Source organism: Lactuca serriola, chromosome 3, assembly GCF_051521515.1.
Source record: "Lactuca serriola cultivar US96UC23 chromosome 3, Lser_US96UC23_V15, whole genome shotgun sequence".
Taxonomy (NCBI): domain Eukaryota; kingdom Viridiplantae; phylum Streptophyta; class Magnoliopsida; order Asterales; family Asteraceae; genus Lactuca; species Lactuca serriola.
Genome location: NC_136410.1, coordinates 201,462,536 through 201,534,624, shown reverse-complemented (window position 1 = coordinate 201,534,624; position 72,089 = coordinate 201,462,536). Strand labels below are relative to the sequence as shown.

Genomic DNA, 72,089 nt, shown 5'->3' with positions numbered 1-72,089 from the left:
AATGACCATGTTTTTAGGGCTTTAGGTCAAACAATGTTCAGCCGGAATCCTGATTCATCAAGCCAAATATGTGAATGATATGCTCGAGAAGTTCGGGTTTAGAGACACTAAACCTGCTTTGACGCCCATGGCGGAGAGACCACTGCTGACTCCTGATCTTGAAGGTGAATCTGTAGATCAAACATACTACAGATCGATGATCAGATCGCTGATGTATCTGACTGCGAGTCGCCCAGACATTATGTTTGCGGTCTGTCAATGCGCGCGCTACCATGCTAATCCAAAAATGTCTCACCTTATTGTTGTTAAAAGGATTTTTCGGTACCTCAAAGGCAGCCCAAAACTGGGTCTTTGGTATCTGAAAAATTCCGAATTTGATCTTTATGCTTTTGCAGATAGCAATTATGGAGGTTGCGAGCTTGACAGGAAATCGACTTCAGGCGGATGTCAATTTCTCAGAGATAGGCTGGTGTCTTGGCAATGCAAAAAGCAGAATACTGTCTCGACCTCAACAGTAGAAGAAGAATACGTAGCTGCGTCTGCCTGTTGTTCTCAAGTCATATGGATCCAACATCAGTTGTTGGATTATGGTTTGAATTTTCAAGAAAGCCCTATATTCTGTGATAATGAGGCTGCGATCCAAATTGATAAAAATCCGGTCCAACACTCTAAAACCAAGCACATCGACATTAAAGTTCATTTTATCAGAGATTGTTATGAGTGCTCGCTCATTCGGCTAGAACAGGTTCACACTGATAATAATGTGGCGGATCTGTTCACCAAGCTGTTTAACAAAGCTCGATTCGATGTGTTGGTAAAACTTTTGAAAATGATTCGCTTTGAGGATTAATTTTTGTTTAGGTTAGTTTAAATTTGCGCATTTTAATTTCATTCTGACCCATGCACAAATTTAGGGGGAGAAATAAACAAAAACCAAACGAAAATTAAAAATCCAAAAATCCAAAAACAATAGAAATTCAGAAAATCCAAAAATATTAGAAAAACAGAAAAATCAAAAATATTTATGAAAAATGATATGATGGGAAGTGATATAAAACTTGTGATAACATGCAATCTGAGTCTGTGTAGTACCAAAGCTGAATTGTCTAGGCTCTGTGTTCGATGCGCTGGTAGGCACGAAAAGTTTAATGGACTTGACTAGGTATAGATGAACTTAAGGAATCTAGAGACTTGATAAATCTTGACCTAGATAGTTCCGTTTAGCCTGACAATATAACAATTGCGTAGGTTGAGCAGGGAGATATACATGAGAATCCACCAGTCACATTAAAGAACCTGTATCTAGAACTATGGTTTAACTCTTCCTCGATATACGGATCTTGTCCTTAATTCCGATATTGATGGGGCGTCTGGGGAATTCCAATAAAGTAGGTCTGTAGGAAATTATTTTCTTTGTCTCCTACTGTTAGTCATATGTTGCTTCCTCTGTATGATTGAAAGATCCGACCTGGACTGCAACATATGCAACTCTATTTCTCTGCATCTTCTATCTATGCAATTCTTCTTATCTGTTAGCTATATGTTTTCTCCTTTGTGTGATTAACAATTCAACCTGGTACACAGCATATGCAACCTTCTACTTCTAAATCCCTCTGAAATTCGAGTCAGTCATATGTTTCACTCTCTGCGTGATTGAAAGACTCGACATGAGTATACGACATATGCATTCTAAATCTATCTTCTCTATGAATAATAGTCTGATCACCTAAAGTAAGGAGTATCTCGGAAGTTCTTGATTATTGGGGTATGTCAGGAAGAGGGAAACATGTTCTAGTACATCTAAAATTGAACAATTCTAGATAGTTTGTAGATCTCGCTTCTCAATTTAGGTGGATAACAATATCCTTGGTCGTCGTCAGATAAGTGGTCCTTAGATATTTTTATCTAGTAACTTAGGATCAATCTGTCCTATCACTGATAGCATTCCTAAATCTTGTCACAATTTCTAGTGCTTAAGTGGACCACAATATCGGTGATCGACCATATCTATTCATGAAAGAAGAGGTACTGATAAATGAAAAAGGTTGTCCAACAACATTGATCCCATATCACAAAAGGTTTTCAATTTCAATATAGAGGATTAAATTTAGGATTAAAATTTTATTTTTTATTTATTTTTTTTTTATTGATAAATTTTAGAAAAATGTTTTTATTTTATTTTATTTTATTTTGAAATTAATCCTCCAAGAGTTTCAGTTTTAAAATGGTTTTGGGAATTGGGCCTCACATTCTTCCAGGTGCATCCCACCGGATTCGAATCTGGTATATAAAGGAATGTGGACACCGAGAATCAGTTCTTCCCTCATTTTCTTCTGCATACCGAAAACCTCTCAAATCATCTCTTAGTCTCGAATTTTTTTTTTGTTGTTTCGCAAAATAAACTTGTTTTTCTTGAAGGTATGATGATTCCGATCACAACTATGCTCTTATCGTTGAGAATCAACCGTGAAATCGTGGCCAAATCGTGAAAAGAGAACTGTCGGCGAGCTTTCGGTCGAAACCGTTTTCGGTCCATCGGCTAACCGGCTTTCGGTCAAGCCAAGCTGTTCTCGGTCAAGCCGGCTCAGACGGCTTTCTGTCGAAGCTGTGTTCGGTCAAACTAGCTCATTTAAGCCTTTTCGGTTCTAATTGGCTTTCGTGCTACACTAGTGTTCGGTCCATGAGTTTTCGGTCTGACTGTCTTGACCGAAAACCCATGTTTGTCTAATAAAATTCAATTTAAAATGGCCAATATTAATGAATTTAATTGAGAAAATAATTTTAATTTATTATAATCAAATTTTTTCTCATCTGGCTTGTTTTGTGCAGATAAAATGGCAAGTCTCAAAGTTGCAGAAAGTCACAATGTGTCCATTCTTCTTGATGATCCTCCAGTAGCACACAACGAGTTCAAATCAATGATGTACAGGCTAAGGGAGTGTTGCATCTCAACTGCACTTACATGGAACCCCATCATTTATTTGAACCTGATCAACGAATTCTAGAGATCTGCAAGTGTCAAGACTGGAGACAATGGATCAGTGAAGATTGAAGCTTCTATTAGGGGACACAAAGTTGTTATCTCTAAGCAATTCATTAGAGATATCTTGAAGATTGATGATCAAGCTGCTTACCCGACTGATATAGATCTGAGAATTGTTGATGAGTATCTTGAGAAGATGGTATACGAAGGAGTCTTTCCACCAACCCTAAAGAAGTTGTTACCTCCTTATTGGAGGTTTCTAGCCCACGTATTTGTAAACTGCATATCTGGGAGAAAGGGTGGTTCAGATGAAATATCCTCGAGAAATACTCAGGCGATCGTTGCATTGGCTACCAGGATTGACTTCAACTTCTCAAGGTTTATTTTGGAAGAGATGGTTACTAATGCTAACAAGAAGTCGAAGGATCAATTCCTGCTTTATCCAAGATTTATTCAAATCTTCATCAACAGCCTATTTCCCGATCTGGTCAAGACAGGAGAAACACTTGACATGAAAGCCTTCGGACCAAACACTGTGAGCCTAATCAAACAGAACCGTAAAGGGAAAATCATGTTTCATGGGAAGTACCCTCTCGTGAAATTTGGAAAGTTTACTGAGCTGTCAGACTCTTTAGAATCCCATGGGTCGTTTGAAAAAATGTCAACTGATCAAGTAGCGTCAGAACACGCAAATGTGAATGACGATGTTATCACCGTTCAGACCATGAGATTGAAAATTTTACTCCGTCCACCATTTTTTTTGAAGAGCATGATCTCACAAACATGGCGGTTCAGAGTGACTTTAGTGAGGGAACTACAGAAGAAGTTACTGAGACTGAAGGAGGAGAAGAGGATGAGTATGAGAATCTTGATCTGTCCGGATTCGACGAAGATGATATTTCGATGCAATTTACTGGACTTGAGCACCCTTTTCCAAATGAAGACCCCGATGACTTCCTCAAAGATATCGATGATGGTGCCAATTCAACACCGGAGATAAAGGAGAAAGATGACGATCGAGAAGTTGAGCCTCCGGTTACCGTTCAAGCGATTGATTCTTCAACTCATATGGATACATCATCAGGGATTCCTCCCCTTGATTATGTGGTTCCTACATCCGAGCCAATTACAAGTGATACCCAGTCAGTCCGTACCTCCCAGTCCCCGATGAAAAGACACAGAATTAATCCAAGGGTGAGACTAGTTTTTCCTGACCCAACTCAAACCACAAAGACTCCTCCATCTACAACATTTGTTCCATCCTCATTTGTGCCCATTCAAAAGAATCCCAGCTCTATCCATGAAGCTTGTGGTTCGTTTGCTGGCCTGAGATCATCTCCTCCAAGTCCTTATCATGATACTGTCTCTGAGAGACTAGCTATTCATTTGGCCCAGCCATTAAGTCCAACTCACTCCTCATGCGGAAAAGGAATATCATTTGAGGAAGGTATATCTGGAGATGATGACGCCTCAGTGCCTGAGCTAAGAAAGGTGATTAGTGTGCTGAACCAGAAAAATATCAAGCTTGATATCAAGCTTGCAGACCTTCAAACTGAGAACGCGAAGCTTAATATTCAAGTTGGTGATCTTTTTGAAGATAAAGCTTAGAAAACAAAGCAAATCTCTAATCTTCAGATGCATTTTGGTTTGTTGACCGCCATCTATTATGATTTGAATAAGAAGCTGGAAGCCTGGAAGAAGAATTTGGTGACAACTTCGAATCATCTGTCAATGAGCCCAGAGTCTATCTTCCCAATCAAGACGCTCCCGTAGTTCCACCTCCTACAAGAACAACCACGATTGTCAATCATTTTGACAAAGAACCAGCGCAGGCTCCAAATGTCATGGCATTAAAACGTGTTAAACTAGCCAAGTCTACTGAGAAGGGTCAATTCTTGTTCAAGAGGAGCTCGGATCAAAATGCTCCTGTGGATCAACCAAACATCACCTTTACGGATCTTGGAGAAAATCACTTCAGAGACGTTTATGGTGATAGGTCTGGGATCATCTCATGGGGATTCCACGACCCTCTAAAAATGTGGATTGTAATAAGGAAGATTGGAAATACCGAATTGTATAAAGATGCTCACGACTTCCACTCTTGGACCAGGGTTGATCTTACGGAATTGTCTAAGGCTCCTTTTTAAAATCCAACAAATGAACCCAAGGCGACACAGTTCAGGTTATTTTTAGAAGGTCAAGTGGCAAAGGGATTTCCCTCAATGAAGACTGCAGAGTCTATCATCAAGGTATACCTGAGTGTCATTGATCCCAAAACCAATCAGCCTCTTCGCTCTGTGATGTGGCCCGCTACTAATAAAGTAAAGCAGATTCCTATCCTTCAAGACCATCCAGATGGATCTCTACAATCCATGCAATACTGGGTGTTTGATGAAACTATAGCTTCTACTGTCATCAAACTTAAACATGGATGTATTCGTCTATATGACAAGAGGGATCTGCTACAGTTTGGAAAGTGGGATATACATCAGTTTTCTATTCATCAGATCATGGTGGTTGAAGACATTTTTGAGTCTGCTGCTAAGGAATACACTGCCATGGTTGCTGATATTATTGAAAAGGAGATGTGGAATGGAGCTATGGGAAAGTCAGACGTGCTGGTGGTTGATAAAGACTGAATCATGCTAGCCCCAAACCAAGGGAGGGATTGAAGGGCCAATATATATGGTTTGGGCTAGGCATCAATGTATGGATGAGTTAGGGCATTTTTCAATGTATTTTGGAGTCTTTTATGTATGTTTGATGCTTTCGGTCTAGGAAGCTTTTGGTTAAGGTGTGACCGAAAACTAGTTTTCGGTCTGCTAACCGAAAACTGTTTTCGGTCCTTGTCAGTATATATAGATGTCAGGTTGTCTAGGTAGAAATATAGTTGTACTTTGCTAGTTTTCGGTCCCTGAGTTGTATCATATGGTTTCAAGTGTTTAATCGTATGCAAGGTCAGTTTCATTCATCTTCTACTCCATTTCTTCATTGTTTTCTTATGCTTGATTGATCATTGGTGAAGATCCTTCCGTCTAGGGCCTTACACTAGCAGTGCAAAAGCAAGTGAGATGAAGATCCTAGAAGGAGAGTCTAAGGAGTGTGGTTTTATGCATACGGCTAGACCAATGCATGCGCATGAGGAATTTAGAAGAGTGATGTGAAGTGACTTGGGAGTCCTAGAGTAGTGTTTAGAACGAGTATGGATAGGTGTGGAAGGTTTTATTAGGCCCATACTACTGAAAGCACATGATGCATACTTGGGTCAGGGAGTGTTTCAGAATTACCGGGGAACTTGTAGGTGGGTATGCATAGTGTGGGTTTAAACTATGCATTGTTTGATGTGTTTATGTTATCTTTCATATTCAGGATGGCGACCTTACATGTTAGTGATTCAAAGCTATGTCAGGAGGCTATTGGAGACATCATAGCCGTGGAAATTTTGAGGTTAACATAAAAGTATCAGCAACCCATCATATTTTACCAAAACACTTAGCTCTTCATTTCATCATCCAATTAAATCCACCATTACACACACCCTTTCTTAATGGCACACCTGCAAGACAACAACCCTTCATATTTTACCACTTTCTTTATAAAAAAGAACCTGATGGAATAACTATGAAATTTGAAGCTATTCATAGTGGATTTTGAACGGTCGCAACACAAAACCTGTTTCTTTTAAATCTACAAGACATTGTCCTGTGGACCTTATATGCAGAAGCCCATCACCAATCTCAAATTCAGCCTGTTATCAAAAATATCCAAATTTGATGTATGGGTTTTTCTTAAAATGTCAAAATATAATAATCTATGGCAAATATATGACTAAGTTGAACCAATAGTTCAAATGGGTGATGTGAGGCTTACCATAATCGAATATAGGACTGACGCGAAGATGGAGTAGCCAAAGATGGACTTCCAAATCAAACCCAAACCAAAACGAATTCAAACCATACAATCACACCTATGCTTATGTAAGTTAGTCAACAATTTCGATCAATAGCTTTATCCAATTTGCCCACCACAGATCTATAGCAGGAAAGTGCAAATGCATAAATCAGTGGTGTCAAAAGCTCAGCTCAATAGCATTTATGGGTATGCTTGTGCAAGTGGCACTAAGGGGCTTCCATTGAAAGGACACAATTTTCTCACCACAGTAGAAAGCAAGATGTTATTTCTTTCTTTTATGCAAACCTTGAGATTAAGATGCACTTACTTCCCCTTCCTGCAACATATCTTTTAGGACACATATTTATATAGATTTGATGATGCAAAATATATACATTATAATTATAGTTTATCTGCTCATTGTAGACGGCCAGTCTTATCTAAGTAAGTGTAAATATTATAGCTTAGACAAGCTGATCTGTCAGAGTTTGTTTATATAGTTAATCTGAAGATATGCTGATGGAAGTTCATATGTCAAGACTGAAGATCATCCCATGATGAACAAAAGACATTGAAGACACTATCAACACCAAAGGTATTGAAAGTATTATCATCACAAAGAGCATCATTTACTGAAGACTGATCAGTGTGTCCGTATGCTAAAGTACTTACACTAATGACACATTGATCATATGATACGCTGATACATTGAAGACTGATGTACAATGATAGTCATACACTATCTGCTGAAACTGATGCTGCTTGAGATGAAGCTGAAGCTTATCAGTGGATGACTTCCTGACTCTGACATCGATGCTCTAATTAGTGTCCCTAATGATGATGCCTTAATCAGCTTATGACGTGTTGATGCTGATGTCTGAATCTAGAGCAGATTAGAATTACTTGGTGAAGAAGTATTCTGAAGATCTCATCTAATCTATTCCTTAAAATACCATATGTATATTTATCTTGAAGATTCAATCCCATCAAATTAGGGATTTGATTTAATTAGAAGATCTGGTGAATCTGCATAAGTTTTGTCTCTTAGGTTTAGACTAGTATTTATACTAGCCTCTCTTATTAGTTGAGAGTTGATGATTTGTATTGTTTATGAGAGATAGATTTTTCTGTAGATAGATCTGAGAGTTCTTTGTGAGTTCTTATGTTGTACTCATTCTCTTTGTGAGAACATTTTTCTTAGTGACAAAAACCCAATAAATAATATTGGTTATTATTTGTCAAATACTTGTGTTATTAATCCGTGCTTCTATTAGATTCATACACAAGTGTTAGGGTTTGGGACATTCAATATCCTATGCACTCTATGCACCTACAACACAAAATAAACATGGTAGAAATCAGTTACTATAGTACTTTTCCAACATGAAATATAGATAAAGAAGTTGAAAAGTAAAAGAAGGATTTGATAATGGTGCAACTGATACGGGGGAAGGTGCTATAAATCAACAATAAAACAATGGAAAGAATGGGTAACCAAAACTTGGAGTATACACAAAATTACCAGTGTTTGATCCCTATTCAATACACAAAAACAAATCATTTCAGTGTTATGTAGGGAAAGTGTTCGGTAAAAACATCGTTCATATCCCATGCTTTCATTAGTATTGGAAAAAAAGCAGAGTATCACATTTCTTCAAACATTTGGTGTGCATCTAAATTTATAATTTTTTTCAAAAAGAAAGCTTTTTCAGATGAACCTAAAAGATGTAGAACTAACATCGATGTAAAATTTTTAGAAAAAAAGATAATAACTTGGAAATTGATTACCTCTGCTTTAATGAAATCAACTTGAAAGAAATGTTTTAATCGGAAGGTGTCTGCGATATCGGGAGGTATCACTATACGATTAAAAAAATGAGTTTCAATATGAAGATAAATGGATTAAGAGAGTGAGAGAGAGAAAGAGAGAGAGAGAGAGAGAGAGAGAGAGAGAGAGAGAGAGAGAAAAGTGTTACCTTTTAGCACTCCATTGGCTCAAACGCATGAAGTTGAAGAGCAGGAGATGTTAAACCCTTATTCAGTTACATATAATTACTATAATGAGTCTTCTATTTAACTTCAAAATCAACCTCTATTATCATTGGTACCAATTGGAGCGCAAAACTCTATTTCCTAGTAATAGATCAATCGTCAAAGACTATCATCGGATCATCATGGTTAAGCTTTTCAAGTCGGGTTTAAGTAACTTTGAGTCCACGCTGTTTAATGAAACCCTAATTCCCCAGGTTTGGAGCCTATTTAAGGGCACTTATAGCCTCCCATTGCGGCTACCAGTCCCTTGAGAGAACCCTAAGTGAGCTAAATCGCTTTGAGAGAGAAGAAGTCACTTTTGGATCTTTGTATCCTTTGTTTAGCAAGAAGAGGGTGACAAGAGCAAGGAAGAGGTGAGATTCAAGCAGATCCAGAGTCCAGAGGCTTCATTTTGAGGTAATAGTTCGAACCTCCTTCAGTTTTAGGGTTGATCTTTAGAGTTAGGGTTTTCTAACCCCTTTGGAGAGTGATTATGTGAAGCTAATGGTTCCTCTTCGAGTTTGTGCCTTGGATCTGGACTCAAAGAGGTTCAGATACCTTAACCCTTGGAGCTTTTTGGGTTATTATGGAGTTATTGGACTTAGGTTGTCATTTTTGGGACCAAATATCCTTTTGATGCCTTGTTGTGGTTATACAAGCATCAAGTTTCGAACTTTACGTGACATTCATGCTTGGGAAGGCCAGATCTATGGTTTGGGGAAACAGATCTGACCTCGGGAGGTCAATAGAGTTTGTGCATGGCATGAACTCACCGAGTTGTTCTTGAGACTCGGCAAGTAGGGTTGGGTTTCACGTAAATTGTTCAGCGAGTAGACTCGTCGGGTTGGGGGATGACCCAGTGAGTCAGGGAGAGTCAAAGGAGGGCTGAGTCAAGCCGGAACTCGCCGAGTTGTTCTTGAGACTCGGCGAGTTGAGTCGTGGTGGCCCCACGATTCATGCCAGGTGGAACTCGTCGAGTTAGGGAAGTACTCAACGTGTCAAGAGAGGATCCGAGGGAGTCAGTGAACAGATATAGACTCGCCGAGTCGCTCTAGTGCACTCGTCGAGTCCGGTCAAAGTTGACCGTTGACCATTGACCAGAGTTGACCAGTGTTGACTTGATAGGGTTAGTCAACCTTAGTTGTGAAAGTGTTAATTAGAGATATATTGTGTTATAGGAGGACTATAGCTCGGGAAATCGAGCGCTAGTGATTTCAGGGATTTGCGAGTTATTGAGATACGCGAGGTGAGTCTTCTCACTATACTTTACCTTGAGTAGGTAATCAGAGTTATGTAACAAAGTATTTGTATGCTATATGTATGTTATGTGTTGTACTGCATTATTTCTAAGTGACTTATGTTGTGCATGCTTATAGAGTTGGAACCGGAAGGTTCACAGAGTTAGAACCAGAGGGTTCACAGAGTAGGGTCCACGGACCCACAGAGTTATAGCCTCGAGTGGCTAATATGTGCTATGTGTGGTATTTTGGGGAACTCACTAAGCTTTGTGCTTACAGTGTTTGGTGTTATTTTTTTCAGGTACTAGTGATGACCGTGGGAAGGCTCCGGCTTGATCAGTACACACACATGATTTTTATGTTATGAGATCTTGGGATTTTTATATGTCATGGATTGAGTTTCAAACATTGATGTTTTTATGAATATTAAATGAATTATGTTTTTATAAAATGCAAAAAATTGTTTTGAAATTTACGGTGTTACAAGTTGGTATCAGAGCCTTGGTTTGAGGGATTCGAGTACACCTTCGGGCGTATTTGAACTTAAACAGAGGATTTGAGAAATATTTTCAAAAAGAGTAAAAGATTTTTGGAAAAACGCAGAGCAGAGTTGTGTGTATGATCAGTCCGCGCCCGAACGGTGATTTCCCAAGATACCCTCATACTATGTATTATGATATTGATATGATGTATTCTCATGCTAGAGTAGGCTTGGTACTCCTATTAGGACTAGAGTGGCCTGATTTGTGATGCCTTAGCCTAGGGAGAGGTGAGCTGCTATGAGATGCTTGAGAGTGAGTAGGTAGCAGCGAGGGGCTTATGAGATATCTGTTAGAGAGTGGATTATGCATGATAGAGTACTTGGAATTTGGGATCCGAAGATGAGGACTTGGGGTGTATTCTTATACGATGCGGACAGTAGTATTGGGCCCGTACTACTGAAAGCACCGGAGCGGTGTACAGCCCAAGTAGGAATCTTTGGAATACCAAGGATCAAGGAGGTATGAGTTGTCGAGTGTGAGTATGCTCGAATGGATTCTAATTTATCGTATGTTGTATTTCAGAGGTAGATCATGGTGAGGACACGTCTTATGCCTGAGATCAGTGGGGCCGGTGATGAGGAGATCCGCCGGATCATCCATGAGGAGGTGGCTACGGCCATCAGGGCAGAGATACCAGAGATGTTCGGGTCTATTAAGACCACATTGATTGAGACCATCGACGAGCGTTATTCTGCTCTTTCTGAGGCTGCAGTTGCAGTGGCCACCGCAACTATTGCTGCCGCGAGGCCGCAGGGTGGTGATGCGTTACTGTTCCGACAGTTCAGCAACACGAAACCGCCGGAGTTTGATGGGACCCAGGACCCGCTGGCGGCTATGAGATGGATTTCAGACATAGAGGGGTGTTTCTTCACTTGCTCATCTCCTGAGCATTTGAGAGTTCGGTTCGCACTGAACCAGCTTCGCTTTGGAGCGAAGGACTGGTGGAAGTTTGTGACAGCACACTTTATGCCTGTTGAGCTTGCGGCAGTGACCTGGGAGAGGTTCACTGCCATATTTCGAGATGAGTACATTCCCCAGGTGGAGAGGGAGCGTTTGGCCCAGGAGTTTCTGACCCTCAAGCAGGGTACTGAGTCTGTTACGGTGATTACCATGATGTTCCACGAGAGGGCGATGTTCTGCCCTGAGCACGTGTCCACTGAGCAGGCACGTATGAGCCGATATTTGAGTATCTTGAGGCGAGTCATTCGGGAGTTCGTGACGAACTCCTCGTACCGGACATTTGCCGAGCTGCAGGCAAATGCCCGAAAGAGGGAGATTGAACTAGAGACTTAGGCTAGGGAGGAGGCGGAGTCTCAGGGGAGGGATTGGCAACCGGCACAGTCCCAGCCGGTAGCCAAGCGGGCCAAGCCTGCTGATCCCAAATCAGGGAGCCAGAAGGGCCGCACTTGTGGGAAGTGCGGCAAGGGTCATGATGGAGTTTGTAGAGCTGGATCTTGCTACAAGTGTGGCAAGGAGGGGCATATGGCCAAGGACTGCCCCAAGGGGTTTGCAGTGTGTTTCCACTGCACCCAGACCGGACACCGGAAGGCAGAGTGTCCGCAGTTGCGGGGATCGGCTCAGGGAGCACCTCAGGGATCTGCCCCTGCCGCCATCAGAGCTACCGAGAGTCGGCCAGTGAAGGCCGAGGCGCCGAGGGCACGAGGGAGAGCCTTTCAGTTGACCGCGGAGGAGGTCCACGTAGCGCCCGATGTTGTGGCTGGTATGTATTCTTTCGTGTATTTGTTTTGATGTTGAGATATTATGCTTATATTATGTTATGCGTAGGTACTTTTCTTGTGAATTCTGTACCTGCCTTGGTGTTATTTGACTCGGGTGCGAGTCAGTGTTTTGTATCTTTGGCTTTTTGTCAGCATCTCAGTGTTAGTCGTGAGGCGTTGAGTCGCCCTCTAAGAGTTTCCATAGCTGACGAGAGGGTGATATATGCCACGGAGGTTATCCGTGGGTGCGTATTCGAGATTTTCGGTGTTGAGTTTCCGATTGATTTGGTTCCTATTGCGATGGGTGATGTCTGTGTCATTGTGGGCATGGACTGGTTGAGCAGATTCGGTGCGGTTATCGACTGCGAGCGGCAGCTGGTGACCATACGAGACCCTAGTGGGGGAGTTCTTACGGTGTACGGCGAGGGTACACGTTCTGGGTCAGCGTTTTGTTCGGCCGCTAGGGTGACGCAGTGTCTACAGCAGGGCTGTAAGGGCTTTGTGGCATATGTGATGGATACGCGGGTTGATTCAGAGAGGCCGAAGTCAGTTGAGGAGGTTCCGATAGTGTGTGAGTTCCCGGATGTATTTCCAGAGGAGTTGTCGGGTGTGCCTCCCGTGAGGCAAGTGGAGTTCAGTATCGATTTGGTTCCGGGGGCCGCGCCTATCGCCAAGGTGCCTTATTGCCTTGCACCTCCAGAGATGCAAGAGTTATCCTCGCAGCTTCAGGAGCTGTTGGGAAAGGGTTTTATTCGGCCGAGAAGCTCGCCGTGGGGAGCGCCTATCCTTTTTTTCAAGAATAAGGATGGTTCACACCGGATGTGCATTGATTATCGGGAGTTGAACAAGCTGACGGTCAAGAACCGTTACCTGTTGCCGAGGATCGACGATTTGTTCGATCAGTTACAGGGAGCATCTTGGTTCTCCAAGATCGATTGGAGGTCTGGATATCATCAGGTGAGGGTGCGAGATGAGGACATCCAGAAGACAGCGTTCAGGATGCGTTATGCGCATTACGAGTTTGTGGTGATGCCTTTCGGGCTCACCAATGCCCCGGCAGTGTTCATGGATCTCATGAACCGAGTGTGCAGGCCGATGTTGGATCGGTCGGTGATTGTATTCATTGACGACATTTTGGTATATTCGAGATCTAGAGAGCAGCATGAGGAGCATTTGAGGGAGATCCTCGGAGTTCTGAGATTAGAGAGGCTTTATGCCAAATTCTCCAAGTGTGATTTCTGGTTGCGAAAGGTCCAGTTCCTAGGGCATCTCGTTAACCAGAAAGGGATATTGGTCGACCCGGCCAAAGTTGAGGAAGTGATCAGTTAGGAGGTGCCGAGGTCACCCTCCGAGATCAGGAGTTTCTTAGGGTTGGCAGGTTATTATCGGAGATTTATCAAGGATTTCTCTAAGATCGCAGTGCCACTCACCAGGTTGACCTGGAAGGGTGTCGCTTTTTCATGGGGACCCGAGCAGCATGCCTCCTTTGAGACGCTTCGCCAAAGGTTATGCGAAGCCCCGGTGTTAGCCCTCCCGGAGGGGATGGAGGACTTTGTGGTATACTGTGATGCGTCGATCTTGGGGTTGGGAGCGGTGTTGATGCAGAGAGGGCATGTGATAGCATACGCATCGAGGCAGCTGAAGCCTCATGAGACGAGGTATCCCACCCATGATCTAGAGTTGGGGGCAGTGGTGTTCGCCCTCAAAATTTGGCGTCACTATCTGTATGGGGTTCGGTGTACGATATACACGGACCATAAGAGCCTGAAGTATTTGATGGATCAGCCCAACCTAAATATGCGGCAAAGGAGGTGGTTGGATGTGGTCAAGGATTATGATTGTGAGATCCTGTACCATCCGGGCAAGGCTAATGTGGTAGCCGACGCCCTGAGTCGTAGGGCGGAGAGTGCCCCATTGTGAGATGTATGTTTGCGATTGACCGTGATGGCTCCGGTGTTGGACACCATTCGTGGAGCACAGGCTAAGGCCGTGAGATCGGAGAACCAGAAGAGAGAGCGAGTTGTTGGGTTGGTATCGGAGTTCGTTACCAATGGTCGGGGGCTTATGACATTTCAAGGGCGTATATGGGTACCATTTGTGGGAGGGACGCATACCATTTTGATGGAAGAGGCTCATCGGTCGAAATTCTCGATCCATCCTGGGGCCACTAAGATGTATTTGGACCTGAGGAGAGAGTATTGGTAGACCTGTATGAAGAGGGATGTTGCGTGGTTTGTTGAGAGGTGCTTAACCTGCCGTAGGGTTAAGGCCGAGCACCAGAGACCGCATGGTAAGTTGCAGCCGTTGGAGGTTCCCGAATGGAAGTGGGAACAGATTACCATGGATTTTATCACCAAATTGCCAAGGACTGTTAGGGGAGTCGATGCAATTTGGGTGATTGTGGACAGGTTGACAAAGAGCGCCCACTTCCTTGCTATCAGTGAGAGCTCCTCCGCAGAGAAGTTAGCAGAGATGTACGTGAGGGAAGTGGTATCTCGGCATGGGGTGCCGATCTTGATTGTCTCAGACCGAGATGTACGTTTCACTTCCAGATTCTGGAAGAAGTTTCACGAGGAGTTGGGTACTAGGCTGCATTTTAGTACCGCATATCACCCCCAGACAGACGGACAGAGTGAGCGAACGATCCAGACGCTCGAGGACATGCTCCGGGCATGTGTGTTGGATTTCGGGGGGAGCTGGGATATGTATTTTCCCTTGGCAGAGTTTTCCTACAACAACAGCCATCATTCGAGCATTGGTATGCCACCCGTTGAGCTGTTGTATGGGAGGAAGTGTCGGACCCCCATTTGCTAGGGAGAGGTCAGACAACATGTTATGGGCAGTACATAGATCGTGCTTCAGACGACAGAGCAGATCCAGCAGGTCAGACAGAGGTTGTTGACCGCTCAGAGTCGTCAGAAGAGTTATGCAGACATACGCAGGTCCGCGCTTGAGTTTCAGGTCGGCGACTTTGTGCTCCTGAAGGTCTCTCCTTGGAAAGGAGTGATTCGATTCAGGAAGAGGGGCAAGTTGGGGCCCCGATATATTGGTCCTTTCCGGGTGGTCGCGAGGGTAGGTAGGGTAGCCTATCGCTTGGAGTTGCCAGCAGAGTTGGGTCAAATTCACGACACTTTCCACGTGTCGCAATTGCGGAAGTGTATAGCCGATGAGTCGGCAGTGGTTCCATTAGAGGATATTCAGGTGGATGCGAGCATGAATTATGCTGAGAGACCGGTGGCAATCAGAGATCGTAAAATCAAGGTTTTGAGGAACAAGGAGGTACCCTTGGTTTTGGTTCAGTGGCAACATCGGAAGGGGTCCGAGATGACTTGGGAGCCGGAGCGTGAGATGCGTGAGCAGCATCCGGAGTTATTTGCGGAGCGAGACTTCGAGGGCGAAGTCTAGTTCTAGTGGGGGAGAATTGTAACATCCCGAATTCCCAGGTATTATTTATTATTGTATTTTTGGTGATTTGTGAGGAGACTCGGCGAGTTGGAGCCCAAACTCGCCGAGTATGATCGCGGTTATGGGTGCGGGTTCACATCTAGACTCGACGAGTCCAAAAGTGGACTCGATGAGTCCACGTTGTTTAATGAAACCCTAATTCCCCAGGTTTGGAGCCTATTTAAGGGCACTTATAGCCTCCCATTGCGGCTACCAGTCCCTTGAGAGAACCCTAAGTGAGCTAAATCGCTTTGAGAGAGAAGAAGTCACTTTTGGATCTTTGTATCCTTTGTTTAGCAAGAAGAGGGTGACAAGAGCAAGGAGGAGGTGAGATTCAAGCAGATCCAGAGTCCAGAGGCTTCATTTTGAGGTAATAGTTCGAACCTCCTTCAGTTTTAGGGTTGATCTTTAGAGTTAGGGTTTTCTAACCCCTTTGGAGAGTGATTATGTGAAGCTAATGGTCCCTCTTTGAGTTTGTGCCTTGGATCTGGACTCAAAGAGGTTCATAGACCTTAACCCTTGGAGCTTTTTGGGTTAGCATGGAGTTATTGGACTTAGGTTGTCATTTTTGGGACCAAATATCCTTTTGATGCCTTGTTGTGGTTATACAAGCATCAAGTTTCGAACTTTACGTGACATTCATGCTTGGGAAGGCCAGATCTATGGTTTGGGGAAACAGATCTGACCTCAGGAGGTCAATAGAGTTTGTGCATGGCATGAACTCGCCGAGTTGTTCTTGAGACTCGGCGAGTAGGGTTGGGTTTCACGTAAATTGTTCAGCGAGTAGACTCGCCGGGTTGGGGGATGACCCAGTGAGTAAGGGAGAGTCACAGGGGGGCTGAGTCAAGCCAGAACTCGCCGAGTTGTTCTTGAGACTCGGCGAGTTGAGTCGTGGTGGCCCCACGATTCATGCCAGGTGGAACTAGTCGAGTTAGGGAAGTACTCGACGTGTCAAGAGAGGATCTGAGGGAGTCAGTGAACACGTATAGACTCGCCGAGTCGCTCTAGTGCACTCGCCGAGTCCGGTCAAAGTTGACCGTTGACCATTGACCAGAGTTGACCAGTGTTGACTTGATAGGGTTAGTCAACCTTAGTTGTGAAAGTGTTAATTAGAGATATATTGTGTTATAAGAGGACTATAGCTCGGGAAATCGAGCGCTAGTGATTTCAGGGATTTGCGAGTTATCGAGATACGCGAGGTGAGTCTTCTCACTATACTTTACCGTGAGTAGGTAATCAGAGTTATGTGACAGAGTATTTGTATGCTATATGTATGTTATGTGTTGTACTGCATTATTTCTAAGTGACTTATGTTGTGCATGCTTATAGAGTTGGAACCGGAAGGTTCATAGAGTTAGAACCAGAGGGGTCACAGAGTAGGGTCCACGGACCCACATAGGTATAGCCTCGAGTGGCTAATATGTGCTATGTGTGGTATTTTGGGGAACTCACTAAGCTTTGTGCTTACAGTGTTTGGTGTTATTTGTTTCAGGTACTAGTGATGACCGTGGGAAGGCGCCGGCTTGATCAGTACACACACGAGATTTTTATGTTATGAGATCTTGGGATTTTTATATGTCATGGATTGAGTTTCAAACATTGATGTTTTTATGAATATTAAATGAATTATGTTTTTATAAAATGCGAAAAATTGTTTTGAAATTTACGGTGTTACACCAATATAGATCTATACACAACTATCACATTCTCCCTACAAGAGACTCAGGATATAGCTACCAGGAATTTAATCCCGCACTCGGACGTACGGAAGGAGAATATCTCACAATTTAAGTTAACAAGTTTACGTGTGGTGTGCGTGAATGTAAAACCTTTTTGTATGAATGTACCCTTTTTGTATGAGTGTGTTATGTGATGAATCATAAACTATACTTGTTATAGTTTATCAAAACAAGGGTAAAGGTGGTAATGTACATAAACTATACTTAACATAGTTTATTCAAATGTTTGTATGTAATAAGTGTACTTTGACTTCAACAAATTGTTATTTCTATACTTTGTCTAGAAAATCCCCTTTGTCAACTGATGTATGTCCACAAACTAAGACAATACTGTCCTAAATTGCAATAACATATAATCACATAAAGATATACACCTTGCTCAACATGTTACAAGGTGAAATGAAATTGATAGCATTTTTCTGTTATTAATATTTTCATTTACTGTTCTTATAAAATTTATAGAAAAATCATCAAAGGTCCAAATCAGAATCCGCAAATTCTGAGAGTTTGGGAAATGAGTCTAGTTTGTTCATAATTTTTATTATGAATTTTAATGACCTCTAACATGTGTGAACAAGTCCATAATCACAGACTGGTCCGGATTGATGTTTGAAATGATAGGCAGTTTTGTAAAAATCACCATAAATTGTAGAAAAATCGTATGGAGATGTGCAAGTAGTCATTTTAAAGCTAAGAAATGGAACTACTTACACCTAAAACAGTTTTGAAAACAAAAGTGTTTAAGTTGCCCAAAATAGTCCGTGAATGGAGCCCAACTTTTCTGATGAAAGCTGTTAGAAAATTTTAGTTATGTTCTTGGTGTTTTAACTTGTATTCCCCCCCCCCCCCTAAAAACTTGAGAAAACATGAAAATGTAGGGGTATGAACTCACCTTGAGTGATTTCAGTAGGTGAATGTTGAAGATGAGAAGTTCTCAACTCAAGAACACTTGAAAGATCACTTGAAGATTCAAAGATCTAACATGAATGTGATGATGTTGGTGTAAGTAATCTATGAATTTGAGTAAAAAGGAATGTAATAACCATAAGGAGAATGATGAACTTACCAAAAATGAGAGAAAGTGTGAAGATCAACCCTTAAATCTCGAAATTAGAGTGGGGGACTTTAAGAGAAAAGTGATGTTTGATACTTGGAGAGAATGAGGAAAAATGTGTGAAGTGAAGAGTGAAAGAGGGTTCTCCAGCTCTTTTTGGACGTGAGTTTGCTGGGGAAATAGGTGGGGTAAGGCCTTGAGGTGACTAGGAGTAGGGAGGAGTACAAGGATTGGTCAAAGGAATGGGTATGGGGTGGTGGTTTGTGTCAAATATTATGGCAAGATCCACACTCCACCTCAAGATCTCACTGAAAAGATTTTATTCTCAAATAAATATTTTCATGAAAATATGCCCAAATTATGATTATTTAGGGTCTTATATGTTAAAATATGATTTCTGGAGAAAATCCCGCGTTAAAATAATTAAAAACGGACTTAAAATGGAGAATTAGTCAAAAACCGGGTGTAAATCGTAAAATCCGAAGTCTAGGGCCGGAGTCTTGGTCATCAGCAGCCAAAACCGGAGTGGCTTAGTCGCCTGGTGCGGTCCGAGGAGAAGGAACTACGGATGCGGAGGTCCGGACACGGGCGTGGCTGCGACTCGCTTGGCTGCGGTCGGGCTGTGGCTCGCTGCTGCGGCTTGCCTGCTGCGGCTGCACCCCATTGCAGTCCGAAGACTGTGGCTGCTCAAGGGGCCTCGGATCCAAGAGGACTTGACCCTTAAAGAGAGGCTTCGGTCCTAAGGGTAATTTTCCAAGATTTTTCCCTTCTTTGAGTGGTTCGTTAACAAGCCAAGTATCGGGATGCCCCAATTGATTATAAAAGTTTCAAGAGAGGTTTTCGGGAGAGATTTTGCAATCTTGGAGAGATTTCTCATACAAAGAGAGATTTGGGAGAGATTTTACAATCTTGGAGAGATTTCTCATACAAAGAGAGATTTGGGAGAGATTTTACAATCTTGGAGAGATTTGGGAGAGATTCTCGATAAAGAGAGATAGAGTGAAAACGATTGAGAGAGGTTTCGTGTGTGACATTTGTGAGTGTCCGGCTTCGCAACGCAAGGTCCGTAAGCCCCATTAAGCCATGTTTTAAGGATCTTTTCACACTCCCGATGAGTATGCAACATTATTTATCGATTTAGTTCATTGTTTAGCACTACGGCTAAGGAAAATTAAACACACGAATTTTTCCAAGTGATGTTTTGTCATTAAAACAATGAGTTATACGGTAATTACATAACGTAAACCCTAATATACAAGGTTTAATTGACTCGACTGGTTTGATTCGTTGACTTTGTTTGACTTTGACTTAACCCGAAATTGACTATTGTCACAAGGAACATATCCGAAGCAAAAAAAGAATTAGTCCAAGTTAAAAAATATTATGAACCAACCATATAGCCTACAAAAAAATTATGAACCAACTATATAGACTACCCAAATCACATGAACATGAACCATTCATGTAATTATTCTAGCTTTTATAGAATTTGGCTTTAATGAAATTAAATACTAAATAATAATAATAATGAAACCCTTAATTTTCACACGACGACGCAAAGATGGTGTAAATGGATAACGAGTCGGTCATAGCCAACAGTTCCACCAAGTTTTGTACCCATTTAACCACATTATCACCATGTCTACTCAAATGGCGAGCTTTTCTAATTCCCCCATGTACACCACTCGTCAAACTACCAACACTTGCCTTGCCTCATTTATTGAAATGTTAAATATTTAGGGTATTTTGATACAGAAAAATAAAGAAAAAATTAGATTCCATTCCCACCCTTTTATTTCACTTTCGAATACCGGAAAAATGGGGAGAAATTAAAATAATACATTCCACCGAGAATTGAAAAAAAAAACTGAGAATTGGAAAATTAGAGGGTGTGTCTCCCTATTCTTCCGTTCCCTATTGTGATTTTAACGAGCCCAATACCACTGTTGAGGGTGTTTGTCTAAACTTAAAAAATGAGATTTTTAATTTATTATCGGTTCCACCCAGTATAAGTTAAAAAGAGTGTTTGGGTAAGCATTTAAAAAAAATAGCTTATAGTTGTTTGCGTAATCCTCGTGGACCGAAGGAGTCATTTAACTATAGCCACTCATCATTACGCAATATCATTGAACGGAATTTCGGAGTGTGGAAAGCTAGGTGGGCTTTACTGAGAGATATACATGTTAATTATACATACAAACACCAAGTTAGTATTATGATAACATCAATGGCGGTCCATAACTATATAAGAAAGGTTGGTAGATTTGATAAAACATTTAATAGGGCACAACAAGAATCTTATAATCCCACATAAGCTGAAAATAGTAATGAACCGTAGGAAGAAGGTACAAGTACAGGTCGTACAAATAATAATTATATGTATATGTCAGTGGTACGAGATATGATTACGCAAGATATAACAAGATTGTGAGGAAATTATATGTTTACAATTTGTGTTAAAAAATTTATGAACATTATGTTTAATGTTACCAAAGTTTTATAGATTTTGTAAATGGAATTTATATTATATATTTCTCTAAAAAATATTATAAAAAAATTTATAAATTTTTCCCAAAAAATTGGTTCGTGTATATGTAAATAAGTCTAGATAATCAAACATGTCTTTTTGTTATTTTATATGTATAGATTAAGCCAAATACTTTTCAATAAATAATTTATTGACTTTTTGTCTTTTGGCACTATAAAAGCGAAGTCAAATATTTTTTTAAAAACTCATTTTCCATCATGATAAGTAAAGGGGAAATTGAGTAAAATAACCATTTTTTTGTGTGTTTTTAAAAAAATATAACCCACTTTTTTTTTTCTTTTCAAAATAACCACATTCTTTGGAATGGGTTGTTCTGGATCATATTCCGAACTATTTTTCTGGTGGGCCGGCCCATATCGTTGCTTCTGGATTCCCTATTCTGAAGTTTCCTTACATGTACCAGATCAAAATTTTGAATTTCAAAGTCTGGAATATATTTTGAAAACATCCAAACCCTCGACTTCATTCTGAATCTTGCTTCGACATTCCGACATAATTCTGACACGCGATTCCGATCCTGATCTCTGACACACAACTCCAGCATGGAAGACGATCATTATGACCATGTTATTTTACAGGTACGTTCTTCCGTCCAAAAACCTAGTTTGCTTGTTTGTATAGTGTGATTATTCACTAAGAACTATTGTCCCAACATTTGTAGAACACCTCTGAAATGAATAGAAAAGGTTCCGAAGTTTTTAATTAAAGATGTCATTGTAGTAGGACCAATCCAAAGTTAATTTAGATGTTTAGGTATTGTTAGTTTACTTCGAAATGTAGTGTTCAAAAACATATAATTTCATTATAGAACCCTCTGGAACACGAAGAACTGCTTCAAAACACGACGAACTGGTCCGAAATATTGGTCCGAAATATTGGTCTGAAATATTGCTCAGTTTTCATTATAACAACTTTTTTTTGCAGCACGACAGGGTTTTTGATTCATCCATTACACTATCTTGTAAACCCAAAATTGGCGGGGAAATTCTTGCGGCATTGAAATACAGACCGTCATGCATGACTATGTTCAGGGATTCTTGTTTTGGTATGTGGTTAGACATTCCTAATGTAGATGGGGATCCTTTGCTTCTACATTATATCTTTTTCCACGAAGTTATCACAGACACCCAAAGCAAAGCAGAAGAAACGGTTTTTAAGATTGGAGGTTACGAGCTGTCTTTCAGGAAGAAAGAATTTTCTCTTGTAACCGGCTTCTGTTTTAGAGATTATTTTCCTGCGTCTGGTTCCCATGCCACCTTCTGTTCTATGTGTTTCCTAGGGTCTCGAGGAATGTCACCATTAAATTAGACAATTTGAAGAATGTGTTTGAGCATTCTCTTAATGACTTGTTGAACAAGGATGCGGTCTCTGTATGTCTCTTATATCTGTTAGAGAAGGGGTTCAACAGACGTTTGGGCAAATAACCGTCATAGAGGAGTATTAGGCTTTGGTATCTGACTTTGATAAATTCAACAAGTTAATTTGGGATCAATTGTACTCGCGGCTAATTACTATATTCAATAAGGTTGACAAGCATATACATCCAGTGGAACTGAAAGAGAACCAACCTCAAAAAATGACCTATACCCTAAACGACTTTTTATACGCTTTCAAGGTAATTACATGATTAACAATTTATTATTTTTTTGTTTGCTAACATTCTAATAAATGATTTTTTTTTTCAGATATGGATCATTGAAACTTTTCCTGTGAGCAGTTTGTTTGGTACCCAACAAGAAAATGTTATCCATCGGGATGTTGCATGGTTGAAACTGAGGCCTTTACAAAAGACTCATTGCAACCAGTTTATAATAATCGACGACGTATGGTTACTTATACATTATAAGATTTTCTTTTATATGTATAATTCATGTTTATTTATAGTTTAATAATTTTGTTAGCAGGATAACAAACTTGTATAGAAGTTGGAACCGACAAAATATGAGAGTCGGTTTGAATGATGGATAGTTAGGTTAACAAGGATTGATTGCCCTTATTTTCCCAACACATAAGTTCACAAGACACCTTCCATAACACCATCGTTGAAAGGCTCCTCTATGCATGAGCCTAGACAAAAGAAGGCACATATAGATATTTCATCTCACTCGCCACCACCACCACCGTCGGTCTCTGAACCATCAATTGATAGGGACCTAATTATTACTGACTTGCAAAATGAGGTCCGTCAATTGCAAAACGAGTTCAGTGAATGTCACAAGCATATGAGGTCACAAGATAAACGCTTAGCATAGCGTAAGGCTACTTTAGTCATGCTTGTAAAACTTATCAATAAAACTCATGAAGATGATGTTGGTACCTTAAAGGGTCTTGAGGTACATTTATAATTATTTCACTCCCATACACTTTTTATTTAACTTAATGTTCCTTATGTTTTTGCATTATTTTTAATTGAAAACTATTGAACCGTACATGCACTTATCATGCAAGATGATGGTACCACAAAGTACAATGACATGTGGGAGCATGATTATGGGCCAGCCACACCCGAACAACTGTTAAATCACGACCTTGAGCAGCCTTCTCCACGTAGTCAATCGTTCGATGTAAATGAGATTCCAATGGATGAATACAAAATGTCGGCAGTAACACCTCTTAGGTGTTCTCTAAGCCAAATGGTTATGTCCATATGGTAAGTCCTCATGGATACAGATGAAGAGGAAAGGTGTTGCATGGCTGCAGCCAACACCGTTGGACACTTTTTTAGAGTCTATGGTACACAATCTATATAAAGAACGGGATGGTTCGCTGTTATTTGCTCACGGTTTTTGACCGATATTGCGACGAATGAATTTTGGACGCGCTTATACGCAGATAGTCACACAGGTTGGTTGGAATGCGATGTAAGTTATATAATTATATGTTCATTACATACTACGTTTCTAATAACAATAATTACTTTAATGCAAATTCTTGATTGTCAGCACATCATGATGTGGATCTCATTGATAGTAGAGCGTAGAGCGGATGCTTGGTGGACGGTTGTGCCGACAACTTTCAACACTGATGTATTTGACCAGAGTGATATGGCTAACGAATCCATTTACCTAAGTAATAGTAAATTAAAATATAATGTTATTTAATGATTAATAATTTTTTTTGCTTTACATCCCAATCAGTATACAAATTGCTCATTGGTTTTTGAGTGCTTTGGATTTGAAGACATTCAAAATGACTATATGCGATAGTCACCGGAAGAACGACTACTTTTCAGAAGAAGATGAATGGTTTATAGGCATGACAGCCCGCATCCACATACTGCTAGTGAGTATCAACTACTGGGGTACCAAACCAACCGATGCAATCCCACTTGAGAGTTTCAACATGACCCTCGAAAAGTCCCCAGACGTACCACAACAGATTGACGGTAGAAGAGATTGTGGGGTATTTTTGTGTTGGTTCCTGGAGATGTTGATCACTGGAAAATCATATTTTATAGAAGGTAAAAACGGTTTATGAGCAATGTCATATTGTAAACGACTGACATGAATTTTTTAGGGTACAAGGATAAAGACAATTTGAACATTATAATATTACTATTAAACAGATCCTTTAAGTTTATGTATTTATTAGTTTTGTGTTGGTTTTTAAGATTACGTTTGCAATTTAGATTTTATAGGAACAAAGGTTATACAAAAAAACTTATTTTTGAAAACATTACATTTATTTTTGCAAATAATACAAAAAATAAATCGGAACGAGTGTCCAGAATACTACTCCGGAGTTCCAAAGACGTCTTCAGAACGTTACATTCCGAAAAAGTGGTTAGTTTACTAAAAGAAAAAAAACATGGTATTTTTTGTAAATACTACATTTATAAGGGTTAGATTATTCAATTTCCTAAGTTATTATAGATAAAAATCCTTTTGACTTTGAAAATGAACGTCAACACTCTCTTAACCTAATTAATACTAAGGGGTGTTTGGATAAATTAGTTTTTATCTTATTAGCTTATTGCGGTAGGAATAAACAGTTTTTGCAAAAGTGTTTGGATTAGCTTATTGCGATGGTAATAAGCAATAAGTTGATAAACATTTTTAAATGTTTGGCAAACAAAACAGCTAATATGAGTAAAATGACCAAAAAGGGTTTCCTTTTATATGTTAACATATATTTCTTATTAAAACAAAACAGTTTTGTGTTTTAAATAATAATAATAATTTTCTTATCCATAAGAACTAAAAAAACATTTACCACATTATTTTTACACCTATTTTTAAATTGATCGGGTACATCTTTCGAAATATTCAAGAACCATGAGACCATAATTTTCTTATTCATAAGAACTAAAAAAATATTTATCATGCAAACCTATATTAGACCACAAATTTCATTCCAAATCCATATTATCCATCACATAGAGTTGTAACCCATTCTATATTATCCAAAATAGTTTCATGCTACTACATTAAACCATAAAATGAAAATACCAAAGAGTTTCAAAACAAAATCATACGTCATTACATGCACGAGTGTTTGACTTTAAGTAAATCTGTCCCGCAATCATATCGGGTATTGCACTCATAAGCATATCGTCATTTCTACGTTGTGCACTTGATACTTCGTCATGTGGCTCAATACCATCATCAGGTTCTTCATCATTGCATGAAATATAAGATTCTTCTTGCAGTATCTGAAATGCTGCATCACCACTACTGCTCATTCTAATGTAATTGTGAATCACCATTGAAGCTAGCACAATTTTCACTTGGGTCTTGAAGTTGAAATTTATATGCATATCTCTTAGTAACACCCATCGAGCCTTCTAGACTCCAAAAGATCGTTCAATTACACTGCGAAATGACAAATGATAATAGTTAAAATTTTCTTTGAAGCCTTTTTGGTTCCCGCGCGGCACGAGTCTATCCACGTCAAAAATCAGGAATATGATAACCGATGTTTGAACCTTTGTAGGGAGCAAGATAACCTTTTGTATTTGGATATTTGGCGTCTACAAGGTAAAACTTACCTATAGAGGTACAAATAAAGCATATGATTGTTATTCATTTATACCAGCGTCTACAAGGTATGTATTCAACTACTTCTCTTTCTCTATAAGCCTCTTGAGAAACCCATCTTTGTTTCATTAGTCTTTGGAACCATAAAATTCTGACGAGCTGGCTTCTTTAGAAAGATCTCTAACGCTTCCAAATATCCTATTGAGCCTTCTTCAAAACCCCGGAAAGTAGACACAATTGCCATGCAATCTTCTGTTTTCACTGAGTGTGTGGTTTGTCTTGAGGTCTAAGTGCTCCTTGTTAACAAAACATCAAAATTTGTGTCCGGTTTCTCTTTATATGACAGACTTACCATACTTTTTCCTTCAAATTTTCTTTTGTTGTCACGCCTGGGAGTTAACTTCTTCCCCCTCCTTTTCTTACTAGAATTGCCAAACGTTAGAAAAGGATCAACCATCAAATAAAAGGACTTCATCAGTAGCTTCTTTTCCATCCATAATATCCACAAACTGTACATCATCCGGAGTGCTATTGTCACCAAATTCACAAGGTACCTTAGCCTTGTCTCTAACAGCTATGATATCCCGGAATAAAGCCTTGTAATATGTCTGATATACCTCCAAATTATTATCCTTAAACTTAGCATACTCTTTATCTTTCTATATGTACAAAATGAGAATGTCACGAAAAACACAATACAAATAATAAACTGCTAGATAAAATTTATAATTATTACGTTAATTTTTTCATCCCACCATTCCTTTGATGCTGAGATTATATTTCTCATGGGATCAATTGAAATTCCCGTTTCCAGTCTTGTTAAACGGTCATAATATTTGAACTCTTTCCGCATAATGTCTCATTTGTTTTTCATTTGATTTTTGTCCAAATCTTTACCTGTTCGTTCCAAAAGCCTCTTACATATATTTTGGCATGCGAGCTTATTAAAATAAGTACCCGGTATATTCCCATTTTTTAGCTCGTTCATACATTCCTCAAGAAACATCTTGAATGTATGAGGATCCCAATTAAATCAATTTGTAACTTTCAGTTTGGGTGTATCAATACCCACATCATGAACATTGACAATGTCCATTACCTATATTAAATCATGGTAATGAATGAAGAAAATTCTGAATTTTCACCCTAATGTTGAATCAAAACACGCAGAGGAATTTGTAAATGCAAACAAGAATCACTATACCATCAATAGGAGCAAATAACAACAAGAATCAAATATGAAGAAAAAAAAGAAGCATCACCGGGACATTTTTCTGTAGCAGCAAACAGGTAAAAGCAAAATAAAAAAGAAGCATCGATGGCTTCCTTGTCGATTTATGCATGACGGAAAAAAACGCAAACCTGATCGTCGATGGCTTCCGGGGTCGATGACAGTTCACGTTGAGAAGGAATAACGAACGACAGAAGAATTGTGAAGGATTTGATCGAGAAAGGGTTTATGGGTTTATGTATCGTTTTTAAAGGGTAATTTGGTAAATTCTCAAATCACTAAAATTAAGCAATAAACAATAAGCATCCCCTTGCTTATTAAAATCAACTTATTTAGCTTATTCCTATCACAATAAGCTGATTTTTAAGGATTTATATAAAAACACTTAAATTTAGATTATTATGATGGGAATAAAGCACTTCAGGATTTTTTTCCCTATCCAAACACCCTTCGATTAGGGTTGTTCAGTATTGGATAAAACCGAATTGTCCAATTGGACTATTTGGTTTGGATATTCAGATTTTTGGATTGGTTTTCAACAAAACCGAATGATTATTTTGGATTGGTTTTGGTTCATAAAATAATAACCGAATAGTCCAAAAAAACCGAATAAACATTTATTATTTAATTATTTATACTAGGTATCTATAGTTATTTATTAATTTTGTAATTTATTTTTTCAAATAGGTTCAAAACGTTTCACCCGATAAAAAACATTAATATGCATTTTCTATCAAAAGTTTTCTATCTATAAAATATTTAACTATAATATATCTTTTTAGTAATTGTTTATAAATTTCAAATCACAACTAAATAATTTGTTTTCACTTGTTGTGTAAAGTTAGATAATATCATAATTATATGTCGTTTTAAGTTGTTTCTGTTTTTAAAAACCGAATTATAAATACGGATCATGTTGAATGTACTGTAAGCTATATTAGGATCGAGCGTATCTAAGAAAAACCCCTTCCTCTAATAAATAACAAAAGACGCTTCAGTGAAGCTACATCGCCTCTCTCCTGTGAAGCCACCGGCCTGAGCGCCACACCCCCACAGCTACCTTCGACCCTATAGCTACAGGTACGTTTCTTCCTGCATTCTTTCATTTTTTTTCCTACTGTCGCTCTTTCTTCTTTTTGGCTGGATTCGTGTTTCTTCAATTTCCCATCTAGAATCTGTTCTTATCTACAAGATAGGAGATAGTCGAAATCTGTTCTTCGACCCCTGCTTTGCTTTCTGTTACCTTCGACCCCAGGCCATGAAATATGTTCTTATTTCTCCATCGAAAATCTGGACACCCACTTTGATCAGTAAATTGATGCATCGGATTTGGTTCTCTGGTTTCTGTGAATGTGAATCTGTTTCTGTGAATATTAATCTGATTTTGGTTCCCTGTTTTCCGTTACCTTCGACCCCAGACCATGTTCAATTTTGTGATAAGCTGATTCTGATACCTTCAATGTTGTCGATGCTTATATAATACCTTCAATTACTCTGTACAAGTTCATTTTGTCCCTGTAGTCCTTCATTCGTCATCGCCACTGCTTCCTTCATCGACACTCAATTCTTCATCATCTCCGGCAGTCCCAATACAACCTCGTTCCCCGATTAAGGTATGAATCTCATATATCTTGTTGATTTCTAGAAAACCTAGTTCAGGGTTAGGGTTTTTATTCCCAAAGCATACAAAGGGTCTGTCACTTGAACAAACTTCACGGGGTTCACTTCAAACTTCATCTCCAATTAAGATACAAATCGAAACATTATTAGGTTTCTAGTTCACTATTACATGGTTAGTAATTTACAACTTCATATCATCTCGTGTTTGAAACATGGATGATCCCTACCAAGTGTTTGATCAATTGTCTGAACAATCTAGTTCTAAAAAGGGTGATTCGTTTTGATCGATTGTCTTTTCATATACAATCTTTATTCACAGTTTCGTTTAGGTTCTGTGTTACAACAAGTAAATCAAACATTTTCTTGTTTCAGGCAGTAGAAAATCAAGAATCACCTAATCTTATCAATGCTTTTGAGCTCATTGGAATGTTTTGGAGCCTTGAACTCTTGGGGTTCTTTGAGTAAAAAGTGAAGAACCTGTTGAATTTTTTTTCTCTGTTTTGAAGCTATTATATAATTGTTGTATTGCATTGCATATTACCAAACATACCCTTAATTAATTCATTTCACTTATTAACATTGTCCAATTGATTCTTTTTTTTTTTTAACAGTGTCAAGGTCACAAAGAATCAAACATTTCATGTCTCATGCAACCACTCATGTTTTGAAGTAAGTCTCAATTCGTTTTGAACTTTTTCCAATGTTTTGGTTTCATCTTTGTTACATTTATCAACTAAACACACAATTTTTCGCTTCAAATTGGTAGAAATGTATGTAGTTTAAAAGAATTGAATTTCATCTTGTATTATTATAGATAAAGGATATTAAATACAGACCTCCTGGAACTCAACTCAACCTCCTTAATCACATTACTTTTACTCTTCAAGAGAAAAGGTACATACAATACGATACAATACAACTTTTTTCTTTTTCTTTTTCTTGAGATCATTCCACATTTGTATTTCCTATTCATATAATAAGATTAAGGCTATGTTTGACGCGCCATAGCTAGCTGATAAGCTAGCTTATTTTTTGAGCTTTTTTATGTTGTCGTGTTTGGTAAGACAAAAAGTAGCTTATAAGCTACTTAGACTAGCTTTTTAGGAGCTTTTTAAAAAATTTTCAAATACACCCCTTAATTAATTATAGAAACACATATTCTTACATGTCCTTTTATGTAATTTTATATATTTCAGCTAGCTTTTCAGCTAGTTTTACCAAACGTTATTTTTTATCAGCTAGCTTTTCAGCTAACAGCCAAGACTATGTTTGGCGTACTAGCTGAAAAGCTAGCTGATAAAAAATAACGTTTGGTAAAACTAGCTGAAAAGCTAAAGGAAATATATAAAATTACATAAAAGGACATGTAAGAGTATGTGTTTCTATAATTAATTAAGGGATGTATTTGGAAAATTTTAAAAAGCTCCTAAAAAGCTAGTCTAAGTAGCTTTTAAAAAAGCTATAAGCCACTTTTTGGCATACCAAACACGACAACATAAAAAAACTCGAAAAATAAGCTAGCTTATCAGCTAGCTGTGGCGCTCCAAACACAGCCTAAATACAAAATAGTAAAATACAGCTCTGTTTGTTACAGTTTTGGCTTGATTTTTGGGCGAAGTGGAAGTGGAAAAACTACTCTTTTACAGGTTAATTAATTCTCTTCTCATACTATTCTTTTTTTCTTTTTTTTATATTTACTTTTTTTTTAATTATTTCATACAGCTTATTGCAGGTTTAACTAAACCAACTTCAGGCTCAATTTACATTCAAAGATACACTGAAAATGGTACTCCAAATCAGCCTCCTGTGTTACTATCTCCCGAAAAAGTTGGTATTGTTTTTCAGTTTCCTGAAAGGTATTTATTACCTTTTTTTCTTTTTTTAATTTTCGAAGTGTTACTTTAATTTGATATGATTTATGATAGAATTATTGTGTAACAGGTATTTTGTAGCAGATAACGTTTTTGATGAAATTACATTTGGGTTGCCTAGACAGAAGACTGACATTAAAACTAAACAACTTATTGCTACACGACTTGAAAAAGCTATCACTTCGGTACTTTTTACTTTATTTTTAAAATATTCATGTGTAGAAAATATTTATTTATTTTTAAAATGTTAGGTTGGATTAAATGGTATTTCTTTGGATAAAAATCCAAACTCATTAAGTGGTGGCTACAAACGTCGCCTTGCTCTTGCTATTCAACTAGTAATCTCTTTTACCTACTTCTTTTCCATATTTTGGTCAATATCATATATATTGACTTTGACTTTGACTTTGACTTTTGACCTACTTAGGTACATACTCCGGAGTTACTTGTACTTGATGAACCTCTAGCTGGACTTGGTATGGAAAAAAAAACTTATCAACTTTATCTTTCCGTTGACTTTGTGGATGATTTTGGTTGACTTTTTTGCAAGTAAAGTTTTTAATTTACAGTTATGATTTAGATTGGAAAGCACGTGCGGATGTTGTTAAGTTGCTCATGGATTTAAAAAAAGAATTAACTATACTTGTTGTAAGCCATGATTTAAAGTAAGTAATTTCTTCCTTTTCTTAATTTTTTTTAATTAATTTTGTTAAGTTAAATTTTTTTATTGTAATTGCAGAGAGTTAGCTCCTTTGGTTGACAGATCATGGCGGATGAATGTTGGTGGAGTGTTGATGGAGGAGCCACTACCGATATAATCTACTCACAATGTTATTGTTAATTATGAGTATGATCAATGATGTTCAAAATTTTACTTATAAGAATAGCTTAAAATTTTTTTATTGTTAGTAAAAAAGTGAAAGGAATTAGAAAATTTCGTAAAAACCACTTGGGGTTTGTTATTATTTTCAAAAACACTCTTAAGATTTTTGCATTAATGAGTTGCAAAAAAACAAACGGAAGATTACTTTTTAGGTTAAAGATGTTTTTATTAAAACAGATCAAACTTTGAATGGTTAAATCGAAAAGACAAATTTCTTCATGTAGTTAAACTGAACAAACTCCAAACTGGATTGTGGTTTTTATAGAATTCAAAGTTTTATGTACTGATTTGTTGAAAAAAAAACAAACTCTATGGTTAAAAATAATAATAATAATTTTTTCGGTGGTTATATGAAGAAAGACCAAATCACAATGGCTTTTATGAAATTTTCTCAAGTAAAAAAAAAAAAAAAAAAAAACACCTACTTTAGCTTATTTAGTTTTCGCATGAACAACAGTTTCCATAGAATTTTTTTGCTGAAAACATAAGTTCATTTGTGATTAGAAAAGGAATAATTCATTTTAGTCTTTTATCCACAACATGTAGGTTCAATATTTAATAATTATGGAAAACACATCATACATACATATATTATTCTTTATTCTTAATTTGTGACTATAAGTCTATAACTATCTTTCTAATCCACACAACCAAACTCCATTTTCAAGGAATAGAAAACTTGACAAATAATTATATTTTCCAATCTTCTCCTTCTAAAACTCCAACACAAAATCTACAATGCAAATAATAAAAAAAAACGTGAGTAATCTTATAAGCAACAGTTAAAAAATGAAATTTGAACTTACATTCTTCATCAGTTTTAATCCAGTGTGCTTTTTCTTTCTTTAACATTCCATCAAGAGGATGTATGTTGCCTTCATCCTCTAATATCATTTGTTCATCATAATACATGTTCTTAACATCAAGAGGATTAGCTTCTTGAGGGTGGACTTTTCTTGACTTTCGAAACATCTGTAAAAGATAATACAAGTATTATATTACAGTGGGAAAATTACAATAACACCATTATATTTTGGGCAGTTTTGCAATTTTTGCCACAAATACTTTAATATTTTCCAATCAAAAACCATATAAGTTTTAGACATCTTACCAAGTTAACCACTTTTACCTGTTATGTTATATGATTATACATCAGGCTTCACTAATAATTTTCTAAATCAACCATTTTGACCTATTAATTATATCACGTTAAATTTGGAAATTTGTGTAAAAACTCTATTCTTTGAGTGGAAATTAACCTTTTTCTCAGTTGAATCACAAAAACTAGCATTCACACTTGTGAAATTAATAACCTTTTTCACCATTTTCTTCATAAAATTCAAGGCATGGATTTTTGTTTTCTCCTTTCTCTCTAATTTTCGGTGTCTCTTGTATGACGTGGCATTTTTCTTGAAAAGGGTGGCAGTTATTGTCTTTTGTATCCTTGCTGGCATTTCAGAATATTCTTTGATTATACTTTTATTTTCTTTGGTATCCATGCCTTTGATTTCTTTTTCATCTATCTTTTCCAACTTCATAACAAAAAGTTCTTCCTCAGTTTCACTTTCAAATGACATTTCAACTTTTGGTGTCATGGGCTCTTCAGTAATTGATACTAATATTGAACCAAGAGTTCCAATTGCAAGAAAGCTGTGAAAGAATTCAGGGCTCATGTCAACCGTTTCTTGTTCGTTTCCTTCACTATTTGGTTCATGATAATATTGTTGTTCTTCAAGTCCCCATAGAGTTGAGAAACAAGAATAGGATTTCCCTGCAATTAAAGGTTAAATCTTGGGCAATATATAGAAAAGTCACTATATTTTAGCCATTGTCAATCAAAATAGTTGATGAAAGTAACCTAAGTTTGACAATTTTTTTGTATGTCGATCACTTTGACTTGCTATATAACAAGTTAAAGTGGTCACAAGGGAAAAAAGTTGTAAATGTCTAGTGACTTTAGTGGAATATTAAGTGTCAAAGTTTAGTCCAAAAAGTTTCACTAATGGCACTCAACTTTAACAACTTTTTCTATTGTGACCATTTTGACCCGTTAGCATGGTCTTTATCCTACATTTTTTGGTAGGACGAAAAATTACAATTTTTGTTTCATTGACATTATCTGAAGTAAATAGAAGTTATTGTAAAGCTTAAAAAAGTAAGTACTTGTGGAAACATTTTTGACTTGTTGACTGTTGTTGTTGTTGAATTTTCTATGCATCCAACCTAGTGCCTGAAACAAAAGAAAAGAAATGATATTAAGATGAAATCTTCTTGATTTAATCTAAAGTTTGAGATATACATAAATGTGCTCACATTCATCTTGAATGTTGTAATAATGTGTGAATGATCAACGAAATGCTCAAAAACACAAATTTATGAATTTTAAATTATGAGAGAAGCGAACAAGCTATTTATTATGATTTTTGTAAGAGTTAACACAGAGAAACATACAAAAAAGAATATCAGCAGTCTTTTTCAATTTTGTCCCACACAAAATGGTGGGACAGAGATTCTCTCCCGGCCTCTTCTCTGTGTAAAATTCATGAATACCCTCATCAAAAGTTGCCCATGAAAGCTTCCCCTCTCCACCCACCCTACCCCACACAGCGCAACCTTAGGGATACATATTAGGGCTACTTAGGGATACATGATATCTATAATTAGCTAGGAAACAAGTTGCTCTGGAACAAAAATGTTACATTGCCTTTTGCTATGCTTGTCCTTCCCTCCCACTTGCTCATTTAAACAAACAATAACTTCCACAAGTACACACTGCTATTAATGCTACACATCTCAAAATAGAAAAAACTATGTAACTTTTTATGGAAACTACCAATTATTTATGTGCTTATTTTTAATAATATACTCGTTACAAATTAGTCGTTATAAAGGAATCTTTCATGATGCATCACAATGGTGGCTTAAGGGATGAGTATTGGAATTTCACACATGAGGTATAATATTCAAAACATTCAAAACTATGACACATCTGAAATATTGCTAGTGTTTTGTGATTGACCTTCCACATAGACGTTGGAGCTGGTTGACGTGGGCTCAGTGGCGGAACAAAAAAATTTGATATAGGGGTACAAACATTGTCAATATATTATATGTAGTTATCAAATATCGGACATTAAAAATATGTTATAATCTCTTTAGTTGGGGGTATAATAACATGAAACATGTTTACAAATAATATTTTATATATATATATATAAAACAATTTTTTGAGGGTACTATAGTATCTCCAACGTCCCATTTAGCTCCGCCACTGCGTGGGCTCCTTAGATGATGCGATTTATTATTTTTTTCGATGATGCATCCTTGAATTTCTTGTTATAAATGACTATAAGGAATGATTTTTATTATAAAGGACTAAAAAATATATTTTTATTATTGATAATTGAAAATGTGGAGGTGCTTAGCAAACAATGGGGAGGTACTTAATAAACAATTATAATTACTTATGTCTAACTGCATCCCAATCCAAACTTCTAGTCATCCCTGTCCAAAGCCCCCATTGTTCAAACTTAGGTCGTCTATGGAGAAGTTTTTATAAACGTTAAAACTTAGAAAAAAACATTAAAACTAATAAATCCCAGTAAACTACATAAATCAAGAAAATGTATCGTTTCATGTTTGCTTCTTTCCTAAATGATTTAACAATATGAGCTAGTTAACAGCTAAACGTATAAATAACAATTAATACTAAAAAAATATGAATAACAATTAAAACTAACAAATATAAACACTGAAATCTAAATGAGTGGCTAGTTTAGGGGAGAAATGGATGAGAGACCTGTTCCAAAAAAGGAGAAAGATATGTTGTCTAGAAATTTATCGTGGGTGCCAAAGAAATCTAAATGGGGATGTAAAAAGGCTTAACTAATTTATCTTTGATTAATATATAGAATGGGACCCATGGTTCAAGTGGGGTTCATACACCCTACCACTTAGGCTATGTTTGGCGGACTAGCTGAAAAGCTAGCTGATGGCTGAAAAACTAGCTGTTAAATAAAAAGCTAGCTGATAAAAAATAACGTTTGGTAAAACTAGCTGAAAAGCTAGCTGAAATATATAAAATTACATAAAAGGACATGTAAGAATATGTGTTTCTATAATTAATTAAGGGGTGTATTTGGAAAATTTTAAAAAAGCTCCTAAAAAGCTAGTCTAAATAGCTTTTCAAAAAGCTAGCTTATCAGCTACTTTTTGGCTTACCAAACATGACAATATAAAAAAGCTCGAAAAATAAGCTAGCTTATCAGCTAGCTGTGGCGCGCCAAACACAGCCTTAGACATAAAGAAAATGATTGGTGTCGGACCTAACTCGAAAAAAGATCGAAAACCTAACCGGTTTTAAAATAAAACCGGGTCGAAAAAAATCGGTCATGAAAAAGACCAGCCCGAGACAATCTAGGACCGATAAGAAACAAGAACGGACCGTTCAAGAGTGGTTCCAAAAAAGACCAAACCGCTTGGTCTGTTTGGAGACCGACACAAGACTGATCCAAAAATAACCCAAAACTGGTCTAAAAAAAGATTGAGTCAAAGTTTATATACATATCATTTTGTGTTAGTTACATATTTTTTTTAATCACTCATTGCCCAATTTCTTCCCCTTTAATATTAAAGTTTAGTGTATAGTTTTTAGTAAATCTTACTGTATCATTTTAATGCTAATCACACATTTTTTAACTGAAAAACTCAAAACCAAAACTAAAGAATATCGAAATCGAACTGAGTAGAAGAAAAGCGCACACAAAGACCACGAGATCGGTCCGAAAAATGACACCGCTGATCTAAAATTGACTGGACCGTTCGGAGATTGGTCCAAAAAGACCGGACTGTTGATTGACCCAAGATTGGTCCTTATAGTTTCATTTTATACCCAAAAATATAAAATTTTGGCTATGGGTCCTCCTATTTACCCAAATATAAAATAATGTTATCACCCCACCCTCCCTCCTCTATCTCTCTCTACATTACAATCACTCAAACCATAAACCTACAAAACAAATGTTTGACATCACCGGACCATGGCTCTGACAAAGCGATAACTTGTTGGAATTATGAACGTCGTTGCCACCACCGTCGGAAGATATGAATGCCACCACCACCGTCATTCTATACCACCACCACATGTCAAAATTGATGAGTTTTGGGAAGCTAAAAACAATCCTTTTTATTAAAACAATTTTAACGCCAAATGGAAGCATTTAAAAATAACTAGTTTATTTAGAACATTTTAACAAAACCAACAAGATGATTAATTACATGAATTAAAAAGATTATGAAAACCATAGGATGTTAAGAACACAATCTTTAAAGACATTGAACCCACTTGGTTTTGTAACACCCAAGATTTTGAAAGCCAAGAAAGTAAAGGAAACCCTAAATTTAGGAGGGACTTGGCAAGTCAAAGGAAGGACTCGGCGAGTCGGAGCGGGATCCGGGTCGAGGAGTAAGTGACCAACTCGGCGAGTCGGCCAAGTGGACTCGGCGAGTCTGGTCTGTGCGAGGAAAACCCTAAATCCGGGGCTTGGAGCCTATTTAAACGTCTCAATCCTCTTCCTAGGGCTCCTTTACTGTCTCTCACACCCAGAACGCCGCACCCTAAGCCCCCATTGTGATGATTCATGCTTTTGGCCATTTTTGAGTGATTTAGAAGAAGAAGAAGAAGTGGGAATCTTTGAAGCATCAAGGAGTGGCTTTGGATCTGAAGTTTGGGGAACATTTCAGAGCATTGGAAGGTATCAATTCGTTTCCCTCCTTTAGATCTTCTTTGGTTATGAGTTTTGGGGCTTTTAAGCCATGCCTAAGATCAATTTCAAGCTTGAGGTCCGGATCTGAGGTTACTACCTCAGATCCATGCTTGTGTTGGTTTAGAATCCCGTAAAGTATCAGCCATTGGGTGGATTTTGGAGCCTCTTGGTCTTAAACCCTAGTTATTAGTGCATTTTGCCTAGATCTCCCTCTCTACACGTAAAGTTTGCAACTTTACGTGGGGAATAGGCTTGGGAAGGGTAGATCTACAGTTTGGAGTTCATGCATGACTCGGAAGTCCTCTGCATGTAAGTGGATCTTAATGGACTCGGCGAGTCCTTCGGGTGGACTCGGCGAGTAGCTTGAAGATGAGGAGGAACTAGACAAGTGGGATGAACAGCTCGTCGAGTCGGATGAAGATGAGCATGAACTCGGCGAGTTGGATGAACAACTCGGCGAGTTGGATGAAGATTGTCGTGTGCTCGACGAGTCTGTTTTTAGACTCGGCGAGTCAGGTCGCGTGGTTCCAAACCCTTCGAGTTAAGTCTCGAGTCAGCGAGTCGAGCCAGGACTCAGTGAGTTGGACAGGACAGGAATCAGGAATCAGTAGACTCGGCGAGTCAGGAGCTGACTCGGCGAGTAGAGTCGTGAGTGGAAGAACTCTGGACTTATGAACTCGGCGAGTCAGTAGGGTGACTCGACGAGTAGGGTTGACCTGGAAGATTGACTTTGACCAGGACGTTGACTTTGACCAGAGTTGGCTTGGTTGACCTTTGAAGGTCAGTTAGACTAAGTGTTATGTTGATATTGGTAGCTCGGGGAGCTAGCGGAGCAGCAGTTCGGAGTCAGTGGTCAGGTAGCGGTCAAAGGGGTTAGCAGCAACAGTTCAGCAGTATCAGGTGAGTTTCCTGACCAGTAGGAACGGGTCTAAGGCACCAAGGCCGACCCGTGTAGACGAGATGCTAGTACTAGAGTGTGGGCCGAGCCCGTATCTCTGGGTTTAGTCAAGTATGATATATGTGTTAATATGATAGAGTTGCTTATACTTGTTGTCTGCGTGATACTTGTATGTTATGGGTTAGCGGTTGAGTGTGGGCAGGGCTCGTATCTCTCCGAGGTTGGAGTGTGGGCTAGGCCCGTATCTCCCAGATAGCGAAGTGTGGGCAGGGCCCGTATCTTCACGAGTGTGGGCAAGGCCCGTATCTCCCAGATAGCGAAGTGTGGGCAGGGCCTGTATCTTCCCGAGTGTGGGCAAGGCCCGTAACTCCTAGCTGAACATTGGTTGTTATATGTTTGCATGGTATGTGGTAAGGTGGGGAACTCACTAAGCTTCGTGCTTACGGTTTTCAGTTTTGTTTTCAGGTACTTCCGGTAGCGGATGATGGAGCTCGGGATGATCGCATGGCACACACCATAGATTAGTTAGCCTGGGAATGTTTTACTCTGATAGTGAACATGTGTTTTGAAAACTTATACTCTGTTTATGTTTTGAAATGATGATTTTACTTTAAGTGGTACTTTATTAAAAGAAATTTTTAGTCTTGAATCTTGGGACATTACAAGTTGGTATCAGAGCCTTGGTTTGAGGGATTCGGGCATACTCTCGGGTGTGCCTGAACTCAAACTGAGGGGTCGGATAAAAAGTTTTCAAAAGTGAAAAGACAGTTTTGTAAAAAGAATTTTGAGAACGAAAAACAGTTTTAGAAAAGCAAAAAGAATTCATAAAGAAAAGAACTTTGAAAAGAGAAAAGAGGTGTGGTGCATGCAATCAACCGAGCTCAAGTAAGTACCCCAAAATACCCATACAAGTTTATGTTATGATTATCAGTTGATAGAACAACATGCTAGAATAGGACTAAGGATCTAGGGATGATGCCTTATGTGCCTGTTATTTGTGCTTTTGAGCTGCATGATAGTGCTGATTAGACAGTAGTAGGATGGCCTGTTTAGGTCATGCCTGAGTTTATGAGTTGTGATGCATGCTAGTTCAGATTCTTGCTACGTGGATATGATTGCTTGAGTATGTTGTGGTTAGATTTTCCCCTTGTCCGAATGCTGCTTGCTTTGTGCATTGTGGGATTTTGAGTGATGGGAGTTAGCCATTAGATGGATACGTTACGTCACATGTGATCAGGGTTGAATAATCTCAGAGTACTGGAATCGGCCCTATTGCGCAACTCTCGTTTGAGTCTAACCGTTGTAAGGACGAGTCTTTTACTTGAAGGATTATCTGAGCCTCGTCGCATGTGATGGTATCCAGGTGATGGCTAATTGGCATCACAAGGAGACCTTCAGCAGCTGAGGACTGGTTTGAGTTGAGTCAGAGGTTTCCCTAGGGTAAGCCTAGGATGAGATAGTGTTGGGAGCAGTATTAGTGGATAAGGGACCTGGTGGAGTCAAGGCAATTCCTGAGGAAAGTACGGATAGATGTGGAAGGTAGTACGGACCCGTACTACTGAAAACAGAGGATCCGTACTCGATTCGGGAAGGACAGAGACAAGACTGGGAACCTGGTAGGGCATGTCTGGTCTCGCATCAGTGATGAGTATTCTGATAGTGGTTGTGGTATATTTTCAGCATGGTGACATTGCGAGAGAGACCAGCGGGTGGATCAGGCGCCGGAAAGGGATCAGGCTCCGGTTCAGGGACCGAGCAGCTCGAGGAGCGGATGAGAGAGTTGATATCAGATGAGGTTACGCGCAGTATTCTAGCTCAGACTCCTGTGATCTTTGGCACGGTCAAGGAGGGTATACTGGAGATTTTGGATGAGAGGCTGAGAGCCTTCCATACTGAGATGATGGCATTGATGGGCGCGCGTACCTTGACATTTCGAGAGTTCAGAGCTTGCGGGGCACCAGATTATCATGGGGCTAGGGACCCCGTTGCTAGCAGCAGATGGTTGGCTGATGTTGCCAACGCTTTTCGTGCGAGCAAGTGTCCCGAGGGGGACAAGGTTAGATTCGCCTCCGGTCTCCTGAAGGACAGAGCGAGGGATTGGTGGGAGGAGATTGGTCATGCTTTGGGGGATGATGTCGCATTGGACGCGATGACTTGGAGCGATTTCTCGGCCAGGTTCAGGGCAGAGTTTTCGCCAATTATTGAGGTGCAGCAGCTGGCACGAGAGTTTCAGGATTTGACGCAGACTACTGAGATTGTGGCGGGGATCACCGCCAAGTTCAGGGAGAGGGCTCTTCTTGTACCGCAGTATGTAGCGGATGAGGAGATGAAGAAGGCTCGGTACCATGAGATGTTGAGGGATGACATCAGGGAGTTCGTGAGCAGGTCCAGCGGTAAGACGCTGGAAGATATGATTTCTTGGGCTAGAGAAAGGAAAATTGATTTGGAACAGATCCGGAAGAGGAGGCCCGATGAGGTTCAGGTAGCTACGGGTTCGGGCAAAAGGCCCAAGGGATCGGATTCGAGATCGAGGGATCATCAAGACCGCAGTCGGTGCGGAAAGTGTGGCAGGGCGCACGGGGGCGCGTGCAGGAGTGGTAGCGGTGGTGAGTCTAGCTGCTTCAAGTGCGGTCGGACTGGTCATTTCAGCAGGGATTGTACTGCTACCGCCGCGCAGGGACCAGACTTGATATGTTTTCATTGCAACCAGCGGGGCCACAAGAAGGCCCAGTGCCCCAGTTTGTCTTCGGCGGGACGGGTGATGGCACCCGCCCCTGCAACTTTGAGGATCGCAGATGGCCGTCAGGGCCGGGTAGAGACACCTGCAGCAGGGAGCAGGGCTTTTCAGATGACGCCCTTGGAGGCGCGAGCAACGTCGGACGTTGCAGGTATGCAATTTCCCATTTTCAGTTCTTTTATTTGTGCATGATTTCATTGTTATGGTTCTGCATCATTAGCGGTAAAAGTATTTTATTTTGATTGGTTGATTGTGATCGAGTTATATGCCATCTGCATACCTTGGATATTGTATGGTAGTTAGGGGATGTGCTCTATTGAAGAAGGTTTCGAAGGATGCAGTAACTGTAGCATGCTTGGGAAGGATTTGGTACGTCTCGCTAGTTCGGAGTGGCATAGTGTTAGAGACGGATTGGTTAGATCCCTAGCTATGGCAGGCTTGGGTTCCTTAGAAGAATGATCATGGAATGGCAGCAAAGATCGGGATCTCTTTTGAGTATCGAGCAACAAGGGGTAAGCAGGATCGAAGTGGGGGAGAATCCTCCGAGTGTGCCCAGGTAAGAGCACGCATACCCAGAGCGAGTATGTGGCCTCCGAGAAGGAAAAGGAGTAGTTCAGCGTTTGATGGACTAAGGATTCAGGGTTGGGAGTTTGAGAAACTCCCCACCAGTTAGCGCGTGCGAACAAGATGGTCGAAAGCTGGTTGAGAATCCAGGATTGAAGGATCACCTGTAGGGGCTCAAGTGAATCGGAATGAGGATCCTGAGAGCGGTTAGCAAGAGATGTTTTCGTATTAGTAGCCAGTGTCAGAGTCAGCATGCAGGGTTGTGTAAATTCAGGAGTTGGGAGTTTGGAAACTTCCCAACAATAGCTTCTTGTATCCGGATTGGTAGACGGTTGGTTTGGGAACCAAGCCGAAGAGTTCCTCGACGAAGCGCTAAGTATATTAAGGATATAAGATGTCGAGGATGATGCAATATTCAAAGACTGAGGGCTGGTTTTGAGAAATCAGGAGGAGGAATCACTAGCGAGACTAGGGATAGTCAGGATGCCCTCGGGATAGTAGTGGAAGTGTTGTAAGTCTGCGGGGGTAGCCGTAGCATTCACTAGTAGTCGGATAGTAGTAGTGGTGTTGTAAGTCTGCGGGGGGTAGCCGTAGCATCCATTAGCAGCCAGATGGTATTAGAGAGTTGTAAGTCCGCGGGTGCAGCAGTGAGGATATGGGAATCCACGGGTTAGATTTCGGATTTCCCAAATGGTTCAGTTATGGCTAAGTCAGCAATTTGGCTATAGGTCGTCACATCAGTTATGAGATCAGAGTAGCAGTGGACCGTTGGGGTTCGGGTATGTTAAGGGCTACCGTCAGTCTGGGAGCCATCGTGTTGTTAGTCGTGGAATTGATGATGTCAGGATGTGACGTTTGGACCCGATCGGTTGGATCGGAAGATTGTTAGAGCCACAGTGACAGGATAACTAGTGGAAACTAGTTTCAGAGAAAGATTTCGTTCAGAAGTCGTGGGAGCGACTAAGTGAGGAGTCCTTTGGCTCCACAGTTGAGTTGGAGCTCAGTGTTTCAGGCAGTTCAGTGTTTCAGGCAGCTCAGTGTTTCAGTCAGTTCAGTGTTTCAGGCAGCTCAGTGTTTCAGTCAGTTCAGTGTTTTAGTTAGTTCAGTGTTTCAGGCAGCTCAATGTCTCAGTCAGTTCAGTGATTCAGGCAGCTCAGTGTTTCAGTTAGTTCAAAGTTTCAGGCATGTTCAGTATTGCAGGCAGTTCAGTGTTTGGATAGTTTCAGAGTTTTGGACAGTATTAGTATTTGTGTTGGAATGCAAGTGCTGGTAGGATAGTTGGTCGAGGGGTGCTAGGCACCAAGTTCTGTCGGAGAGCAGTGTCAGTGGTGACAGACGGTGATGACCCGCTCTGGGAATAGCGGGGGTGATGGAGTTAGTGAAGGATAGGGCCTTCACAGTGTCAGAGGAAAAGTCGGTTATGAGGCTTTGCCTTGGGGAAGGCAAGGAAATTGCGCAAGGAAAGTAGTGGAGAACCTCTGCGGGTTCAGTGCAGTACTCGGTGAGTACCAGAAGGATTATCGGTTGAGTAAGTTCTGTTTCTAAGTTGTTCAGGGTCAGGTTCGACCCAAGGTTTACCCGCGAGCTTGATGTTAGTCAGAATGACCAGGTGGAAGACCAGCGCAGGTAGGCGGCTGGTGTTGGGTATTGGAGGCAGATCGCAGGCGGTGGGCCATGGTAAACTTTGAGGACGAAGTTCAATTTAAGTGGGGGAGAGTTGTAACACCCAAGATTTTGAAAGCCACGAAAGTAAAGGAAACCCTAAATTTAGGAGGGACTCGGCGAGTCCAAGGAAGGACTCGGCGAGTCGGAGCGGGATCCGGGTCGAGGAGTAAGTGACCAACTCGGCGAGTCGGCCATGTGGACTCGGCGAGTCTGGTCTGTGCGAGGAAAACCCTAAATCCGGGGCTTGGAGCCTATTTAAACGTCTCAATCCTCTTCCTAGGGCTCCTTTACTGTCTCTCACACCCAGAACGCCGCACCCTAAGCCCCCATTGTGATGATTCATGCTTTTGGCCATTTTTGAGTGATTTAGAAGAAGAAGAAGAAGTGGGAATCTTTGAAGCATCAAAGAGTGGCTTTGGATCTGAAGTTTGGGGAACATTTCAGAGCATTGGAAGGTATCAATTCGTTTCCCTCCTTTAGATCTTCTTTGGTTATGAGTTTTGGGGCTTTTAAGCCATGCCTAAGATCAATTTCAAGCTTGAGGTTCGGATCTGAGGTTGCTACCTCAGATCCATGCTTGTGTTGGTTTAGAATCCCGTAAAGTATCAGCCATTGGGTGGATTTTGGAGCCTCTTGGTCTTAAACCCTAGTTATTAGTGCATTTTGCCTAGATCTCCCTCTCTACACGTAAAGTTTGCAACTTTACGTGGGGAATAGGCTTGGGAAGGGTAGATCTACAGTTTGGAGTTCATGCATGAACTCGACGAGTTGGATGAACAACTCGGCGAGTTGGATGAAGATTACCGTGTGCTCGACGAGTCTGTTTTTAGACTCGGTGAGTCAGGTCGCGTGGTTCCAAACCCTTCGAGTTAAGTCTCGAGTCAGCGAGTCGAGCCAGGACTCAGTGAGTTGGACAGGACAGGAATCGGGAATCAGTAGACTCGGCGAGTAGAGTCGCGAGTGGAAAGACTCTGGACTTATGAACTCGGCGAGTCAGTAGGGTGACTCGACGAGTAGGGTTGACCTGGAAGATTGACTTTGACCAGGACGTTGACTTTGACCAGAGTTGGCTTGGTTGACCTTTGAAGGTCAATTAGACTAAGTGTTATGTTGATATTGGTAGCTCGGGGAGCTAGCGGAGCAGCAGTTCGGAGTCAGTGGTCAGGTAGCGGTCAAAGGGGTTAGCAGCAGCAGTTCAGCAGTATCAGGTGAGTTTCCTTTCCAGTAGGAACGGGTCTAAGGCACCAAGGCCGACCCGTGTAGACGAGATGCTAGTACTAGAGTGTGGGCCGAGCCCGTATCTCTGGGTTTAGTCAAGTATGATATATGTGTTAATATGATAGAGTTGCTTATACTTGTTGTATGTGTGATACTTGTATGTTATGGGTTAGCGGTTGAGTGTGGGCAGGGCCCGTATCTCTCCGAGGTTGGAGTGTGGGCTAGGCCCGTATCTCCCAGATAGCGAAGTGTGGGCAGGGCCCGTATCTTCACGAGTGTGGGCAGGGCCCGTATCTCCCATATAGCGAAGTGTGGGCAGGGCCCGTATCTTCACGAGTGTGGGCAAGGCCCGTATCTCCCAGATAGCGAAGTGTGGGCAGGGCCCGTATCTTCCCGAGTGTGGGCAAGGCCCGTAACTCCTAGCTGAACATTGGTTGTTATATGTTTGCATGGTATGTGGTAAGGTGGGGAACTCACTAAGCTTCGTGCTTACGGTTTTCAATTTTGTTTTCAGGTACTTCCGGTAGCGGATGATGGAGCTCGGGATGATCGCATGGCACACACCATAGATTAGTTAGCCTGGGAATGTTTTACTCTGATAATGAACATGTGTTTTGAAAACTAATACTCTGTTTATGTTTTGAAATGATGATTTTACTTTAAGTGGTACTTTATTAAAAGAAATTTTTAGTCTTGAATCTTGGGACGTTACAGGTTTTAAGGAGTTTGTAACGCCCGCAGATTCGGGCTAGTCAATTTAGAGACAATAAACATTAAAAATTACTTTTTGACAGAAGATTATTTAGAATAAATAATCTTAACCAAAGTATATTATATGTCACAATGATTTCGTACAAATAAAAAAACATTGAAATCCGACTTATAACGAAGAAGTTATGACCCGTCAAAGTTTTGCAACAAAACCGGCACGGCTCCACGTAACGTAAAAAGTGAATTTTTGATAAATTGATTTTTAGTCTTAGTGATCTAAACGTATACGTTAAACTGAGAACGTACACAAAAAGAACATCCAAATCTGACTTCGTACGAGGAAGTTATGATTTTTTAAAGATTTGACATAGTAGTGCACAACCAGAAAATCGAATTTTAGATTGATCGTTTTTTACCCGACACAATCTAAATAAAAATTGAATATCTCATTAATAAGAACTCAACAATATAAAGACAAACGAAAACGGACATCGGATGACAAAGTTATGAATTTTTAACGGACTTTATCGGTCTAAGCAATGGATCTTAATTCTCATGTTGGCTTCTCTATGAATTTTGAATTGATTCTTTGTTCACTTGTGTGTGGTTGTTAATGTATAAAGAAATAATGAAGTTACTTTGTTGGTTATTGTGTTAGATATGTGTCACTATTAAAATACTGATAAAAAATGATAAAGAAAATACATGTGTTTGTAATTCTTAGTGAATGTGTCGTTCATTTTCTTTGTTAAAACATAAAATGAATGATTATGAAAATGATTAAATACCACTCGCTTATATTATTAATTTAATTTTGGTCGGTATAAATATAATATATTCTCGTATTGGTTTTTTTTTCTAGATTATTAACTGTGTAAGCCTACTTAGGTTAAATTTATTTTAATGATAACAATGAATGATTATGAAAATGATTTATCAAAATGCAAGAAGAAACTTAGGACATTAGATCGGTTTGTCAATGGCTCGATGCTCAAAAGAAACCAAAACTCACGATGGTTTTTCCTCGACGCCCAATAATATCACATATGGTAGCACCAAATTTCCATCTAGGGAGAAAGAAAGTCAATTTGATGTAACTACACTTCCACGTGATCTGTTAGAAATATGATTTAGTGGCACTTGGAAATCTGAGAATCGTGATAATCACTTTCAAATCGAAGTATTTGGGTGGTACTCCCAAACCCTCAATTGGATAAGACTCAGATAAAATCAGAGAGAATGAGATGGTGTAATTTTCGTGAGTACCAGAAAAGTGACTAAAATTGATTATAAACCTTCCTTATCTGAAAAACTGTCAAAACTGTCATATAACAGTTTTTCTCAACAGTAAAAACTGTTATAAATCCGGGTTTTGTATAAGGATTAATGCAAAGTCAAAACCGGGTCAAATATTCAAAATTTGGATTTTCTGATGTATTTTTAATACAACAATATAACCCAAATAAAAATTCTCCGCGCTGACCTGGCAGCTCGACCCCAGCGAGGGGCTCTGCCCCTTGGACCCCGCTCCCAGGGGCGCTGCCCCCGGACCCCCGTTTGTTCAGGGGCTTCGCCCCTAAATGACAACATACTTTGATACTTGATCAAACGTAAACAAGTGTGTACTCCACACCTTCCTTACTTGTTTAATATTTATCAAGATCATTTTTAGTCAACAAAGTAATCCTATTACACTTAAATAACATTGATGATAACAAATCACCAACATGATCCTAACTTGAGCAAGAATATCATTGATTATCATCCCAACGTCCAAGATGCAGCAAAGAGAGAATATATGCAAATAGGTCATTGCCAACCGCGTAGTCATCAGTTTCCTCAAACATATTTTGGAGGCTATATGTGTCGCTTTATACCTACTTGGTTTGATAAACATAAATGACTTGAATATAGTATTGAAAAAGATGCAACATTTTGTTTTATATGTCACTTATTCAGGAAAAAGGATGAATTCAATGGAAAAGGTAGAGATGCTTTTGTTATGAACGAATTAAAAAGTTGGAATATATCAAATAGGTTTGATAAATATGTTAGATCTATTAATAATATTCATAATCAAGCTAGAGAAAAGTTTGAGATGCTTACCAAACCCAAAAAATCATTACAAAGTGCTTTTGACCATCAGTCTACAAAATCCCAAAAAAAAATACCACACTTGTTTGCTTGCTTCAATACACTATATGATTTATCTTTTACATCAAGGGTTGCCAACTCGGGGTCATGATGAAAGTCAAGGATCAAGTAATAAAGAGGACTTTCTTGAACTTTTTGAATGGTTAGCACAACATAATGAAGAAGGTGATAAAGTTGCATTGAACAATGCTCCAAAGAACATACAAGTGACATCCCTTTCCATTCAAAAAGATCTCATTAATTCTTGTGCAAAAGAAACAACTAAATCCATTATTAAAGAACTTGGTGAAGATTATTTTTCCATATTGGTAGATGAATCAGCCGATATAACTCATAAAGAGCAAATGTCTATGTGCTTCTGGTATGTAGATAACAAAGGAGACATAGTTGAAAGGTTTCTCGGTCTTGTACATGTCGTTAATACCACAACTTTATCTCTTGAAAAAGCAATTTACTTTTTGCTTGTAGAGTATTCGTTATGTCCATCTAAAATTCGAGGTTAGGGATATGATTGAGCTAGAAATATAAGGGTGATGTTAATGGCCTTAAAACTCTAATCTTAAAAAAACACTACATCTGCTTACTGTGTTCACTGTTTTGCTCATCAACTTCAACTAACACTTGTTGCGGTTTCGAAGAACATAAACCGTGGTTGGTTTTTTGAGACACTTACAAACTTACTAAATGACATTAGAGTTTCTTGTAAGAGAAAAGAAATGTTGCGAGAAGCTCAAGCTTAAAATTTAACTTGAAAGTGGCAAAGGATTAAATCAAGATCTTAGTTTGGGAAGGTCGGGGGATACTCGTTAGGGATCCCACTGTATATTGATTATGTATGTTATTTCCTTATATCCTGTGATATGTGAGGTTCTTGATAAGATTGGAGAGGTGTCTGCATGTTCATACGGTCAACTAAAAGCAGATGTTGTTGGTAATGCACTCGAGTCTTTTGATTTTATATTCATGATAAACTGATAAAGAATTTTTGGTGTGACAAAATATTTGAATAATGTTTTACAAAGAAAAGATCAAGACGAAGTTAATGCTATGTCGTTTGTGACATTGACCAAACAACATCTACAAAAAATAAGAGATAATAGGTGTGAACTTCTCTTAAGTTTAGTCATAGCATTTTGTGAAACAAATTCCATCGAAAATGTATATGTTTCGAGAGGAAGGAAAAAACGTGATAAACTGAACACCACAAATCTTCATAATTTTTGAGTTGAAGTATTTATTGCGATTATTGATTTGCAACTTCAAGAGTTGAAGAACCGATTTGACGAAGTTAATATGCGTTTACTTGTTTCTATGGCTAGCTTGAGCCCTATTGATGAATTTAAATCTTTTGATAAGAAACGATTATCACACTTATCAAAAGATTATCACACTTTCAAAACTTTATCCTAGTGAGTTTCCAAGTGTTGAATTAGTTCGTCTTGGTGATAAACTTGATAATTACATCTACGATATTAGAAAAGGACGATAGATTCCAAGGATCGAAAGATCTTAAAGAACTCTCTATGGAGATGGTGCGATCAAATAAGGATAAAGTGTTTGATCATGTCTATTTACTTGTTAAGTTGGTGTTGATCCTCCCTGTGGCAACATCTAGTGTAGAAAGAGCATTTTCGGCAATAACTTTTATTAAAAAAGACATGTTTTCAAAAGTTAGTGAAAACTTATTGTTGATTGCTACCAAAGTGTAAGGAATCGACAACAGTTGTAACTTTTTGTTTCGATATTAAGTGTTTTTTAAGGAATCTATTATCTACCTACCCTGTTGTCTCTGATATAGTTTTATTCAATGTAATTCTAACCATCTTGTAATGGGTAAAGGTGGACATTGTCGATGAAAGGTGAACATGTAGAAGGGGAAGGAAAATCAAAAGAGAAAACATATAGAAGGAGAAGGAAATGGGAAAGAGAAATAAGTATGGAAGAGTGTAGGGTGTACGGTGTGGGGATGGGTCCCACCAATATCTCATAATAACACAAGTATATATATATATATATATATATATATATATATATATATATATATATATATATATATATATATATATATATATATATATATATATAGGTTCATAGGTTCATGTGAGACGACCTAATTTTGTGAGACCGTGAGACGCGTTTTTTTATTTTATTTATTTTTTTAGTTAATTCAAGTTTCGAAAATAATATTTAAAAAAAGAATTTTTGGATTTTTCCATTTATTTTGCATCTTAGAATTATTATTTAGAATATGTAGAGTGTAATATTCTATTAGAATATTTCATGTATTTTAAAAAAAAAAAAAAAAAACAGGATTTTTTTTTATTTTTTTTAGTTAATTCAAGTTCCGAAAATAATATTTAAAAAAAAAAAAATTTTAGATTTATTCCATTTATTTTGCATTTTAAAATTGTTTTTTTAGAATATATCAATGTAATATTCTATTAGAATATTTCACCTATTTTTCAAAACAACAGGATTTTTTTTTATTTTTTTTTAGTTAATTCAAGTTTCGAAAATAATATTTAAAAAAAAAATTTTTGGATTTTTCTATTTATTTTGTATTTTAATATTATTTTTAGATTTGGTCTCACGGTCTCACAAACTTAGAATGGTCTCAAATGAATATATATATATATATATATATATATATATATATATATATATATATATATATATATATATATATATATATATATATATATATATATATATATATATAGTGAATATACCTAACAATTTTAGATAAACTTAGATACCTAACCACATCATACTCCGCAATTTTATATCATATTTACATTGTAATCACCAAAAGTTCTTAAAATTCAACCTTGTAACTTGATAACTTCCAAAATTTTTGGACTTCCACCGTTATCAAAATTCAACCTTCTAACTTTATAAATATATATAAAAGGCAAAATAGTCATTTCAACACCGAAATCAAAACAAAATAAAACTTTATCCGAGTGAAAAAATCTTGATAGGGACAAAGACAAAAGCCTGTAAGTTAGGCAAAACCAAATGATTTATGTAGTTTACTTTTTTATATTTTCCCTACTAAACATATTAAAATAAAACAATATCTAAATTGAAGGTATTTAAGTAGAACAATAAATAAAATCAAGGATAATCAAATAAAATTCTAAAGATTTTGCAGACAAAAGCCTGTAAGTTAGGCAAAAAAAGATGATTTATGTAGTTTAGGGTAAGACACTATAATGGTAAACATAAATCATTTATAAAACCAGATGATTTTGAAGTAAAACTACAAATCAGCAATTTTCATGCAAAGGCCATTGTCATCCAAAAACAAACTTTTCATTTTCATTTATAAAACAAAAACGATATAAACATAGAATTGCAGTCGTTCCCTTCTATTGGTTTTGGAGCACTATGTTCACTAGGATTATGCTTAGTAATCTCATTCAACTAACTTGGAATTTCAATAGATTTCTCCTTAAACCAACCACTACTAAGAAGATTTTCAACAAGTCGCTCAAAATCTACATATAGGCTTTTATCCTTATTTATAAAAATGTAAGCAACTAAACAAATACCTACATGAGTTTTATTCATTCCAATAAAAAAAAGCTATCTAGAATACCACAAGAACTTCTATAGGCAATTGATGAATTCTCCATTCAAAATATGCAACCCTAACAAGGTATATCAAAACTCAAAAGTTTACTTCTAAATTCAAATAGAATAACACTTAACATTCACCAAATCATTTCACTCAAACAACTTTCAAAACCGAGTCTCACAATACATCGAAATCAAAACGAAGAGGGCTTACGAATATGAAAAATAAGTCAAAAAAAAAATCAACGCAACCTTCTTGCCTCCCTCTCGGACTCTAGCAAGGTAAGAACATCACCTTCTCTGACGGGTCCCTTGACGTTTCTCATGATAAAACGATTCTGATCATCAAGAAACTTCACTCTCACTTGGGTCACCTGACCTCTTGATCCAGTTCTTCCCATAACTTTCACCACTACTGCGTGCTTGATCTGTGACTCCATCTTTCAGAAGCTGAAATTACACAAAGAAATCATAGCAAATATAAGATAATTGGAATTGTATCGATGAATACACAATGTACATCTTCAATTAGTACAATCGGTGTAGAAAAAGTCTCAAATTTGAAGCGCAAACAATAGAATGATTACATCAACTACGAATATCATAAAGATGCAACTGAAATCGATCAATACTGGCATGAATCTAAGTCTACGGAGGAATTTTTAGAAATGATACTTGAGAACAAAATTACCTGCCGTGCGTTAGAGTCGATAGAGCGGCTGCAAAGTTTGCAAAGTTTGAAGGAGTTGTGATCGAAGAACCCTAAAGATTTAATTTATATACGGGGGAATGAAAATACAAACCCTATTGGGCTGAAATGATTAAAATCTTGAAATAGGTAAAGTAAAAGTCTAAAAGTATTAGTTAAATTTCGGCCCACCAAAATATGCCGTAATACGTTTGTTATGGGCCAGCAATAAAAATCATTTCGGCTTATGGTATATAGATAGAAACTTAGGGAAAAAATAAATTATAGGGTAATCAATCTATATTTTTTATAACTTTTTTATTTATGTATATATTTGATCATTTAATTTATTATATGTGTTTATATATTATAATTATCATCGGCTATATTATCTTTAATTTTTTGTTTAAATGTGGATAATTTTTTTATTTTTATATCCATAGACCATTTAATTTATTATATCTGTGCACATATTGTTATTGTCACCGGCTATAGCAAGTGAAAATGGTAATATGTGAACAAATTAAAAAATTAAATAGTTAAAATAATGTGTACAAAAAGAGAAATTTGTCTAAATGTGAAAAAAAACAAAAAGTTAATTATTCTGATAAGTCTTTTTCCCCACTTTTAATAACGATTTTATTTTTATTTTGTTTGTATTATTTTTTTGCAAACGTTATTTTTAAAATATCTATAATTTTCTAAATATTAATTAAATATTGATCATTTTTAAAATTACTTTTTAATTAATAAATATGTTTTTATTTCGTGAAATATTTAATACATAGCCTCTTATAATTCTTTTCGTTTGTTTTTGTTTGTTTTTAAGCATATACAATATTTTTAAATTAAATAAATTAAATATGTAACCAAAAGTATAGAGGGTGTTTTCTAAAAAGAAAAAAAATATATTACTTAGCAAATAAAAAAACAAAAGAAATTATATAATATAAATGTTTTAATTTTATTCCAACTTTTTAATATTTTTAATTAGAAGTTGATAAACTTTTAATTTTTTTAATACAACGTTTTAAACTAGTATTTAACAAAAGTATTTAAAATGTTATACAAAATATTAAATTGTTATACAAAATTAGGGAATCATTTTAAAAATGTTGTAAAAGAAAGTTTAGAAATAAATTTATGAAATTTTTAAAAAAAATGTATGAAAATGTAAAAAAAAGTTAAAAACTTGTAGGAAAAATTTTAAATATTTATAAAATATTTGGTTTGAAAACACTTATATTAAAGTTATATGAAAGTATAAAAAAGTTTAAAAAAATTATAAGCAAAGTTTAAAACATTATAATAGAAAAACCTATAAGAAAAAAATATCATAAAAACTTTGTAAGAAATTATACACTTCTTAAGAAATTTGTAAAAAAAAATTATTCACATTTAGATAGTTTTCTTTTTATACACCTTTGACTATTTAACTTGGTAAATGTGTTCACATATTACCATTGCCACCTGCTATAGCAGCTGACAATGGTAATATGTGAACACATTTACCAAGTTAAATTGTCAAATGTGTACAAAAAAATTAAAATTACCTAAATGTGAACAAGACAAAAAGGTAATTATCATCGCAAGTCATTTTCCCTAGAAACTCTTCGGATAAAATTGAATTGTCTAAATAATTTGGATTGAATTATTTAGTTCGTTGATATGGATTTCTGGATTGATTTTTGGTTAAACTGAATTATTATTTTAGATTTTAAATTGGTTTTGGTTTATAAAATAAAAACCAAAAAAAATGAATAAAAACTTATTGTTTATTTTTAATATATATCTTTAATCATTTATAAATTTACTAAACTATTTTTTGTAATTATTAGAAACTTTCATCCAATATAACACTTAAATAAGTACTTATCAAAAGTTTCTTGTCAATGAAATATTAAACTATAATAAATTTTTCTTAATAGTTGTTTATAAATTATAATTCGTAATTAAAAAGTTCTTTTTATATACTTTTTAAGACTAATATTTAAGTTGTATATATATATATATATATATATATATATATATATATATATATATATATGTGTGTGTGTGTGTGTGTGTGTGTGTATCGCCTCTTAAAAAACGAATTGTAAAAGCTGATCCAACCAAATTATAATTTGGTTGGATTTGATCGGATTAGAATTTAGTTTGGACTATTCAGATCTATTTTCTAAAAACCGAGATCTGTTTAGATTTACTTGATTGGATCGGATCATATTCATCCGAATAAACACCCCTGTATATAGAGATGGAAGTATACAAACTGGACCACTTTCTTAAAAAGATCTGAAAAATAAAATTAAACTGGTTTTTAAAATCCAATAGGTATTATCTGATCTAACAATTTAAAACCGGATTTATAAAATTAAAAGATCAGTTTTTGAATTGAAACCGTTTTTTTAATTTACTAAACTGAATCCGAAACATGTTTTTTAATTGTTAATGCCTCAACATACGACTTTTTGCATTTGATATCCTGACACTAAAAGAAAACAACATTCTAAAGCTATCATAGTAGCTTGAACGATTAGTATACCTTAACAATTGTGGCTACTAACTAAGGTGATGTTTATTTTTTCGAAGCGAAAACGGTTGAAGTCTGTAGACCACATCTGCACTAGAAGAGGTGGACCAAACGGTTGCAACCTGTAATAAGAAGTATTTTTGTTATTTAACCTCTACAGACTGCTGCAATAAACTAAAACTAACTATACAATATTTAAAAATAAATCTAAACAAAAAATTTATTTAGTTTAATCATATGCAAATCAAATATAAAGATTATTATGATGATATGATTTTTAAAGAGGTTTATATAAAAGAATTAAACATAATATTTTCTAAATAACAATAAATAAAATTATTAATTTTGCTAAAAACATGTTCATTTTCGTTAAAATTTTAAAGACGATGATTATTTTTTGGTTAACTTCAATAAACATGTCCAATCCTCAGCTGCTGAAGGTCCCCTTGTGATGCCAATTAGCCATCACATGGACACCATCACATGCGACGTGGCTCAGACAATCCTTCAAGTAAAAGACTCGTTCCTACAACGGTTGGACTCAAACAAGAGCTGCGCAATAGAACCAAGTCCAACACTCTGAGATTATTCAACCCTGATCACATGTGGCGTGTCGTATCCACCTAATGGCTAACTCCCATCACTCAGAATCCCACAATGCACAAAGCAAGCAGCATTCGGACAAGGGAAAATCTAACCATAACATACTCAAGCAATCATATCCACATAGCAAGAATCTGAACTAGCATGCAACACAAACTCATAAACTCAGGCATAACCTAAACATGCTATCCTACTACTGTCTAATCAACACTATCATGCAGCTCAAAAGCACAAATAACAGGCACATAAGGCATCATCCCTAGATCTTTAGTCCTATTCTAGCATACTGTTCTATTATCTGATAACCATAACATAGACTTGTACGGGTATTTTGGGGTACTTACTTGAGCTCGGCTGATTGCATGCACCACACCCATTTTTCTCTTTTCAAAGTTCTTTTCTTTCTGAATTATTTTTGCTTTTCTAAAACTGCTTTCTTTCCCAAAACTCTCTTTTTACAAAACTGTCTTTTCATTTTGAAAACTTCTATACCAATTCCTTGGTTTGAGTTTAGACACATCCGAGAGCATGTCCGAATCCCTCAAACCAAGGCTCTGATACCAACTTGTAACGTCCCAAAATTTAAGACTGAAAATTTCTTTTAATAAAACATTACTTAAAGCAATTTCATCATTTCAAAACATAAGCAGAGTATTAGTTTCCAAAATACATATTCGTCATCAGAGTAAACATTCCCAGGCTGTCTAATCTATGGTGTGTGCCATGCGATCACCCCGAGCTCCTCCCTCCGCTACCGGAAGTACCTGAAACCAAAACTGAAAACCGTAAGCACGAAGCTTAGTGAGTTCCCCACCCTACCACATACCATGCATAACCACATACTGCACATACTGGGCCACGCCCGCTATTCTGGGTCTCGCCCCCTACCTCGGGCCTCGCCCACTACCACGACCCCGCCGCTCCAGGCCTCGCCTGGCTTCGAGCCCCGCTCGGATACAGATATGTTTCACTTAGGCCTCGCCTGTCATAGGGCCTCGCCCGCTAACATATAATAGCACGTAATCATACTGCAAAACATAAGCTAAACATATACAATGGATCATGTCCTAAGGCCTCACCTATCCTGGGCCTCGCCCTTGTCCTGCTACTAATGAGTCTTGGAACCCCGTCCATGCTCCTACTGATAGTGAGATACAGGCCCAGCCCACACTCACTCCTTCCCTAACTTGGGCCTCGCCCCTACTCTGCTGCTAATGAGATGTGGAACACCATCTACACTCTGCTATCGGTGAGATACGGGACCTCGCCCACACTCACCTCCCTACATGTATCACACAGACAACAAGTATAAACTATCATAGAAACCAATCCTTGGGCACCCGCCCGCTATCATTGGACCTCGTCCTGAATATCATACTAGCACACTGTGCCTGGGGCTAACCCCCGGGTCTTCTACTCATAACTACATGGGCCGGCATTGTAGCCTTAGTAGACCCATTCACACAAAGGGAAACTCACTTGCACTGGCTGAACTTGCTGATGATCCCACTAGCTGCTGCTCGACCACTCACTGAACTCCTTCTCTACTAGCTTCCCGAGCTATCAATATCAATGCAACACTTAGTCTAACTGACCCCCAACAGTTAACCAAGTCAATTCTGGTCTAAGTCAAAGTCTTGGTCAAAGTCAACCTTTCCAGGTCAACCCTACTCGCCGAGTCCACTTACTGACTCGCCGAGTTCATATACTCAGGGTCCTTCCATTCGCGACATGACTTGCCGAGTCCAACGATTTCCGAGTCCTGACCTGTCCAACTCGCTGAGTCTCCACCCGACTCACTGATTCGAGTCTCAACTCGAAGGGTTTGGGGCTTCGCGACCTGACTCGCCGAGTCCAAGGACAGACTCGCCGAGTACCAGGCAATCTTCATCCAACTCGCCGAGTTGTTCTTCCAACTCGCCGAGTTCCTACCCAACATCATCCGACTCGACGAGCTGTTCATCCCACTTATCGAGTTCCTCCTCATCTTCATGCTACTCGCCGAGTCCACTCAAAGGACTCGTCGAGTCCATTCAGATCTCCCAACATGCAGAGGACTTTTGAGTCATGCAGGGACTCCAAACCACAGATCCTTACTTCCAAAGCTCAATCCTCACGTAAAGTTGCAAACTTTACGTATAACTAAAGAGATCTAGGCTCAAAACATACTAGGGTTTGGTTTAAGGAAAAAAGGGCTTCACCAACTACTCATCTTCTGATGCTTTATGACATATTGGACCATCCCAAAACTAGATCTGAAGTGGCAACAACATATCTAAGCCCCTAACTCGAATTAGGTCTCAATCAACCATAAAACCCCCAAATCTCATAACAAAATAGATCTAGATGCAAAGAAGGGAAAATGGCAGCTTAATACCTCCAAGATGAACACAAACTGAAGTAGATCTCGGATATACACCTCTCCTTTGAAGCAACCTTCTTGATCTTCAAGTTCCTTTCCGAAATTCCTTCCTCCAAAGCTATATCTCTCAAATGATGGAAGCTCACACGAAATCTAGGGTTTACAGGTCCTCTAGGATGATATGGAGGCTGAGGGAGGGACATAACACCCTTTATATAGGATACAACTCCCGGAATTAGGGTTTTCCTCGCACAGACCAGACTCGCCGAGTCTCCTTGGCCGACTCGCCGAGTCGGTCACTTACTCCTCGACCCGGATCCTGCTCGGACTCGCCGAGTCGCCCCTAAAAATTAGGGTTTCTTTCCTTTCTTGGCCTTCCAGATTTTGGGTGTTACACACCTTTAAGCATTTGCATGACTCAAAGGGACCCAATGATCAACTTAACCCCATAATAACCATCTAGAACATGCAAGAATGGTTTCTAGCCTCAAAGATGACAACTTTATGGACTTATAACCTCTAAAATGCCTAGAGTAGCAACTCAAAGCTTCTGAAGTGGTGTCTAATCACTAGATCTTACTCATAAGGTCAAAAAGGGACCAAAACCCACATATTAATAAATAACAACTTCTAGTGATTAAGCTTATAACTTTTTACCTTCTTTGAGCTGAAAATGTAGCAAGAAGTCCTGATCCACAAGTCCTCCTTTGAACCCCCACCTTGTAATGAGCTTCCACTTCTTGAAATACACCAAAACCACCAAAGTGCACCCACAAAGCTCCCAACACTCTTAGATGAAGCTACCACTCGAAATTAGGGTTTAAGGCTCTGAGAATGAAAGAGAGGTGCAACCCCTTGGACTTAAGGTGCTTTAAATAGTGAGCCAACCCTTGAAAATTAGGGTTCGAAGATAATGGCCGTACGTTGGGTGTACTCCTTATACGCTGGGTGTAACAGCCGGATTCCCAGGTATTATTTATTATTGTATTTTTTGGTGATTTGTGAGGAGACTCGGTGAGTTGGAGCCCAAACTCGTCGAGTATGATCGCGGTTATGGGCGCGGGTTCGCGTCTGGACTCGGCGAGTCCAAAAGTGGACTCGGCGAGTCCACGCTATTTAATGAAACCCTAATTCCCCGGGTTTGGAGCCTATTTAAGGGCACTTATAGCCTCCCATTGCGGCTACCAGTCCCTTGAGAGAACCCTAAAAGAGCTAAATCGCTTTGAGAGAGAAGAAGTCACTTTTGGATCTTTGTATCCTTTGTTTAGCAAGAAGAGGGTGACAAGAGCAAGGAGGAGGTGAGATTCAAGCAGATCCAGAGTCCAGAGGCTTCATTTTGAGGTAATAGTTCGAACCTCCTTCAGTTTTAGGGTCGATCTTTAGAGTTAGGGTTTTCTAACCCCTTTGGAGAGTGATTATGTGAAGCAAATGGTCCCTCTTCGAGTTTGTGCCTTGGATCTGGACTCAAAGAGATCCAGAGACCTTAACCCTTGGAGCTTTTGGGTTAGTATGGAGTTATTGGACTTAGGTTGTCATTTTTGGGACCAAATCTCCTTTTGATGCCTTGTTGTGGTTATACAAGCATCAAGTTTCGAACTTTACGTGACATTCATGCTTGGGAAGGCCGGATCTATGGTTTGGGGAAACAGACCTGACCTCAGGAGGTCAATAGAGTTTGTGCATGTCATGAACTCGCCGAGTTGTTCTTGAGACTCGGCGAGTAGGGTTTGGGTTTCACGTAAATTGTTCAGCGAGTAGACTCGACGGGTTGGGGGATGACCCAGTGAGTCAGGGAGAGTCAAGGGGGGGGCTGAGTCAAGCCGGAACTCGCCGAGTTGTTCTTGAGACTCGGCGAGTTGAGTCGTGGTGGCCCCGCGACTCATGCCAGGTGGAACTCGTCGAGTTAGGGAAGTACTCGAAGTGTCAAGAGAGGATCCAAGGGAGTCAGTGAACACGTTTAGACTCGCCGAGTCCGGTCAAAGTTGACCGTTGACCATTGACCAGAGTTGACCAGTGTTGACTTGATAGGGTTAGTCAACCTTAGTTGTGAAAGTGTTAATTAGAGATATATTGTGTTATAGGAGGACTATAGCTCGGGAGATCGAGCACTAGTGATTTCAGGGATTTGCGAGTTATCGAGATACGCGAGGTGAGTCTTCTCACTATACTTTACCTTGATTAGGTAATCAGAGTTATGTGACAGAGTATTTGTTTGCTATATGTATGTTATGTGTTGTACTGCATTATTTCTATGTGATTTATGTTGTGCATGTTTATAGAGTTGGAACCGGAAGGTTCATAGAGTTAGAACCAGAGGGTTCACAGAGTAGGGTCCACGGACCCACAGAGTTATAGCCTCGAGTGGCTAATATGTGCTATGTGTGGTATTTTGGGGAACTCACTAAGCTTTGTGTTTACAGTGTTTGGTGTTATTTGTTTCAGGTACTAGTGATGACCGTGGGAAGGCGCCGACTTGATCAGGACACACACGGGATTTTTATGTTATGAGATCTTGGGATTTTTATATGTCATGGATTGAGTTTCAAACATTGATGTTTTATGAATATTAAATGAATTATACTTTTAAAAAAAATGCGAAAAATTGTTTTGAAATTTACGGTGTTACATTGGGCGTACGTCTCCTATCATGTGTTCCATTTATCCAACACTATGTTGGGCATACCCCAACTTACGTTGGGTGTACTCACGCGTTGCCATCTTGCATGCATGTACTGAAATGCAAGCTTTTCCATCCAGGGACCAAAACTGTCAAATCCTTCAAACTATCATAACTCCCTCATTCGAGGTCCGTTTCCGACGAACCTTATATCCAGGAAAAGGTGGCGAGAAGTCCCACACTCCTAACCACACTCAAGCCTTAAGACCTTTCGAATACGACCCATAACACGATATGTCAATTTACAGTCACACCCTTGGCTCCCAAAGACACAATCAGGTATTCGAATCATAACATCAACATCCGAAAATGGCTAAGTCCTTGCTTTTCCAAAGCTCTAATCCCTATGACAGCTGATGATTGAGCCACAACCATAATTAATAAGGCAAATCTGAATCTCGGTGTTACACCGCCCCTGAGGGGTGGCATGGGATGGCATGAGAAATTTGAATAGAGGCACGATAATAGAAAAAAAAATTGAAAACTTTTGCACTACGTACAAACAAGTTAGTCATTGTCTGTGCCACTACGGGCACCCATACAAAATTGTGTCTGATCTCTACACACTTGTAATGCTATGATTATGCATTAGCTTGAACCAAACATGACCTAAGTGCCATAACTTGTGTTAAATCCATTTATTTTACAACATAATTAAACTACGGTCTAAACTTGTAACATACAAATTGTGGTTGTGATATCCTCCTCGACACAAATTTGGAGAATATAATATCCCCATTTTCTCTTCATACATAATGGCTCTTTATAAAATATAGACTTGAAATTGTTTTCGAAAAATGAATTATTTCCAGATTTTTCAAGTTATAAACAAACCGATTTTATTGCATAGCATGTTGTTTTTAAAAGTTTACATTTTTGGTCTAACTTTCAAATTCTATTACGATTTTGGTTTAAACTCGTTTTTACATATTCGTTCAAAAGTTAATATTTTAACAAGTTAACTTTTTAAGGAACTTGAACAACTTTTGTTGCAAAAAGTGTAAAAGAATTTACAAATTTTTTTACAACACTTTCAAAAAATTTACATTTTTTTACACTCAACTTTTGAAACATTAAAAAAAATTACAATTTTTTTTTTGAACTTTTAAATTTTTTTAGAACACTTGTAAAATGTTTGGAATTAAAAATTTAAAACTTAAATAGATCAAATATTGAAATATACCGAACCCCATATAGCTAAGCAACACAAAACATAGATTGAAACACATAGAATCAATTGACAAAAAAAAATAAATAAAAATAAAAATAAAAATAAAAGTAACAAGAAAAGAAAAATAGATTGAGACCCATGAAACCAACAATTTTGATATGTGTAATTTCTCTTTCCATATTTGATTTGAAAATAGATCGAATAATAAAGTTGATTTTATGGGTTTCAATCTATTATTCGTGTTTATTGGTTCCCCCTATTTATTGCGTTGCTGTAAAACAAATTTAAAAACGCTCTAAAAAGTTTAAAATGATCTAAAAAATGTTGTAAATTTTTTTTGAAGATACTAATAAATGTTGCAAAAAAAAAAAAAAGTTGTAATATCTTTATATAAAAAAGTTAAAAAAAAGGTTATATAAATATCTTAAAAGTCAGGTTGTAAAATAAAAATTAATTTTTGAGAAAATTTATAAAATAAAGATTTTGAAAATTTGTGACAAAATCATAATAAAATTTAAAACTTAAGCAAAAAATATAAAATTGTAAAATGACATGTTTTACCTGATATGACATTTAAAACAAATCATTTTATGCAATAAAATAATTTTGTTAGAAAAAAATCATTTTGTTAGCAATTAAAAACACTTGTGGTTTTCAAAAATCCAGCTTTGGATTTTAAAGTCTTAGAGCTTTTCAAAATAACCGACTCATCAAGTGAGATCTATTTGTTTTTATTATTTGTTTTTCTCTATTAGCCAAGACTTCCCCATATTTTCTGTATGTATCGTAAATAATTTCCAATTAAAAGACAATATCGATTGTCTTTTTTTTTTCTTTGATAATTTGCCCATTGACTTTGTAAAATGGTCCATGCGGTTTATCGAAAATCGTCACTTTCATCCAAAAATAATTTAGACTAACATTACCGGTTTTTGATTTTGTTGCGAGTTTTGTCAAATTTGTTTTGAATTTTTTCTAAATGACGACTTGCCCTTTGTATTTTCATTTTCTATTTTTCTAGAACAAGAACTATAAAAAAGAAAAAAAAATGCTATCACCCCCATCTCTCCCCGTTTATCTCTCTCTACATTACAATCACTCAAACCATAAACCTACAAAACAAATGTTTGTCATCACCGAACCTCGAACCAAAGGCGGTGACTTGCTGGAACTTATGAATGTTGTCGCCACCACCGTCGGAAGATATGAATGCCACCACCACATGTCAAAACTGATGAGTTTTGGGAAGCTAAAAACAATCCTTTTTATTAAAACAATTTTAACGACAAACGGAAGCATTTACAAATAACTAGTTTATTTATAACATTTTAACAAAACCAACAAAATGATTAATTACATGAATAAGAAAGATTATAACAACCATAGGATGTCAAGAACACAACTTTTAAAGACATTGATTCCACTTGGTTTAAGCATTTAAAGTTATGAAAAATAGTTTTTTAGTCCAAAATATAACAAACTGTTTTAGCAAAAAAAGTCAATGTTAAGCCTATGAAACGGGGGATCGGGGGCGGGATCGGGGGCTATGTAAACGGGGGATTCGGGGGCGGAGGTAATAACTGATTCCGGGGCCAGGGGCAGCTATTTCTGCTCCCGTTTGGTCCCGTTGACATCCCTAGGTCCGACCAACCCCACGTCTGCCAGAGTTGGAGCTAGCTGAGATTCCACGAGAATGTTGTGCTTGATTTTGATGTTCGGTTGTAAACACGATAGGTAAAAATGAATTGTCGAGGTGGGATGTTTGAACGAGACGGTTTTGTTCCTTGAGCATGGATCGTTCTTCTAATGTGAGCATGGAGTGCATTTCAAGGAATGTGGGGAATAGGTTTCATATGACGTATGGTGGTGACGATGTGAGCATATTTTTTAGACAATCTATTTACAGCGTATATGACAAGATTTCGTTGGGGTACAAATGCTCCAATGTTGACGAGAAGATTAAAAATTGACTTGATTTTGTTACAATATTCCTTGATTGAGGAGTCTCGAATAACCATGTTTCCTCAATTTATCATCAAGCTCAATATCTTTGGTCTCTTTGTTTTCATGAAATAAGACTTTAATAGTGGTCTACATATCATTAGAATTTGTGTCAGTCTTGAGAATTGATTGGAGAATTGGTTGAGACAGAGTACCATAAAGCCATTATTTGACAATATTGTGAACAATGTTCCACTCATCTGGATCCGGAAAAAGGCTGGGTACGTTTTCAAGATGATTTAAGACCTTATACCTAATACAATGAGTTTTAAAGAGCTCTTTCCATGCATCATAATTGAACGAATCTAAGTCAAGAATGAGAGGTACGTACAATTTTATGCTGGTGATGCCATAGATCTTATCACTAGGTGTCGATTTGGAGGAACCTTAGGTTGGTGTTCCTGCCATGTTTGAGTGATCGACAAAGGGAGAAAGACAAAAGAAGATTATCGATGAGATTAGAGGAGCATAGATCGACAGGGACGACCGTGATGGTGAATTACGCTACTTGGATTGACTAGGGTTAAAGTTGGAAGCCTGATACTGTGTTACAATCACTAATTTCTCATAAAGAATGATGTCACACATTTTCATTAATTATATATGTATAATACATGAGTTTGGGATCAATACATACAATGGGCTATTTAGCATAAAGCCTAAATACAAAGGTGTACAAAACAATATACAACTCGTCGAGTTCCATAAATCCGAAAACTCTGAACTCGCGATCCAACTCGTCGAGTTCTTTCATAACTCTTCAAGTTCCTCCTATCCATGGTATCAGGACTTTCCCATTCTGCTCGTCGATTCATCCTTGAACTTGTCGAGTTTTCCCTTTTACAGAATCAGGACATTTCAACCCAACTCGTCGAGTTCCTCTATGGACTCGACGAGTTCTTCAGTCTGTTAAGCCATCTTAATAGATTAAGCTCATATCCTCCAGATCTAGACTCCATACTTCTTCTACACAATGAAAATGTCCTTTTAAGGGTAAAGTTTCCAACTTTACAATAGCTTCCTTTAATGGATTTAGCTCAAACACTAATTCTTCAAGATCTAGATCTTGATCCAAAAGCCATATATACTTCGAACTAAGGCATACAAACTAAGATCTAGACCCTAGACATCATTTAAACACGTAAAGTTTCTGCCTTTAACTCCATGCATGGCCTTTTGGGGTTTAAAAGGCCAAAACGACATCTTAGAGCTTACATGGGGCTCCAATGGCCATAAAGTTTGCACCTTTATGCCATAACAGCCCTTCAAGGTCCTAGATCTGGAAGAATACCCACTTGGGTCGTCCATTTCCCAAAAGTTAACATTCTTGGACCAAAAACCCCATAAAAGTGAAATGAAGAGATCTAAGAAAACATTAATCAAGTTTGAGACATGCTTACCCAAAAACGCTGCAAATGGAGTGAAGTTTTTGGATCTACTTTCTTCTTTTTGTGTCCTCTAGCTTCCTCTTCTTTGACAAGCTTAAAAAACACAAGTTTTCTCTCAAAAAGGCGTCATAAGCTCACACAAGGCTCTAGGGTGTCGTGGCTAGGGTTTTGGGACTTGGAGGCTGGAAATGAGGCCAAACCCTAGAGCTTAAGTTGTTTAAATAGGGTGCAAAACCCTGAATTTAGGGTTTCTCAAACAACGACCAACTCATCGAGTTGATCTTTGAAAATGCACGTGACTTAAAAATTCCTACTCTTCGAGTTTATACCTTAAACTCGACTAGTCGACCTTTCAAAGTGAGGTTTTATTTTCCATAATTAGCCTTCCAGATTCTGGGTGTTATAGCTTGAGCATTTTTTGTTGTTTCTTCAAGAGCCTGAGCATTTGTTGACATTAGCATTTCCACTGTTGCTCTATGAGTCGTCAACAAATTTTCCCATTTGGTGGAAGAAAAGGCGTTTGTGTGCTCAAGAATGGAGTCAAGCTTTTTATTCAGTTCCTTGAATTGACCTTTAGTCATGGGGTATCATCATTATCACTATCTGTATGGATGTAAATGTGTCGAAGACAAAATCATCAATGGATTCTTGATCATCCCCAAACAAAATATTAGTATCTTCATGCAAAGGTGGTGTAACAGAGGAAGATGGTTCCAATGACACACCAATATTGGCATTTGGCCCCACATCAGATGTGTTACCAGAGATGCTTGAAGTCCTAATCGCCTCCAAAAAGGATTTGATAATAGGAACTTCTGGTGAAGTTGTGACAGTGGTTGTTGGAGAAACTATTGAATCTATGAAATTTAGAGTTGAAAAAGAGATGGAAATTTGAGGTTGAGATATTTCAGCAGAACTCAGATTTGGTAGTGGAAGAATGGATGATATCAGAATTAAAGTTGTAAGGGGTGAGGTTGACATGGGTAGTTGGTGGATTGAATGGAGGTGGAGGAGGAGTGGTGAGATTCAGAAATGGTTCCTTCATAATAGTTTCAAAAATATCAGATTCTAGAATGGAAGTTGATGGAGGAGAAGATGCCTTCAAAATTGTTTAGGTAGGGGGTGGTTCGGAAGTATGAGCTGTATCTTCTTCATCATTTCAGAAAACGTTATCCCCCTGAACTTCTGTTTTAGCCCTTTCTTCGGAATCCTCTTCTAACACCGGATATGGAGACCTTAGCTTCGAAACAGTTTTCTTCGATTTCATAAAAACCTTTTTCTCCGATTGAAAGTGCAGCCTCTAGTTTCCGTTTTCTACCTCGTTTCGGTAAATAACATGCATTAATAATCCTCTTTAAGTCCGTAGGGATTGGAAGAACACCAGAAGAGTGAAATTTTTGATAATCCCTAATAATGGCGTTGTCCAACGAAACTTACTCCAGCAACACGTCCAGAATTGATGTAACAGCCCGGAATTCCAGGTATTGTTATAATTATGATTTTGGGTGTTTTAAGAGGGGACTCGGCGAGTTGGAGCTCAGACTCGCCGAGTAGGATCGCGGATCTGGTCGCGGGTTCGCGACTGGACTCGGCGAGTCCGGTTATGGACTCGGCGAGTCCGCGCTGTTTAGCGAAACCCTAACTTCCCAGGTTTGGGACATATATAAGGGGCCTTATGGCCGTCATTGTTCACCCTAGTCCTTTGAGTGAAACCCTAATTCGATTGTGAGCATCTGGAGTAAGGTAGAAGACCATTATTGATCTTGGAAGTGTTATTTTGCAAGGAGGAGGAGGCTTGGTTAAGGGAACAATAGGAGAAGCCATATTCTGAGGGTTGGGGACACAGAGCAACGTTATTCTGGTAATATTTTCGAGTTGTTCCCTTCTATGTTGATGTGTATATGGATTTAGGGTTTATTGAACCCTTTTGTGGCTAGATCGAGTGTTTCCTTAGTCCCCCAAATGATTGGAACCCTATATTGGGACCCTTGGAAGTCCAGAGTGTCCCATGCCTAAGTTTTTCGGGAATCAATGGAGGTTTTGGATTGGAATCCTTATGCCTTAGGTCAAAACGTCAATTATGAGTCATGGGGTGTGTTATGAGCACCGAAATAAGGACTTTACGTGATGAACCAGTCTAGGAAGGCCAGACCTATGAATTGCCGGAGCAGATCTGACCTTAGAAAGCAGTTTGAGCGGTTGCATGGCATGGACTCGCCGAGTCCGATGAACAGACTCGGCGAGTAGCTTGAAGATTGCCTTAGAATGGTCCTGTCCGGGTTATGGGTTGGATCGGTGAGTCAGGGCGAGTTAGAGAGGGTTAACAGGTGGTCTGAGTCGAACTGGGACTCGCCGAGTTGTTCTTCAGACTCGGCGAGTTGAGTCGGGGTGGCCCCGCGATTCTTCTAGGAGGAACTCGTCGAGTCAGGGGGGATACTCGACGTGTAGAAAGGGAATCTTAGAGAATTGGTGAGAACGTCTAGACTCGCCGAGTCGCCCTAGCGCTCGCCGAGTCCGGTCAAAGTTGACCGTTGACCGTTGACCAGAGTGGACCTGTGTTGACTTCTTAAGGATAGTCAACATTAGAGATATAAAGTGTTAACTAGGGACATATGATGTTATAGGAGGATTAGAGCTCGGAGAATCGGGCACGAGGGATTCCCAGGGTTGTGAGATATCGAGACACGCGAGGTGAGTCTTCTCACTATACTTTACCTTGAGTATGTAACCAGAGTTATGTGACAGAGTATTTGTATGTTATGTATGATATGTGTTGTACTGCATTATTTCTATGTGATTTATGCTGTGCCTGTTTGCAGAGTTGGAACCGAAGGGCTCCTAGAGTTAGAACCTGAGGGTTCACAGAGTTGGGTGCACGGACCCATAGAGTTATAGCCTCGAGTGGCTTCTATGTGTTATATGTGTGGTATTTTGGGGAACTCACTAAGCTTCGTGCTTACAGTGTTTGTGTTATGTTATTTCAGTATCACGGGACGGCACCGGCTTGATTGTACACACCAGAGAAGGAGTCATGCTTTGGAGGATCCTAGTTTTCTATATAAGTGAAAATAGAGTTCCGTTTTGTAATTCGATTATGAATGAGATTTTTAAACAAGTATATTTAAGAATAAAATGATTATCTTAAACGAAAATTTGTTTTGAAATTTACGGTGTTACAAGTTGGTATCAGAGCCTTGGTTTGAGGGATTCGGATGCGCCTTCGGGTAATTCTGGACTCAAACTGAGGAAGAAGTGAGAAAGGTTTTCAAAGAAATATTTTTCTAAAGCGAATAAGAGTTCAAAGAGAAAACGAGAAAGAGCAGTGTGTACAATCAACCAGAGCCCGAACGGTGATTTCCCAAAATACCCTTACTTTTGTGTTATGAGATATTTATGATGCACTTTATGAGATATTATTGCATGCTAGAGACAGGCTAGGTATTCCATATATTAGGACTAGAGTGGCCTGATTTGTGATGCCTTAGCCTAGGAATTTCTGTGATATGTGATGTGCTTTTGAGTATGTGATGAGTGAGGATATTTGATTGGAATCCTTTAAGGGATTTGAGTAGAGGAGTAATCTAGGGGAGATACCAAGATGAGTACTGTGGTACTTGGAGAAAGATTAGTTAGAGCCCGCGAGGGGAAGAGTTGCAAAGTTCGGTGGTACTTCCGAGGAGGAGCAGAGCAAGCGGAGTTATCACCCAGAGTGAGTCATATATATATATTCTTCGATGCTCGAATGCTGCTTGCTTCGTGCTTTGTGGAACTCTCGATGATGGGAGTCAGCTACCAAGCGAATATGACGATATTCAGGAGGTAGATGGCTGGCATCATTAGGAGCTCTTCAGCAGCTGATGGCAGAGAAGTGTGGGAATCTGGGAAGAGCCTAGGGAGTAACCTTAGCCAGATGAGTGCACTGGCAGGGTAGATAATTTCGCTAGGGAGCGAGCGCGCGACGGAATTGGTGAACTAGAAGGTCGAGCAGCTACTTAGGAGCTCCAGGATAGTCCGTGTGGAAAGTATGGGTAGATGTGGCAGGTAGTATGGGCCCGTACTACTGAAAGCAGAGGACCCATACTTGATACAGGGAGTATTCTGAAGATTCTAATGAGCGTATTGAGGAGTGATGTTATGGTTCGAGTACCATACATCGGAGCAGATTGAGGAGTGATGTTATGGTTCGAGTACCATACATCGGAGCAGATTGAGGAGTGATGTTATGGTTGGGTACCATACATCGGAGCAGATTGAGGAGTGATGCTATGGTTCGGGTACCATACACCGGAGCATATTGAGAAGGGATGTCATGGGATGAGTACCATGGTTCGTAGTGAATGATGCTGGTGATTATCTTGTTATCCGGTCATGATTGATGAGGTAGAGATTGGACGCTATGGGTTTTAGGCCTGTAGACCATGATTGAGTTTGGAGAGGCGTCCCTCGAGAGGGAAGTCGAGTGCCTATCAGAGTATTTTGGTAAGGAGTTAGAGGGAGAGGAGAATTTCGGTCTGAGTTGAGCAATCAGTCGATAGAGGAGAGGTCACCTTCTATGTGGGTGGTGCTATTTATGTTCGTGTGCAAGACACGAGAGGCCTGATGTTTTAGTTTTGGGTTTGGGGGTAAACCCTGCAGGTCGTTATCGGTGATGATTTCTCCCAGAGTATCAGGTAGCATGTGTGCCGCGAGGCAGTGACTTATCATGAGCAGACAGTCAGTTGGGACTGAGGTAGTCGAGGACCACACCACACCTATTTGAGAATAGTAGGATGTGTTGTAGTGGTATCAGTGGGGAGTTCAGTCGAGTTTTGCAGTGCAGAGAGTTTTCATCTATGTTGGGGGTGGGTCCCTGTCCTTGGGACAATTCCGGTGTTGGAGCATTGGTTGATGAGTTGAGGTGAGAGGTACGATGATTTTGCGGTTCAATCTATGAGCCAGGGATGTTATTGAGCAGTTGAGATGCTTAGTGCTAGATTGGTATGAGATTTGGAACGACTAGAGGCAGTCGTGATAAGAAGTTCTTGAGGAGTTCATCAGAGGTTCAGAGTATAGGGGGTTGATTGATTTCCTTAAGGGGGAATTATCGGGCGTTGTGTAGCACTTTCCTGGGGCAGGTACGATTTCGCTGGTGAAAAATAGTTGTGGGTTGGTTGTGTGCTAATTGGTGATGGTTCGAACCCTAAGTGGGGGAGAACCGGGTGCAGTATGTAAGAAAGCAGAGATTTGTCAAGAGTAGTTATAAGTGGAGTATAGAGATATGCTGTAAGAAATCATGAGACCAGAGATGTCGGTGATCGAGGAAAGGGGTCAGAGTGAGTTAATGCGGGAAGTACTTGATGAGAAGGATGAATGTCTCCACGACAGGTGTTTGGTGTTGTTGCAAGTAGATAAAGAATGATTAGGCAGCCAAGTCCCGGGTCGGTATGTGTATCCTTGTTTGGATTTTGAGCGGTGGAAAATGGGTTCGGAGAATTATCAGCGTATTTAGTAGCGTTAGCGTTTTCTTGTATTCCAATTGAGAAATTGGATACACCGAGATTGCAATTTGGAAAATGCAGATCTAATTTTGGGGTTCAGAGGAAATATATTATTGTGTCTATATGATGCTTGGGGCAGGAGATCAGTGGTTGTGGCAGGATCTTGTGATGTTCTGTTGGGGTATTCTGAGATATCCGGGTATGATATCTTTATTTCGGAGTTACTCGTGAATCTTGAATTGAATCGACTTGTGGTATATCAAGTATCTATGGATCTAGTGGGAGCCCTTCGAGTATGGGCATCCAGGGAGATTATTTGAGAGAGTGGATTTTCGCAAGGGTGGGCATTTGTTATGTTGATTGCCTCCAGAGTCTGTGATGGATATTCGAGTCGAGTATGGGTAGCCACTGATGATAGACTGCGGAGCACGAGCTAGTGGAGTCAGAGGGTGTTGTGATACTGCGGGGAGCCGTAGTACTCACTAGTCAGAGGGTGTTGTGATACTGTGGGGAGTCGCAGTACTCACTAGTCAGAGGGTGTTGTGATACTGTGTGGAGTCGCAGTACTCACTAGATGGCAAGAGAATGTGATGTTGGAATGTTTTCCGAGCAGTGTATGAGGTGGAAGAGTTTTGGGTTTGAGTAGCCCTAGTATTGAGTCTTTGGAGCCTGGATGATGAATCGGGGGCGAGACGGGGGTCTCCGTCTCTGTCGGGAGATGCCGTGAGATGCGCAAAGGATATGCGCAGCAGAAACCGGAGATCAGAGCTGAGACGATCCTCGATTGGATCGTATTCTTCTCGCATGAGGAAAAGAGGATTTCGTAACTTGAGTGTCACTGGGCAAGGAGAGTGGTCACGGGGAAAAGGTTAGTGAGATGTTTGGATCATGTTATGGGTGACCTTTGGAGGCTCAGCTGTGGAGTCAAAAGCTAATCTGGTGCTCAGTCTCGAATAGGGATATGAGAAATGAACTAGAGCTTATCATGAGGTTGTCTGAGGACACTCCAGAGCGAGTGAGCAATTCAGACGCTCGAAGCCATGCTTCGGGCATGTGTATTAGATTTCGGAGGAAGCTGCGACACGTAATTATCCCTGGTTGAGTTGTCCTATATCAACATCCATCATTAGTGCATTGGTATGCCGCCCTTTGAGCTGTTGTATAGGAGGTGGTGTCGGACCCTCATTTGCTGAGGAGAGGTAACACATGGACCCGAGAGTCCTTGCGAGCAGATCCAGAGCATGTGCGATACATGGAGTAGTGGCAAGGTTGTCAAGTGGATTTCCCTAGGTAAGGGAAGAGAAAGGTATGTAACCCCAATGGGGGGGGGGGGAAAGTGTTGGTTCACGGAAGTGAAGGTAGTAGTGCGAATGGATGATTTAGAGTATGAGGGTTGAACGCTGTGTCTATTATAGTGGTATGGAATGACATCATGATGAGATGTCTGCTGAGGATGCAGAAGGGATTCCGCGGGTGTAGAGCCAGGAGGCTCGGAAAGGATCCAGGGAGAGAATCCTGGACTCTCAGTGTGATTCTGATCAGGGTATTGGGTATGTATCAGTGGTTCATCCTGGGGGGGGGGGATGTTTGAGGATATCATCAGTGTGTCGGTCTTCCAACCTGCGGGTGTTGGGGCTAGTTCAGCATGTGTATGTGATTGCAAGAGGAGAACTCGTGAGAGTTGCTTTGAGAGTGAGAATGGGTCTCTCAGTCATTCCGGAATGGATAACGTGGGCTTTGGATCGGGGATCCGGTGGTTCATGGTTTCCTAACCCTTATGGGTCGAGTGATCGTTGAGATTTAGAGCAGAGTTGCATCTTGGGTAATTCTCGGTTACAGAGAGTGATGGGCAGTACAGAGATCGTGCTTCAGTCGACAGAGCAGATTCAGCAGGTTAGACAGAGGTTATTGACCGCCCAGAGCCGACAGAAAAGTTATGCAGACAGACGTCGGTCCGAGCTTGAGTTTCAGGTCGGCGACTTCGTACTCCTGAAGGTCTCTCCTTGGAAAGGAGTGATTCGATTCAGGAAGAGAGGCAAGTTGGGGCCCCGGTATATTGGGCCTTTTCGTGTGATTGCGAGGGTAGGACGGGTGGACTACCGTTTGGAGTTGCCAACGGAATTGAGACAGAT

The 72,089-nt window shown here is 38.9% G+C and overlaps 3 protein-coding genes across 5 annotated transcripts; 1 reads left to right on the top strand and 2 right to left on the bottom strand.

The window, feature by feature from the left end:
- Positions 1 to 28,339: 28,339 nt before the first annotated feature.
- On the top strand, positions 28,340 to 31,820 carry ABCI11 (non-intrinsic ABC protein 14). 3 transcript variants are annotated; one of them, XM_079031657.1, is made up of 12 exons: positions 28,340 to 28,475; positions 28,917 to 29,008; positions 29,388 to 29,483; positions 29,627 to 29,684; positions 29,830 to 29,909; positions 30,610 to 30,661; positions 30,738 to 30,871; positions 30,957 to 31,071; positions 31,138 to 31,224; positions 31,314 to 31,362; positions 31,467 to 31,551; positions 31,626 to 31,820. In XM_079031657.1, exons 3-12 carry the CDS (start codon positions 29,422 to 29,424, stop codon positions 31,702 to 31,704), a joined length of 801 nt encoding a protein of 266 aa, XP_078887783.1. In that variant the 5' UTR covers positions 28,340 to 28,475; positions 28,917 to 29,008; positions 29,388 to 29,421; the 3' UTR covers positions 31,705 to 31,820. The 3 variants fall into 3 exon arrangements, 2 of the variants coding, with proteins under 2 accessions (XP_078887783.1, XP_078887782.1); XR_013702899.1 differs by lacking the exon at positions 28,917 to 29,008 and having other exon boundaries at positions 31,456 to 31,551; positions 31,626 to 31,704; XM_079031656.1 differs by lacking the exon at positions 28,917 to 29,008.
- Positions 31,821 to 32,459: 639 nt separating this feature from the next.
- LOC145095978 (protein LAZY 1-like) lies at positions 32,460 to 36,895 on the bottom strand. The gene is made up of 5 exons (XM_079033777.1): positions 36,782 to 36,895; positions 33,933 to 33,999; positions 33,808 to 33,888; positions 33,029 to 33,540; positions 32,460 to 32,741 (listed from the first exon to the last, which is right to left on the bottom strand). Exons 1-5 carry the CDS (start codon positions 36,893 to 36,895, stop codon positions 32,460 to 32,462), a joined length of 1,056 nt encoding a protein of 351 aa, XP_078889903.1.
- A 14,250-nt stretch (positions 36,896 to 51,145) lies between these two features.
- LOC145093513 (small ribosomal subunit protein eS28x) lies at positions 51,146 to 51,880 on the bottom strand. The gene is made up of 2 exons (XM_079031654.1): positions 51,752 to 51,880; positions 51,146 to 51,510 (listed from the first exon to the last, which is right to left on the bottom strand). Exon 2 carries the CDS (start codon positions 51,498 to 51,500, stop codon positions 51,303 to 51,305), a length of 198 nt encoding a protein of 65 aa, XP_078887780.1. The 5' UTR covers positions 51,501 to 51,510; positions 51,752 to 51,880; the 3' UTR covers positions 51,146 to 51,302.
- Between the last annotated feature and the right edge of the window lie 20,209 nt (positions 51,881 to 72,089).

Bases quoted from the DNA above. Each gene is read 5' to 3' on its own strand.
- ABCI11 (XM_079031656.1), top strand. From the start codon at position 29,422: ATGCTTTTGAGCTCATTGGAATGTTTTGGAGCCTTGAACTCTTGGGGT. The intron at 29,910-30,609 runs GTACATACAATA...TGTTTGTTACAG, and splicing joins TTTACTCTTCAAGAGAAAAG to TTTTGGCTTGATTTTTGGGC. The intron at 30,662-30,737 runs GTTAATTAATTC...TATTTCATACAG, and splicing joins GAAAAACTACTCTTTTACAG to CTTATTGCAGGTTTAACTAA.
- LOC145095978 (XM_079033777.1), bottom strand. From the start codon at position 36,895: ATGACGGTGGTGGTGGCATTCATATCTTCCGACGGTGGTGGCAACGAC. The intron at 33,541-33,807 runs GTCACAATAGAA...CTTTAATTGCAG, and splicing joins CATGCTAACGGGTCAAAATG to GGAAATCCTATTCTTGTTTC. The intron at 32,742-33,028 runs GTTAATTTCCAC...TATCTTTTACAG, and splicing joins GTGATTCAACTGAGAAAAAG to ATGTTTCGAAAGTCAAGAAA.
- LOC145093513 (XM_079031654.1), bottom strand. From the start codon at position 51,500: ATGGAGTCACAGATCAAGCACGCAGTAGTGGTGAAAGTTATGGGAAGA.